Below are 70,242 nucleotides of genomic sequence, written 5' to 3'. Positions count from 1 at the left end.
GATCATGTTTTTGATGTTATTTCTAAGAAGTCATTGCCATACCCACAGTCATCTAGATTTTCTTATATGTTTGCTTCTAGTAGTTTTATAGTTTTATGCTTCATATTTAGGTCTATGATTTATGAGTTCATTCTTTGTGTGTGTGTGTGTGTGTGTGTGTGTGTGTGTGTCCAGTTATTTCTGCACCATTTGTTGTCAAAGATCGGTTGATATATTTATATGAGTCAACTTCTGGGTTCTGTATTCTGTTACACTGATTTATTTATTCTTTCACCAACATCCCACTATCTTGATGACTATAATGTTACAGTAAGTCTTGAAGTCAGGCAGTTACTCTGAGCTTTGTTCTTCTCCTTCAGTGGTGTTTTGAATATTCTGGATCTTTTACCTCTCTATATACATTTTATAATCAGTTTGTCCATGTCCACAAGATAACTTCCTGGATTTTTATTGGGATTTCATTGAATCTATAAATCAAGCAGTACATTTTAAAGAAAATTTTTGTATTTTTCAGTTTTTTAATTTCTATTGATTCTTTTTTTATTTTATTTTTTATTTTTTAAAATATATATTTTATTGATTTTTCACAGAGAGGAAGAGAAAGGGATAGAGAGTCAGAAACATTGATGAGAGAGAATCATCAATCAGTTACCTCTTGCACAACCCCTACTGGGGATGTGCCCGCAACCAAGGTACATGCCCTTGACTGGAATCGAACCCAGGACCCTTCAGTCCCCAGGCCGACGCTCTATCCACTGAGCCAAACCGGTTTTGGCTCTATTGATTCTTTTGAAAATAATCTGCATGTCTACTAATATTTTATTCTATGCTGGACATTGTGGATACTACATTGTTGGGGGTGTCTGAATTGTGTTGTCTCCCTTAGTGGGGTGTTGAGTTTTGCTCTGGTGGGCAGATAGTTTATTTGTGGATAAGCTTATCTTTTTGAGGCAGGTTCTAAAGCTTTGTTAGGGTTCGATTCCGGTCAAGGGCATGTACCTTGGTTGCGGGCACCCTAAGACCAGATCAGCCTCAAGGCGTGGCCTTTCTGAAAGCTTTACTGATTATATGGAGTATGTAATGAGATTTCAACTACCTGACTAATTATAACTCAACTGTATCTCAGTTCTCTGCATGCAGTGGTAATTGCTTATCTCCAGTAATTCTTCTCTGCCTGGCCTGTGGCGTGTGGGGGACTGTGAATTACAGGGGCCTATGAATGTGTAGGGGACTCCGCTGAATATTTCTAGAGCTCCTTTCTGCGCAGGTCCACTCTCTCTCAAACCCCGCCTTACAAATTTCAGCTGCCTCGGTAGCCCTGACCTCTGAGTCTCCTCATCTTAGCAAATGTTTTGTTTGGCTTCTCCTTCCCTGAATTCAGGTCTAGAAAATGCCTCTAAATTAGGTGATGATGAGGCTTATTGCATCTGTTTCCTTTCGTTAGGGACCACATTTTTATTCTGCCTGTTGTGTAATGTCTGAAAACAATTATTTCATAAGTTGTTGTCAGCATTAGAGTTGTTATGGTGGGAGGGCTAATTCAGTACCGGTGACGTTGCATGACCAGAAGCAGATATCCTTCCATCATTGTTCTAACTGTGTCATCTGGGGCAAGTCACTTAACTTCTCTCAGCATCAGTTTTTTCATGTCAAAATCAGACTCATAATCGCTACTTCAAAATATTCCTGATAGTGCCTGTGCATTTGCAGAAGCTCCCAAATGAGCATTGTTCATTGCTGTGGTTATGTTACAGACTGTTAAGATCTATACTGGGCAGATGCAATTGAAAAAGCTGACCTGCCCTGACCAGTTTGGCTCAGTGGATAGAGTGTCGGCCTGCGGACTGAAGGGTCCCAGGTTCGATTCCCGTCAAGGGCATGTACCTTGGTTGCGGGCACATCCCCAGTAGTGGGTGTGCAGGAGGCAGGTGATCAATGTTTCTCTCTCATCAATGTTTCTAACTCTCTCTAACTTTCTCCCTTCCTCTCTGAAAAAAAATAATAATAATAAAATATATTTTAAAAAGGAAAGACTGACCTGAGAGCAACACTGTCAGGCGAAGAATCATAGCTGAAGCCACAGCCTCTCACCATCCTGCACAGCAAAAATTCAGCAGCAGTGACACCGCCTGTGGCCTCGGGTCATCCTCGCCAGCTGCTGACTGGCCTGGCGAAGGCTGTTGTTCTTGTAGCCAAGGACCAGGTAAAGGCCGCTGAGTGAGAGCGTCAGGCACAGGGCCCTCTGGGATACAGTGGAAAGAATATACAGGCCTCAGAGTCAGACAGGCCTGGAGTTCAATCCCAGATCTGTTATTTGACCTTACATAAGCCACATCATTTCATGTATGACATAGGGAATGATATGGACCTTTTAAAATAAGAAATACACTATGTAAAGTCTCTGGTATATAACTGTCATATGATGATAACTAACTACTATTCTCTTTATCATCTGATTATATGACTTCCTATCTTAATAACTTTCCTTAGTTTTATTCCCCTTAAAATGGGAATATGGCTTATAAGACCCTCCATGTCCTGATCCTCTTTTATCTTCTCAGCCCTGAATCTTGCCTCTCTGTGCTCCCTTCACTTTGTTTCAGCCGCATTCAACTACTTCCTTAATCTATCCAGGCCTTTGCACTGCCTTTATCTCTCCATGGAATCTTATCCCTAGCCTCAACGTGGCTTAGCGATTGAGACATCACTTCCTTCATTCTTGTGTTCATTTATTCAGCAAATGTTTATGGGGAACCCGTCATGCAGCGGGTGCTGGGATACAGCAGTGAACAGGGTGTATCTGTCTCTGTCCTATTCGGAACGCACCTTGTAGCCTAATCACATCATCCACATCCGGACTTGGGGCTCCCCACTGTGAGCTGCCATGGTTCCCTGAACTCCTCTCATAGCACTTCTCTTGACATATTACAATTTTGTATCACCTATCCTTAACCCTCACTCAATTGTAAGCTCTGTGGCGACATGAACCATGTTGTCCTAACTTTCACTTCCACTGTCTGGCACAGCGGTCGCCAACGGGTGGTCCGTGGACCCTGGTGGTCCGTGGGGTCTGAAAGGTTGGGGACCGCTGGCCTAGCACATTAAGTATTTGTTGAATTATTGGCAAATCACTGGAAGCTCGCTTGGCTCTGCATCATACCCAGAGCACCTACTGTGTGCAGAACACTGTGGGAAATAAAGATATGGGCCCATCCCATTCGCCCAAGTGAGGGCGACAACGCTGAGACCTCTGAGGCTTGGGCCCGGGGTCCCGCCTGCTGAGATAAGAAGCTCAGGCTGCTCCTCTCTCGGTACTGCTGGCGGGGCAAGTTCACTGCCGTTCTCCCAGTGCAGCTTCTGCTGGAGAAGAGCTTCCCTCCTTCTCAGGACTTCTAAGGCCCCGCTTCAGAGTTCTGTCCGCTCCACGGACCCTGCTTGGGTCCCCGGGAACCACACCAGCTCTGAGCAGCAGCAGCCGCACACGCCAGCGCCTCCCCGTGAGCGAGCAGAGCCTGCGAGGCACCTCTGGCTTCCCCGGGGGCTGAGGGGAGTCTCTGCCTCCCTTGGCTGGACCTGGTGTCCGTAGCTTCCTCTTCTCTCCTCGGTTAAAATTGTCAAAACCTCGTTGTGTTTCCTGACGCTGAGGGAACAAAGTAAGTGTTTCGGCTTTATTCTGTTTTGCTCAAGTTCAATGACACTGGTCTCCGTTACCTGAAGCAGTAGGAAGGTTATTCGTATGCACTGATGATAAGCGTAAAAATTGGTACAAGCTGAGGGAGGGCAATTGGGCAATATGTGTCAAGAATTTCTAAAAATATATGTCCTTTGACAAAGTAATTCTATTCCTAGGAATCTATCCTAAAGATAAACTCAAAAAATACATCAAGGATTTGGTTGTGGTTGCCCGCAATGCAAGCATCATGTTCAGGAGAAACTTGTCTTTCTCGAGATTTGCCTAAAAGTTGCTTACAAGACACTCAGTTTTCAGATGGGAGTTTTTATGACAAGGGGTTCAGCTCCAAATTTTAGGCATTTGAAGGTTTTTGGAGGGAAAACTCGCTCAACTCTGTAGTGGGGTGTTGAGAGAGGCGTGGCCTACAACTTCAAAGATCAAGTAACTCCTCTGACCTGTTTTCTCACCCAGAAAGGGGGTAAAATCTGGGCGACCCGCCTCAGACTGGTGTGTGAGGAGGGGCTCCCGCTTCCCTCTGTCTGTGCTGTGAGCTCTCTGTGACGACAGGACCTGTCTTCGTTGGCTCCCTGTGGCCTTTACTGACAGAATGGCAGAATCCTTACCACAGCCACAAGGTTCCCGGCCTGGTGAGGTCTCCTTCCTACACCCTCTCTCGGTGCCTCTGCACATCCCCAGGAAGGCCCATCCCAGGGGCCCTTAAACACCTATCCACACCATCCCTTACTTGGTTGCTTCTCCCTTCCATGAACACCTATCCACACCATCCCTTACTTGGTTGCCTCTCCCTTCCAAAGCCCCATGAGGGCAGGTTCTGTGTCTGCCCTGTCCCTGGCTGTATTTTCAGGGCTTGGCGGAGTGCCCCGTGCAGAGACATGAGGTAACGTGTGAAATGAATGAACGTTCTCCTCTTAGAGTGTCAGCGATAAAGATGTAAAGCCTGCATCTCACAGCTGACAAAGCGGAGGCTCAGAGTGGAGAAATGACTTTTCCATGACCACATGGCCAGTCAGTAGAAGAAACGGTTTTAGAATTCATTCATTCACTCATTAAATATTTTCTAAGCATCTCCTAAGCTCCAGGCACTGCCTGGGTATAGCCTCTGGAGCTAACATGATGGACCTGACCTCCTAGCGCTCACACTGTGGTGGAGATGGCCAATGAGCACTATCACTACCCCGGATACCACATGTCTGTGAAGACAGGGGCGCTCTGAAGACCAAACACACAACCAGGGAGGACTCCTACCCGTGTTTTCTGCTTCAAAGTGCAAGGCTCTTTCCACTACACCACGCTCCTGCCCTGAGTAAACAAACAAAACCATAATTTATGAGGCTCCCTCAGCTGCCCGTGTGTGTGTGTGTGTGTGTGTGTGTGTGTGTGCTTGGTGGGGTGACACCCTCATGCTGTCCGTGAAAAAGGGCCAACATCAGCCGCAGCAGCAGCTGACTGGCTTCCCGCGAAAGCAGGTGTCACGGCGCTCGCCAGCCCGGCCTCTGCTCTCTTGAAACTTCACATCTGGCGCCCACAGAGCGAGGGAGTGTGTTTCAATAAGACGGCTATTGACGGAGCAAACCGAGGAGCGCGGGCGTTGGCCGGCCTCTGGGGATGATGCAAACCACAGGGGGACGGCACTCGGGAGGCGACCGGAGAAAACAGACGGGAGCAAACTGCAGGCGTGACCAGCACCTCAGCCCCCGGACACCCCTGGGTGGGGCGGGGGGCCAGGAGGCTCTTCGCTGCTGGAGATCTGTTTGTTTGCTTTGCGTTTCTGAAGGTGCCCTCTGACGCCTGTACGTGGGGAAACAGAATGTCCTCTCAGACCACTGGCTTCCTTCTGAACGGCTTGAAGTAGAAACGGGGTTAAAACCGGAGTTCAGCCGGGACCGGTTTGGCCCAATGGATAGAGCGTCGGCTTGGGGACTGAGGGGTCCCGGGTTCGATTCCGGTCAAGGGCATGTACCTTGGTTGCGGGCATATCCCCAGTGGGGGGTGTGCAGGAGGCAGCTGATCGATGACTCTCTCTCATCGATGTTTCTAGCTCTCTGTCTCTCTCCCTTCCTCTCTGTACAAAATCAATAAAATATATTTAAAAAAAAAAAAACAAAAAAAAACGGAGTTCAGAACGTGTGCACAAGGACACAGCAGCCCGCCCCAGAGGGACGGTGCTGGTGGATCCAAGGGGGCGTCCTGAACTGGCCGGGTGAGCAGAGTCACACCGTGCCCCCTGAGATCCTGGGTCCATTAGCACCCCCACCCCTCACCTTGTCATAGAACAGCTGTAATAGTCTAGGGTGCTGTCTGTCACATAAAGCGGACACTCTGATGAAGAATACTTGCAAAAAATAAATAAATACATGAAGGATGACAACTCATTCTTCTCACATGGGTAAGATTCAAGCCCAAGGAACTGCTTTGAAAAATCGTAATATTATTTCCTGACCCATCACTCTGAGCTGGGCACGTTGTTATCTCTGTCCTCACAGTCATCTTCAGGTGGATACAGCCGTCATCTGACGGCTGGGCAGCCTGAGGCTGCTTCAAGCTAAGTCACACTTGTAGTAAACGGGCACCGGCCACCAGGCTGTCCAACTCTGAAGTCCAAGGACTTTCTACAAAACCAAGAAGCGGAAACCACTCACCTGATAGCAAACAGGGTCTGCCCCTGGCTGCTCGGCCGCTTCTCATGCTTTATAGGCTGGGAGGCCAGCCAGCCCCTCCTGAGAGCTTCACGCAGCGTTGTGGAAGGGCTGGGGGCTACATGTAGAAGATGTGGGACAGCCGTTCCCTGATTTCAGGGGTGAGCTTTTTTGCAGCAAAAAACCTACTGCCTGAGAAGCATGTCATGGTACAGCCCAGGTGTAATGGCTGCATAGTGAGGGCCTGAGGTTCACCCTGATGATGACATCCAATGCTGTTGACTGCCCTCCACACCAGTGGGAAAGCACCCATGTCAAGAACAGATGACGACCGGACACTCACCATCTGCCCCTTCAGTCTGAGCTCTACCACATGCTCCTCAGCGGGGCGGCCGCTCTGCCAGCCAGCCTCCTAGTTCACAAGATCCGGCTGACCGCTCCACCCCACAAAACGGTTAAGATTGAGTGACATGAAGCACACGAAGGCACCTGGCATGCACGAGGTGTACACGAAGTATGGCTTGGGGTGAATTTAGTTAGTTGGCCAGTCTGGGCCTGTGGGTCATGTCAGCCCGGAGAATTCCAGGGAGATGCGGTCAGCTCCAGGGCTAAGTCAGAGGGGTCTGTGCGTCAGAGAGTGGCCTGGACGCATCCTCGGCGGAGCTGTGGAACCAATCCCATCTCCATGGTTTAACCAGGACCATGGCCCAGGCAGGAGCCAGAGGATCCCAGGCGGGAGATGACCCCGCAGACATCCTGCGTTTCCAAGGGAATCCAAGGAATCGTTTGCCTCACACTGAACGAAATCCAACTCCACGTTTCTTTCTTCTGCCTGTTCCAGCTCAAGACCCAGGGACAACCGGACTCTTGGGGACTTATAACCTACATCATACCCGACTGCAGGCTACAAAAGGTGGTTTTTCAAATGTACAGATCTGACGTTGCAATTCTTCAGGCGCTTCCTAGCAAGCATGTCAAACTCGTGGCCGGTGGGCCGCATGCTTTGTTTATTTAAACATGACATATGGCCTGCCAGCCGTGAGTTTGACATGCTTGCTAAGCTACTTAACTAAGACCTCTGTCATCTGGGCCCTACCTACCTATTTGGCCTCATAACCCAGTGTTCTACCTCTCACCCAACGGCTTCTAACTCTGACCACCCCATGATTTCTCTGGTGCCTCTTAGGTTGTATGTCCCACTCCTTCTGCCTGGGATTACCCTCACTTTGCCATGTGGCAGGTTCCTATGTTCAAGACCTGAGTTTAAGCCCGTCCTCCTCTGTGAGTCCTTTATCCCCAAGGCAGTTGCAGACAACTCTTCCCTGGGCCCACGCTGACTTGTGGGTCCGTACCTCCTCTCTCAGAGGAGGAAGGACAGGGTACAATAGAGGAATACCAATACAGGCTTCAGTCAGAAAGCCTGGCATTCAAACCCTGGCTCTCCCTCCAGGCCAGCAGGAACAGCAGCCAGAGGAAAGCCTTATTCTCCGGCCTAATGTATAGCCACTGGCGTGGCTTCCTTTATGTGAAGGGGATCACAGTCAAAAGATTAGGATCTGAGCCACTGGCAAGATCATCCCTATCTGGATAGGCAATTTTAAATGTGCAATTCATTTCACTCTTGTTCCAACTTCCGTGTCTGATTACAAACCCATCAGATGGGGAGTCAGCTTCCTATACAGATTTGCTAACCATCATCATTCCATTACTCTAGCTCCGCCAGTTTTTCATTATAAATGTATTATTGAAAACAAACACATCTCACCTTTGGGTAAATCATTTAAACTCTCTGACCCTCCCCGTTTTTATTTGTAAGTGAAACGTGACGTTTAGAGAAAATGTATTTAGATATTTGGCACACATTTTGGCCCACGGTAAGTATCCATAACTATTATATTACTGCTGAAGCATTTATAATTATTTGTCTATGTCTTCCCTCCACCAGACAGCAAATTCCTCAAAGACAAGAAGTCCATCTCTGTATCCCCAGCATCTAACACAACAGTGCCGAGTACATGGCAAAATTAACAAAAAAAAACACCTTTCACACACAAACATGCACGTGACCGTCCGTCCCTGGAAGGTGAGGACTTGTTGTTGCTTCTATTATAGCTTTCACAGCAGCCACTGTGGTTACTGGGCAAATGGGTAAGCATTCATTCAAAGCAGCTTACGAGTGGGCCAACATCTCCCTTCGGTGGGAGTTGCTGATCAGATGGAAAGTCACATGGTGTGAACGAAACCTGAAGACCTAGGATCTGGCCCCGGCTCACTTCCTTACTGTGAGGTATGGGGTTAAACAACCTAGACTAGTGTTGTGCGAAATGGGCGATGGAAAATTCTTACGGGATCAAATAAGATGAAGTAAAGCATCTGCAAGTAGAGGTAGGGCAGCCCTGGCCAGTGTGGCTCAGTTGGTTGGAGTGTCATCCCACACACCAAAAGGTTGTGGGTTCAATTCCCGGTCTGGGCACACACCCAGGTTGCAGGTTCGATCCCTGGCATGTGGGAGGCGACTAATGGATGTTTCTCTCTCACATTGTTTTTGTTTTGTTTCTCTCTCTCTCTCTCTCTCTCTCTCTCTCCTTCTCTCTCTCTCCCTCCCTCCCTCTCTCTCGTCTCCTTCCCCTCTCCAAAGTCAATTTTAAAATTAAAAGCAAAGCATAACTACCTTTTGAGTTACGCCTTACTTTGCAAGCCTGCAGTATGGCTTAAATAGGAAAAAGAAATGCCAGATTTCCTCCTGCTCCTCTTACAAAGATTGAGTCAAAGACAAGCACAAGAACTGGAGAAGTTTTTCCAAGGAAAAAACATTGTTCTTGATTTAAATTAAAACCAATTAAATGGAAACTATGCTCTATTTAGAAGCATTTCCTGATGACAGAAAATTAATCATTTTAGCCTCTATTTTATTCTAGCCTCTCTTTAAATTCTTCTGAACATTTATTAGTCTACTTACCTAGCTTGGAAATATACTAAGTATGGTATACTGAACATAATTGAATCTTTGTTTATAGATTTCAAGACCACTTGGCAGGGATGCTGTGGAGAAGACGAGCAGATGAGTGGTCGAGTTAGATAAATATTAAGATTGCTTTCAGATCTGACACTGAGATCTGAACAACTGGTTGTACTTGTGCTTATAAACACAGACATGAATCACCATTGAGCAATATGGACGTGTGAACTCACACACAGCCGAGAGCACTATCGCAGGCACTGGAGCCAAATGGTCAAGATTTATATCTCCCCAGCACTGCCGCCTGCTAACTCTGTGACCTTGAACAAGTTCCTTCTCGGCCTCAGTTTCCTCGTGTGTGAAATGGGAATAAAAGAACCTATCTAAGAGGGTTGTTGTGAGGATTAGGAGTTACACATCTAACAGACGTGGAACAGTGCCGGGAACATAGTTGGTGAGCAAAAAATGCGAGCTATTCTGCTCTGTTTTAGCTTACCGCATGTCAAAACGCTAGGGGCTGCCCACGCCGTGTTCCAGTAAGGCCTTCAAACAACCCTGTAAGGTTTGCGTCCAGGGCCTCCTGTACCCCAGCCCTGTGTTTCCATCAGAGCACCCTGCCTCCCCAGGGTGCCACAGCTGGAGGGTGTGCACATCGGAGCTGAATTCACGCTGAGCCAATACAGCCCATGCGGTACCCTTTAGGATAATCCTTGGTACCTGCTTGTTGTTGTTATTGTTTGGGGGGGGGGGGTTCTTTTTGTTTGTGGTTGTTTTGTTTGTGTTGTTGTGTTGTGTTTTTTTGTGTGTGTGTGTGTGTGTGTCAATATCTGCATTCTTAAGGAAGGATATCAATCATTAAGGGCTCCCTCCCTTAGTCACGGTTTACTTACACCATGATTGTGTAAACGGTAAGTGACACTCCAACAGCTAAATAAAGCACACTCAAAGGCTGGGCCTCCCTCAGCCTGTGTCTCCTTTTAAATCCTCTGTTGTTCTTTGCGCAGGACTGTAATGTCTGTGCCCATCCTTCTGGTCCCGGTTATCCCCTGAAAAATGAAGTCCCTCGCCTACCGCTTATCTTAGCCTCGTCTCAGCCGCTCGTTAGTGTGCACGCCTTGTCCCTCCAAAGCGGTAACCTCTGGGCCGTGCAGTCCCCACAGTGTCTTACCCGGGACTAAACACAGCGAGCTTTCAACAACTGCTTGACACTTTGGATTTGTGTGATTCAAAGCAGATCCTCAGCTACGTGGTTTTTCCATTCTTCAAGAGCATTCCAGTAAAAGACACGAAATAAGAATCTCGAGAAAGAAAGCCTCAAAGACCAAAGAGAGAAGTTTAAGGACTAGCCATGAAGAACTTTAGTTTAAAAAAAAAAAATAAGGGGGGGGGGGGTGGTGGCGGGGGAGAGGGAGTTGGAGAGGAGAAGCCAAGGTGAAGCCTCAAGAAACAAGGAGTCTGGCAAGAGCAAAGGAGAAAAAGGAGGGGAGGGGATGAGGCAGCTAGACAACATTTAGTGTTTGAAATGGGAGCGGAGTGCAGAGTGAAGGTGGGTTTGGATCAGAAGCCTGGCCAGGCGTCTCTGGCTGCAGTCAGTGCCTGGGTGGCAGCCTGTGGGTGGCCCACACTCAGGAACAACAACAGCAGAAAGCACCAACTGGACACGGACACAAGTGGCGAGAGGTGTCACGCCGCAGGCGGTGGCAGGCGTCCATGCGGAGTGCAGTCGTTTGGGTACAGCGTGCCCTTCGGAGAGGGCACGGCGACAGCGTGGGCTGATTCACGGAGCCGCCAGGGCAGCACCTCAGGGCAGCGCTGCCTCCTCACAACAGCACGAGGCCCCACAAGGTCTCAGGGCGGTAAAAGCTGCTCTGAGGCACAGCGAGATCCCGGGACCAATGAAAGGAGACAAGTTTACCAAAACGAGTCTTGACACAGAGTACGTTTCTGGCAAATGCGTGATTATGCCCTCATTCTACGCAGGTCCTGGGGAGAGGATTTCGTTTCCTTATATGGCCCTTCTCCTCAGCCCGCTCCTGTACAATGAAGAATGCCTTCTCGGGGAGAGAGAAAAAGAACAGAGCTGTTCCACTCGCTCCCTCTCCTCCCCTGTATTCCAGGGCAGTGAGTTGAGAGTGCAGAGAACTACACTTTTTAGAAACACATTATTTCTGCTGGAGAAGTCTATGTGGATGGGGGGAAACAAAGCAAATACTGCAATTGTCTAAACTGGCTGCCAGGATGAAGCAGCCTTATTTTAACCGTGACATTTTGCTTTAATCCCATTTGAACTTTCATTTTAGTACTACTGGAACTGAGATCCCATGTGCGTGCGTGCGTGGGTAAACACTCACTCTATAGCACACACAGTCACAATGCCAGCTGTCACTCTTTAAAAAAAATTTTGTTTGTTTTTACCATCTTCCCACCCCCTCCCTTTTGGCAACCATCAGCTTGTTCTCTGTATTTATGGGTTTCTTTCTGGTTTGTATGTTCATTTGTTTTGTGTTTTGTTTTAGATCCCACCTGTAAGGGGTATGTGAGGTTTGTCTGTCTTTGTCTGGCTTATTTCACTTAGCATAATATTTTTTAGGCCCACCGTGTTGCAAATGGCAAAATTTCACTGTTTTGTATTGTTGAGTAGTATTCCGTTGTATATGTGTACCATATCTTATTTACCTATTCATCTATCAGTGGACACGTAGGTTGCTTCCAGATTTCAGCTGTTGTGAATGATGCTGCAGTGAACATAGGGGTGCATATATCTTTTTGAATTAACGTGTTTTTTTGTTTGTTTTCTTCAAATGAATACCCAGAAGTGGAATTGTTGGATCACATGACGGTTCTATTTTTAATTTTTTTAAGAATCTTCATACTGTTTCCCAAAGTGGCTGTACCAAGTTACAGTCCCACTAGCAGTAAGTAAGGATTCCCTTTCCTCTATATCTTCACCAATATTTATTTGTTGATTTTTTTTATTATAGCTATTCATATATATATATATATATATATATATATGTATATATATATATATATATATATATATATATATATATATAGTATTGATTTTTTTAGAGAGGAAAGGAGAGGAATAGAGAGTTACAAACATTGATCAGCTGCCTCCTGCACACTTCCCACTGGGGATGTGCCCACATCCAAGGTACATGCCCTTGACTGGAATCAAACCTGGGACCCTTGAGTCTACAGGCCGACGCTCTATCCACTGAGCCAAACCGGTTAGGGCTATTATAGCCATTCTGATAGCCATCTTGATGTTGAACATTTTTTCATATGTCTGTTGGCCATCTGTATGTCCTCTTTGGAGAAATGTCTACTCAGGACCTCTACTCATTTTACAATTAGATTTTTTTGGTATTAAACTGCACAAGTTCCTTATATACTTTGGATATTAACCCCTTATCGAATTTTCGTTGGATAATATCTTCTTCCATTCAGTAGGTTGTCTTTTGTTTTTGTTGATGATTTCCTTTGTTGTGCAAAAAATTTTAGTTTGATGTAATCCCATTTGTTTATTTGTGCTTTTGTTTCCTTTGGAGAGGAGACATATCCAAAAAGATACTGCTAAGACCAGTGTAAAAGAGTTCCCTGCCTGGGGGGGAGGGGGGGGGGGACAATGTTAAAATATGTACACAGATAATAATTTAATTTAAAAAAAAAAGTTTCCTGCCTATGTTTTCTTCTAGGAGTTTTATGTTTCAGGTCTTATAGTTAAGCCTTTAATCCATTTTGAGTTTATTTTTGTATAAGGTGTAAGAAAATGGTCCATTTTCTTTCTTTTTTACATGGATCTGTCGTTTCCCAACACCACTTATTGAAGAGCCTGTTTTTACCCCACTGTATATCCTTACCTCTTGTCTTAGATTAGATGACCATATGGATTTTTTTCCTGAGCTCTAGTTCCATGAAAAGGTTGTATATACAACATGGCCCCTAAATGCCAAAGGAGCCAAGATACCAAGAATGAGGCAGAGAAGCTCAGCTTGTTGGTTAGAGTTAATAGAAACTTACTTAGAGAAATGGAGTCCTGGGTAGCAGCAAGTCTTTCATATCTCCCCCTAGACCACCCACTTTCATTCCCACTCAGACATGAACCTGCGAGCTAGGAAAGGAATGTGTAGGTGATCAAGGAAAACAGAATTGATACTGGGAAGCTCTGGCACCAAGGGGAGCTAAGAGTTAGGTAACTTCACGGGTGTCTTCACCCAGAGGAAGCATCAGTGGAAATTCCATGATTAGCCCAAAGCTTCTGTACACATTCCAGAGTCCACCCAGGGGATGTGGAGGGGTTCGAAGAAACTGGTTCACTCACTCAGAAATTAAGCTGGTAGATTAGCTTCAAGATGGCATCAGTTCTGTTAGTATAGGTCTATAGTCTATTCCATTGATCTATATGTCTGTTTTTATTCCAGTACCATACTGGATATGTTTTGATTATTGTAGCTTTATAGTTTGGAATCAGGAAGCGTGATACCTCCCACTTTATTCTTTCTCAAGTTTTCTTTGCCTGTACAGATCTTTTGTGGTTCTATGTACCGTGCATTTTACAATAAGATTAGTTGTTCTAGTTATGAGAAGAATGCCATTGGTATTTTAGTAGGGATTGCATCGTATCTGTACTTTAAATATTTTAACAATATTAATCCTTCCTATCCATGAGCATGGTATAGCCTTCCATTATATGTATCCTCTTCAATTTCTTTTTCAATATCTTATGTCTTTCATCTCTTTGGTTTCATTTATTCCTAGGTATTTTATAATTTTTGATGCAATTGTAACTGGGATTTTTTCTTAATTTCTTCTTCTGATCATTGGTATTGCTGTATAAAGATGTAACTGATTTCTGAATATTAATTTTGTATCCTGCTGCTTTACTGAATTTATCAGTCCTAATAGTTTATTGGTGGAGTCTGTATATGTGTGTGTGTGTGTGTGTGTGTGTATATATATATATATATATATATATATATATATATATATATAATCTCCTTATCTGAAAATTATGAGTTTTACTTCTTCCTTTCCAATTTGGAGATGATTTACTTACTTAAACTTAGTTCTTTATTTATTGTCTGATTGCTGTGGCTAGTACATCCAAAACTATGTTAAACAGAAGTGGTGATAGGGGTATGCCTGGTTTGTTCCTGGCCTTAGAGAAGCTTTCAGTTTTTCACCATTGAATATTTTAGCTGTGTTTGTCATATATAGCCTTTATTCTGTTGAGGTATAACTCTATAACTACCTTGTTAAGAGTTTTTACATAAAAGGATTTTGAATTATGTCACAAGATTTTTTCTGCCTCTATTAAGATGATTATATAATTTCTATCCTCGATTTTGATTTGATTTATCATGTTAATTGATTTATATCAGATGTTGAACCATCCTGTGTCCCTGGAATAAATTCCACTTGGTCCTGGTATATAATCCTTTTAATGTGTTGTTAAATCCAGTTTGCTAATATTTTGTTGAGAATTTATGCATCTATGTACATTAAGAATATTGGCCTGTAATTTTCTTTTATCATAATGCCTTGGTCTGGTTTTGGAATCAGGGTAATAATTGGCCTCATAAAATATGTTTGGTAGCCTTAGCACCCTTCAAGTTTTTGGAATAGTTTAGGAAGAACAGAAATTAAGTCTTCTTTGAATATTTGGTAAAATTTACCCATGAAGCCATCTGGTCCAAGACTTGTTTGTTGAGAGTTTTGTGTGTGCATTTTATTTTTACTGATTCAATTCCATTAGTAGCTATTGATCTTTTCGGATTCTCTGTTTCTTCTTGAATTAGTCTTGGAAGATTGTATGTTTAGGAATTCATTTATGTCCATTTCTTGTTGTCCTATTTGTTGACATAACATTGTTCAAAGTATTTTCTTATCCTTTGTATTTCTGTGGTGTCAGTTGTCATTTCTTCTCTTTCATTTCTGAGTTTCTGTGGCTAAATGTTTATCAATTTTGTTTCTCTTTTCAAAGAACCAGCTCTTGGTTTATTGATCTTTTCTATTGTTTTTTTTTTTTAAGACTCTATTTCCACTTTTATATTTATTATTTCCTTCCTTATACTCCTTTTGATCTTTGTTTTTCTTCTATTTTTAGTTTCCTTTAAGGTTAGATTGTTTGAGGTTTTTGTTGTTATTATTTCTTAAGGTAAGTCTGCTATGATTTTTCCTCTTAAACTGTTTTGGCCATATCCCATAGATTTTTGAGTCACTGTGTTTTTGCTTTCATTTGTCTCAAGGTGTCTTTTGATTTCTTTCTTGATCTCATTGTTAACACATTCATTGTTTAGAAGCATGTTTTTTAGCATCCACATTGTGTGTTTTCTAATTTTCTGAAAAACTGATTTTTAGTTTTATGCCATTTGATCAGAGAATATGCTTGATATCATTTCAATCTTCTTTACTGAGATTTGTTTTCTGTCCTAATATGTGGTCTATCCTGGAAAATGTTCCATGTGCACTTGAAAAGAATATATACTCCGCCGCTTTGTGTGAAATGCTCTAAAAATATCAATTAAATTCATCTGGTCTAGTGTGTCATTTAAGGCTGCTCTTTCCTTGTTGATTTTCTGTCTAGAAGATCTATCCATTGATGTCGATGGGGTGCTAAAGTCCCCTATTATTGTCAACCCCTTCCTTTATGTCTGTCAGTATATGCTTTATATATTTAGGTGCTCCTATATTGTGTGCATAAATGTTTACAAGTTATATCCTCTTATTGATCTCTTTATCATTATGAGATCCTCTTCGTTGTCTCTTGTTACAGCTTGGTCTCCAGCAGCTCTCTATCTCACTCAGCCACAATCATTGCTGATTTTTACAGCCATTTTTGTGGGGACTTCTCTTCCTGACATAGAGTTGTGGTTAGGGAGATCTGGGAAGAGAAGCCTTGCTCCTCTGGGGGGATCTCCACAGCTGAGATATATCTCCTGCTTCTTACCACCACACTATAGGTATAGGACTTGCCTATTTCATGTCTCTGCCCCTCCTACTAGCCTTTACATGGCCTCTTCCTTATATCCTTTGTTACAGAAATTCTGTTCAGCTAGTATTTAGGTAGTTCTCAATGGTGCTCTATAATTTAGTTGTAATTTTGATGTAGTTATTGGAAGATAACACAGCATTTACTTACTCTACCAACTTCACCAGAAATTGTCTATCTTTAACTTTTACTACAATATGTCCTGGTATAATCTTTGGATTCATCTACTTGGAACTCTCCATGCTTTGGACCTGGATGTCTGTTTTCTTCCTCAGGTTAGAAAAGTTTTCAGCCATTTTTTCTTCAAATTAATTTCCTGCTTCTTTTTCTTCCTTCTCTTTCTGAGATCCATATAAATGCAAGTGTTTGTGTGCTTGATGTTATCACAGAGCTTCCTTAAATTATCCTCATTTTTGGGAAAGAAAAAAGTACTTCTATTTTGCTGATTTAGTTGATTTCCATTAGTCTGTATTCCAGGTCACTTATCCTTTTATCTGTATTATCATAGCTAATCTGCTTTTGATTCCTTCTAGTTATTTTTCATTTCAATTACTGCATTCTTTAGGTCTGCTTAGTTCTTTATTGTGTTAACTCCATTGCTCTCTCTAAATTCCTTTATTCCACTCTCAAGTTTGGTGAGCATTCTCATAATCATTTCCTTTAAGTCATTGTCAGGCAAATTATTTCCATTTCATTAGGGTTTCCCTGCCTCCACCCATCTTGCCCTGGGGATTTTTTTACTTTTTCACTTGAGAACTAGTCTATCTTCTCATTTTGTTTGACATCCTATGTTTATTTCTATCACTCAAGCAAAATAACTTTCCCAGTCTTGAAAAGCTGGCCTTGTATAGAAGTGATCTCTGTATATGTCAGTAGAAAGGCGGTTGGAGCCAAGAGGGGGCCTTTGCTACTGGTGCACCAGCCTATTGGGCTGGAGTGGCTCCAGGTGGTACATGTAATGTCTCTATTGGTCCTGCTTGATCCCTTTGTTCAGAGACAAAACATGTTTGGACAATGTGGCTGGGAATGCACTGTGGCAGTCTTACAGGGCTATTGTACCTAGAGAGAGCTACTGCTCACTCTATGGAAGTAGAGAGGAAGCAAGCAATGATGCTCACCAGCACTTCGGGTAGTGGAAAATTTCCGGATCCTGGAAAACTGCATCTTCTCAGTCTTCTCTATAAGGTGACTCTCTGTTGTGAAGAAAGTGATCTTGTGTAGAAGCAACATCTGTATGGACTGTGTGCCAGGTAGTTATGGCAGGCTGGTTGCAGCCAGGCAGATGCTTACTATGTCTGGCTGTCTGGGCGTTGGCTTGCCCAGTTGGAGCAACTCCAGGCAGGAAGGCCAGGTGCTATGTGGTGACACCTGGTTGATCCTGCTTGCTCCCTGGGCCAAATGAATTCTGGGCAGTGTGGTTGGGAACGTGCTACAGCTATCTTGCAGGTATGCCAGAGCACCTGGATAGAGTTCCTGCTCACTCTTACCAAGGTGGAGGAGGATGTCAACAATGGCGCTCACCAGCTCCTCCAATCCTCTAGAGCAGTTTCCCAAAGTATGGTACACGTACCCCCAGGAGTACAGGAAGAGTTTGGTGGGTATATGCACTGCACCGTGCTTAGCTGCGCCTAATTCTGTTTTCGGTGTTATGTGTACCCCTTCTATAATTTTCATATGTCCTAAGTTTGGGAAACACTGCTCTAGAGCTCTAGTGGTTACCCAGCCTCCTCTACTCAGTCTCTTAATTCATCTGTTGTGCAGAAGGTGTTCAGTCAGCCTTCAGTTGCCTCTCAGGAAGAACTGCCCTCTACATAGGTGTACATTTCAGGAACTCGTGAGGGAGCAAGTGTCCTCCTATGCCACCATCACCCCGTAACTGTCCCAGTTGTCACTCTTAAATGAGAATCAACTTGTTACTCCTCTTCTTAAAATTCTTCACTTGGACCTCATGTTCTTCAAATGAAATCCAGACTCCTTAGCAGGAACCCCAACTTCATTTCTCAATCGGTTTTCTCCCTGTTCCTAAATTCAACAGACCATTTCCCCCCAAAGCCATGCTCCTCTGCCTGAGAACTCCTTTAGGTCCTTTGCTTGGTAAAATCCTTCTCATCTTCCAAAACACCGCTTGGCTTCTCTCCCCTAGGAGGACTTCCTCCACACCTCTCCTATGAGCTCTCAGAGGATCGTGTGTGCTTGTTGCTGCACTCACCACATTCTTCTATTTTACTGGCTTGTCTTTTCCACTAGGAACATGAGGACAGGGAAAAATCTAGGATCCTATTATATCCGCTAGTAGCCAGGTCAGAGGCCTGACACAGAGTAGACACACAATAAATGTTTTAATGAAAAGTAAATACCCACTATCTATAAATCTCACTTTCAACTGGAAAATATCCAATCTCTCTGAAACCTATTAGGTCTAGTAATAATTAATGTCGTTTTCTAATACTTTTTTTTAAAATCGAATTTATTTAAACAATACAACAAAATTTAATCAACAATATAGTTGCCGTTGTTTTCTACTACTTGTGCCCAACGCTCAGGAAGCATTTTAATCCCTCTGTTGTAAAATTCTTGTGATTTTGATGCAAAAAATTCGGTCAATGCATTTTTGAGGCATTCTTCATTATTAAATTTTTTTCCAAGAAGAAAGTTTTGCAAAGAACGAAACAAATGGTAATCGGAAGGGGCAATATCAGGAGAATATGCAGGTTGAGGGAGAACTTCCCATTCCAACTGGCACAGTTTTTCAGCAGTGATTCTTGCAGTATGCGGTCATGCGTTATCGTGGTGAAGAATTACGCCCTTCCGATTAATCAGCGCGGGTTCTTTTTCTCTTAAAGCTTGGGCTAACCTTTCCAATTGGGCACTATACACTGCACTTGTAATGGTTTGGTTAGATGGTAAAAGTTCATAATGAAGAATTCCTTTAAAATTCCACCAAACACACAACATCACTTTTTTCGCATGCAAGTCAGGTTTTGGCGTGGGCTGCGGAGCCTCATTTTTGTCCAACCATTGAGGCCGCCTTTTCAAATTAACATACAGCACCCATTCTTCATCTCCAGTAACAATTTGCTCTAAAAACGGCAAACTGTTTTGACGAGAGAGGAGCGAACTGCAAATTGTGACTCTTTGATTACGGTTGTTGTCAGTCAACTCATGAGGAACCCATTTTCCAAACTTTTGGACTTTGCCAAGTGCACGCAATTGATTGGAAATTATTTTTGTGCACAATTTTAAGTTGTCACAAGCTCTTGTTGGGTAATTTGAGGATTTTGCACCAAAAGAGCTTGAAGAGCTTCTTGATCAAAATTGGACACACGGTCTCGACCACTCTTGTCATCTAACGAAAAATTTCCCTCGCAAAATTTCTCAAACCAACGCTGGCATTTTCTGGCGCTAACTGCATCTTGACCAAGAGCACTACAGATGTTTTTTGCAGCCTCACTTGCTTTTCTTCCTAATTGGAACTCGTAAAGTATGCAGTGCCGAATATGCTCTTCATCCGCCATCTTCTTAGCCCTAGTTTTGCAACAAAAACCAAACCAAACACAAACTTTTTCAAGCAAAACTTATTAATTGCACTTCACACGTTCTGTAGATACCACATGTTTGAAGGTTATGTCAATACAAGTCAACGCCAAGCAAGATTTTAAACAAATGTTTAAAAACGACATTAATTATTACTAGACCCGATAAAAACAGACCATTGTCTTCCCCCTTTGACTACGTTTATAGCCAGAATGATGACTTTGTAACATATGGGTCATATCCTTGATAACATTTCAGAGTTAGGAGCTAAGTGCATCATTTATGACATCAGGAAGGAAGCCAACATTTGTAGAGCACCTATGTGCTGCCATTGTACACTAAATTTCTGCTGTCCATTACTTCAGTCTTGACAATTCATGGGAAGTCTTTTTAGCTTTTTTGGTAAAGAACCTGAGGCTTAGGAATTTGCCCAAGGTCACACAGCTAGCAAGTGAGGAAGCCAAACTAACACAATGTGCAAGATCAGGATTAAATTTTCTTCTAAATGAACTAAAAAAAAATGAGTTTGGCTGGAACTAAGATTTCCCACAGGGCTGAAAAAATGATGAAGGCAGCAAATAACTTGTCCATCTCAGACTATGGGTATGCAATTTTAACAACATAAACTAAAAAACAGCCTTGTTCCTGTTCAGTTTAAATAACGCTCACGCTGTTGCCATCCTGTCAAATAACAGACTCATCAGACCTTCAGTTTGAACTATTTCAAAACAACTTCTCAAATTTATTGAACTCATGGGATAATATGGTAGAGTTTTGTGTAAAGAAAAAAAAAGCCACCGCTTACTAAATCTTGCAGACAGCTAGGAGTTTAGGCAGCATTACTGGGCATAGTAATCACAGGATCACTATCACAGAATCTGCATTTTCCTTTCAACCAGCACCGAAGGTTTCCAATTCTAAATTTAGCTTACTGGAGACCTCAGCATAACAATTTTTTAAAAAAGAGACTGAGTTGATTTTTTTTTTTTACTTCAATTTAGAAAAATGACCAGAGGCAATGACAAAAATAACCATTTAAAAGGGATCCCTCTCCAGAAATGTTTTGTAAAGGTCCAGGCTTTTTTAAGTTTTTTAAGTTCAGGCTTTCCATCTTTTTCTCCATCCTTCCAGATTTAAAAAAGACGAGATTGGAATATGTCATCCTGTACTCGGCTTGCTACACAAAGCCTCTGCCTTTACAAGACCTAGATGTAATGCCAGGACTCACCCCCCAAACCGCTGGGCTTAATCAAGTCCATGGTGCCTGGCTGGAGAGCCCTCCGTGACTGCTGCTCAAGAGACTGCTTTTCACCCCAGGTCCGTCACAGTACTGGCTTTGAACGGTAGATGGCTGACTATCACGTAGGACTGTGGTCGGCAAACTGTGGCTTGCAAGCCACATGTGGCTCTTTGGCCCCTTGAGTATGGTTCTTCCACAGAATACCACGGCCTGGGTGAGTCTATTTTGAAGAAGTGGTATTAGAAGAAATTTAAGTTTAAAAAATTTGGCTCTCAAAAGAAATTTCAATCGTCGTACTGCTGATACTTGGCTCTGTTGACTGAGTTTGCCGACCACTGACTTAGGACATACACCAGGATAAGATGGAAAGAAGTCAGACATCCCTTGTCTGTTCGTAGAGTCATACCAACAGTCAAGCCTGTGCTTCCATCCCCAGAGCCCACTGCAGCCACTGCCACACCCCCTCCATCCATTGAGCTCACTGTGCAGCCAGAATGGAAGTTGTTAAAAGTTATCACTGCAATAGATGACTTTCCTTAAGTAACAAATGACAATATTTTATTTAATAGCAGTTTAGTCCTAACAACTCCGTCTCTCCATCTCTTTTTGGGGAGCCTGGACTTTTAGGCAAATGGGAGGGTTAAAAATACAGAGGAGCAACATCTGCATAGTAAACGTGTGCTTTTCTCTCTTCCTCATGACCTTCTTACAGTTTCCTCAAGAAGAAATTTTATTAACTGTTACATACTGCGTGTAGGAAAAGATTCTCCTTTTCGCCTTCATTTCATTGTATGGGTTTCACTTTCAGGTACTAACAGGGGGAAAGGAGAGAGGGAAGGAGACAAAAATCACAATAACGGTGTAAAGCGCGCCCTGTGTGAGCAGCATGAGCCATCCTCTAAGCCTAAGGCCGTCAGTGCTGACCCTCAGTGATTCTGGTGGAGTTGAATACATCATTACACTTCTATTTGCGCTCCGCCTGAGGCTTTGCCCAACCACTAATTTCAAATGAAGGTCTAGAGAGCTTTTGTGAAAGGGGTAGATCCCAGCAATGCGCTGGTAGGTAGCCAGGTGTCCGTGCACTTTATAAGGGAGGAGAGGATTACAGAGAGGTTTCTGTTGCAGCCTCAGTCCAACTCAAACTTAAAAGACTTACAGAACATGGCTTCACACAGAACTGTGTTAGTGGGGAAGGGATGATAAGGGGAGTGGTAAACACATCCAGTAAAATTGAGGGATAAGAAAATACCCACACAAGTCCATGGAATACAAAGGAACACAGAAGAAGACTCCCTGAGCCATAAGTGCATCAGGGCACAAGGTAGGTAGGGTGCAATGGATTAGCCACTAAACGGCTTCAGTAATAATAATTCTGAAACCTGTTCTAATTTTTTGTTGTTGAGAAAATCTTCTCCTGGACGGGTCAAAGATTGTGCTTTAAAAATGTCATTAGAAGGTAACAGTTTTTTAAATATTCGTTTGCCTCTTGCTTCCAGGTGATTTCTTTTTGGTTAAAAGCCAGCAGTACAAACCCTTCAAGATGGAAGAACAGTCTTCTGACAGAGGTGAGGCGCTGGGTGAACTTACACAGTAAGTGAGAGTCTGTATGTCTTGGTCTTCTCCCTGACCACTCCCCATCGCTGCCCTCCAGAGACGGCAGCTCATTTCCTCTGGAAGAAGCCAGTGATGGACACTTGTCTATTGGCTTTGCCCAGAGCAGCAGTCCCTTTCTTGGGGCCCTTTCGTTCCTCTTTGGGTTCTTTTTTCACAGTCACTGCTGGGGGTCTGTGTGTAGAAGATGTCTTCATCTTAAGTTCCTCTTCACTATCTGTGCAGGATTCACTCTCGTAGACTTTCTCAGTCACTGGTAGAATAAGGGGAAAAATGGAACATGAGTGGCTGAGTCATTTAGAATGCTATTCCATCAAAAGAATGAGAAGTCTTGTCCTCCCAGATCCCCTCGGACACTCCGATAAGGAAGGTGTGCTCATCGACTACCAACGTTTTCTCCCCCTGGCAGATCAGATCCAGCCTCAGGTAGGAAGTATGTGGCATCTTGAGATCACAGCCTCTAGTTGGGGTTCAGAATCAACACTCACCCTTATTCCCTCACTGCTATGTCCCATACCTTTATTTTAAATATATTTTTATTGATTTTAGTGAGGAAGGGAGAGAGAGAAACATCAATGAAAGAGAATCATTGATTGGCTGCCTCCTGCACATCCCCCTCTGGGGATCAAGCCGACAACCCAGGCAAGTGCCCCGACCATGAATCAAATGGCGACCTCCTGGTTCATAGGCCTTTTTCAACCACTGAGCCAGGCGGGGCTGTCCCAGGCCTTTATCATTTGACTGCCCTAATCCTGCTTTGGGATCTTGCTCTATGCTAGTTAATTTCCTGAGCTCTAGTAGTGCCTGCCTATTTCCACTGATCATTTTCCTGGTCTTAATCTCTGCTCTATTGGCAGTTTTGATCCTGTCTAGCCAGGCTCCCCGCCATGGACTCTCTGACTAGCTCTATCCTGATGTCACTCACTCTCTGCACATCCTAAGTATAGAGAATTGGACATTAGATACTCAATTGTTCAGTTCTTGGTTTTGAATGAATGTTAATTAACCCAAGATTTACGTGGTCTAAGTTTATGTCATAAAGAGAACTGTCCCAAGCAAATTCTATCAGATGACAAACTTGATAATTTCAAGGAATGATCATAATACAATGAGAAGCATAGTTACTAATTCTCTTACTCCATATCAGCCAATAAAACTCACTGAAACATGCCTAATGAAAAGCATTATACTAGTGAACAGACATTATGAGAAAGCTCCAAAGGGCACAGACCATGTCACAGAACTGATATTATTGCAATGCATGTGCCAATACAAGAAACGGAACTGCCACCTTCCTGTGACTGAGAGAGCTGAAGCAGCTGTATAACCAATGTCATCTAACTTCTCCCTCAGGCTTCCTGGTTGCAGCAAATGATGGTAGAAAAACATCTTAGCTGAATAGAATCACCCAATATACATAATAAAAACTCAGATGATTAAAGTGAAAGGTATTTTTTTCCCATTTAAGAACAAGCATAGTTTTAAGCTCATAATTACTGACCATTTCTAATAAAATATATTAGTCAAATGGTTCTATAGGCAGAAGCACTGGAATCAGTATATCTGTGTTCTAATTCCTGGTCTGCCATTTATACAATTTCAAACTTTGCCGTGCATCAGAATCACCTGGAGGACTCATTAGAACACAGGCTGCGGGACTCCATGTCCAGAGTTCACATCCAGTAGGTCTGGGACCTCGTTGTGAGAGTCGCTTCCCTTGCCTTCCATCAAGTGGGAATTACACTGCCTCACAGAACACACAGATGCACGTAGTAATCTTTGGCAAGCATCCTTCTACTTTCTCCCTCGCAATGGGCTATGCTGGCGGTCAACTGGCTACTCCTTCGCTTCATTCCCTCTGATGTCATTAAGGTTGCATAATTAACAGTCCCCTCCCCAAGAGCTGCTAGGATGTGTCATTACTCTCAAGAGCCCAGAATTTACTTTGCTGACTCCTGCCAACTTAGAGGCTAAAACACTGATAAGCGTTAAATATGTATTAAGTGTTCTCAAAGGCTTCCTACTCAACTTTGTTCCACAGACGAGAGGGCATTAAAACTCCCATGAGCTCATTAGCAAGGTTTCAAGTCATGCATCTACTCAAAGTTTGAGAAACGTTGCTCTAAAATACTTAGGGAATTTCCTTGATATACCTATTAGTTCAGCAGTTACAATCCCATAAGACCATCCCCATCTTGTACACAACTTCAAAAGCATTATGTAACTAGATTACTGGAACAAAATTAAGAACTGTAATTTACTCAGTATCTCAAAGTCTGAAGAGCATCTATACAGAGAAAAGAAACAACTTACTAATTGCTCCTTCATAAGCTACATTCTGTATTCAAATGGCAGCATGTCTATAATATTAAACTCCAGCATCAATTAGCTCATTATTTCATTACTTACTAATGAAACCACTGGTTGTCTCATTGCCAAATTTGCACAAGAGATTGCTCAGGGTTGGGGTTAAAAACCAGTCAGGGCAGCTCACTAAGTATACCTTACGAGCTAAAAGGAACATTTTCTATACTAAAAGCTGTAGCTCCTTCAAACTACAGGCCAAAAGGGATTTTAAGTTAAAAATATAGGATCTTTATTTTAGCTGAATAACAGGCCACTTTTCTCAGATACCATTTTAAAAGTCCCGGTTTGAAAAAGATAAAAAGGCCCATTTTGCATGGGTAAAACATCAGAATCCTCTTCAACCAACTGTTTTGCTTTAGAAATTCACCTTGTCCAGAAGTCCACCACAAACTTATCAGTCCCTGCAGTAAACCCAGAGACCAGCTCTGGTCCAGCACAGGACAGGGCAGCCACTGTGCCGATACATCTGGAACAGTCTGAGCAGAGAGAGGAAAGCTGAGCTCCTTTGTCAGTAATGGAAGCCAAGATTCATTAGGTTGAACTTGGACTAAAAAGCTTAAAAAAAAACACACACACACACACACCAAACTGCTATGTGAGCATAGTTTTCACTGTTGCATCCAAGGCTCTTAAAGTCCTGTCTGAAGATGGAACTGCAAAAAGGTCCATATCCCACACCTGGCCAAACGTAAAGCCACAAATTCCCAATGAACGCTCACAAAGATTTATGTGACACTTTTATTTTGGAGTAGGAGGAGAAAGAAACTAGCACTGGAGCTTTTGTCCTCTTATAGTTAAAAGAAAGAGTAAGAAATTTAACAGAAAATACATATATTACTACCAACTGTCAAACCTCAAAACAAAAAAGACTACTACTCAAAGTTCAGAATTCATAGGCTCGCAATAAACCTGGCACTGCAGACAGAATTTCCACATGTAAGGAATTTTATTCCCCAATCACATGCTACAATTAAAATTCCTTTTCAAAGGAATGGGAGGTGGGAAATAATGGGACCAGGTTCACAATTTATGTCTTCACTAGTTTTAACCACCACAATGCCTGGGAAAACTGACTCTTCAGTCAATATTCTTGAGACAAAAATTTCGACAAGAAAAGGGAAAAAATACTTCTCTAGGAGAACCAAGCTGCGGCAGGTGCCACAGGAGAGAAGAAACAACGATTATGGCTAATCCAATTAACAACAGGTTTAAACACAGACACACAGTGCTAGGACCTGAGCACCCCATCAGGCCAAGCCTGAACGCCCCACGGAAGTACGGTTCGTTTGTGGAAAAGGCACAACAAGCTAAAACGTGGCCGAAGAATAAGCCAATGACTCAAAGCCTGAATTCTTTTCTTAAAATTGCAGTACACCACTGTATATTGTGAAATGATAACTGCTGTAGGTTTAGTTAGTAGGTAACGTCTATTATATAAGTAAAAAGAGAAAGCAAAAGCTTTTTCTTCGTGAAAACTTCAGATACATTCTTTACTTCCATATACATCGTGGAGCAGTGTTAACAATATCATCATGCTGTACATACATCCCTAGTACTCACTTACCTTGTAAGTAGAAGTTTGTACCTTTTAACCAACTTTTTCCTATCCCCCTGCCTCTGGTAACCACAAATCTGACTGCTTTGTCTATGAGTTGCTTTTTTAGGTTCCACATGTAAAAGAGATCACACAGTATTTGTCTTTCTCTGTCTGATTTATGGTTTGACCCTCAAGGTCTACCCATGTTGTCACACATGGCAAGATATCTTCATTTATATACATTTTGATTTCAGAGAGGAAGGCAGAGGGAGAGAGAGACAGAAACACCAAAGATGAATCATTGCTCGGCTCCCTCCTACAGGCCCTGAACTGGGGACTAAGCCCACAAACCCGGGCATGTGCCTTTGACTGTTCAGTCCGCAGGCTGACACTCTACCCACTGAGCCAAACAAGCTAGGGCTTCATCTGGCTGAATAATATTCTGTACACACACACCAACTTCTTCATTCATTCATCTGTCAATGGATACGTAGGTTGTTCCAAAGCCTAAATTCTGTTCCCCTCTAGGCCTCCATAAAAAGCACATCCATTTACCTAACATGGCTTACAAATAGGAAATATTAAAGAAGTGATTTGGAAGAGTCAAACCTCTATGAAGAACAAATGGAACAAAATACCAAAGACTCATGAATCTCTCCTCAGTCTAATCATCTGTAGGAGCTCCTTTTCCACTGTTCAAATGTATAAAACGACCATTCTAAAAAAAAAAAAACCCAATATTTTGGTTTTGGGTCAATGATAGCATCTTAAGCTGGTATTGTAATTTCCATCTTGAAAGTGTTTTTAGATATATTACCTCACCTGAATCTTCACAACAACCCACATGTAGGCAAAATAAGGAAATTTAGCTCCATTCCATAGGTCAAATTCCCCACCAGAGGTGACAACTTTCATCCAGGATCTCAAAGCTTATTTCTATAGTGCGTGGTCCAGACAAGAGCAGGTGTTTACCTGTAGTTGTAGTGGTCCCCTACCATCTATTCAAGTGTACGCCAAGACAGGCAGCCAAGCACCGCCGGGGGTTGGGGGGATGGGGGGGTCACATGCACGCTGCCCTATAAAGGACCATGGTGCCTCTGAGGTAATAACTATCTCTGAATTTGGAATCCCAAATTTTTCTTACCTATGCAGCCATCCTCATCCACAAAGGTTTTAGATTTCAGCACCCGCTTTCGTTTTCTTTTGTTTTCTCCACTTAAGCTCTGAAAGACCAGAGATAACATTAAGGTGACCAATAAAACTACAAAGAAAAATAGAAGTTTAATTTATAACAAGCAATCTCCAATACTCCATGATGGTAAGCTGAACGAGGAATTCAATACATTTCCTTTTAGAGGACCAGCCCTACCACACAGACAAGTTATGGTCATTGCATGTGCCAGCCTGATGTTTCACTGTTTATGAGAAGAAAAGTAACATACTGAGCAAACATCTGTGTTCATTCAGCAACATACTTTGTTGAGCAGTGCGGGCACCATGGGTTAAAAAGACCAATAGGACAAGAACCTTAATGGAGAAGACAGGCCGCTACTGGAGAGCCGAGGGAGGGGTTATGGGAGCACACAGGGAAGGCCCCTAAACAGACCGGAGGTTTCCATGATATCTGCCCCTGCTATAGATACTGGCTATTTCAGCCTTGACACTGCAAGATAGGCCCATCTAATTTAGTCTCAAACTGGTATTTTACTTTATCTCCATAGGTCTTTAATCCCATATGCTCTTCAGCTAATGAAGAAATCAATGCAAAATTTAAATGACAGTCTTTAATACAATGAATTCAGGAAAAATGACAGACATAACGGAAAAAGAAACTTGTCAGCACCTTTCTTTTCAACTCTTCATTATTTACACTAACGGCTATAGACAAGGTGCAGCTAGAGATCACTCAAAACTGCATTTCCCCATTTGTTGCCAGCTTTCCTCATCCAGCCCTTTTCCAGAAGAGTAACCAACATGCATAAGCTGTTTGTGCTCACTGCTCTGATGCAGGCAAGACCTCATTTTGCACAATTCCAAAGGGAGTTGGGTAGCACAGCAGCCCTGATGCTGGAGATCAGGGAAAACTTTGACCTACAGCTGAAATCTCACGTCAAGTGAGAAGACAGGGAATGTCAACCGTGTCTTCTTACCACTTATAGGAGAGAATGAGACAAGAGCCATCTACTGGCATTTGTGAAGTATACAGCAGAGAACAGATTTAGGTCCTTGGGTGAAAAAGAGCACACGGAAAGGCAGCCATCCCAGTAAAGTTGTACCTTGACAGAAGGAGGCTCTGGCTCAGTCTTCGTCGCTGGTTCAGGAGGTGGAGACGCAGAAGGAGGTGGGGATGGTGACTCAGCTTCATAAATCCCAGGAGAATCTGGTACAACTGAAATTATGAAACAGCTTAGATAAGAGAACTACAGGCACTATCTGGTACATCGTCTTCTCCACTGGCTCAGTTTCCAGATCCAGCAAAGGACATTTTGCAGGCAGTAATTCATGACAACCAAGGACTCTGTAGTTAATATCTCTCTACACAAATATATCTTTAAAATATACATAATTTTATACAAAGAAAATTAGACAATCAATTATTAGAGGTAGAATGTACCTTAGAGATGATCTTAGCTAAATCTTATTTTACAAATATGTCATGTATGAAGTTGTTTTATAAATATCCACTGATCACCTACTGAGTCATGGATATCACATAAATTGTTTCACTTTATCCTCACAACAATCCTAAGAGACAAATATTATTCACACATTAGAATTGAGTAAACAGAGGTTCAGAGAGGTTAGACAAGGTCACAGAACTTGCAACTGAGGCAGGTTTTAAAGTAAGTCCATCTAATTTCTCAACCTTACTCCAACTATCCCATGCTGCCTTACCATTCAGAACCAGACATTTTCTCTTAAGATCAAGAAAATGGAGTTAATCTCAGATTATACCATCTGTCCCATGACAGAGTCTTTGTGACCGTGGTCTGAGGATTCTTTGCAATCACATGAGATGTTAAGACAAACTTTCCAGCTGATGTTAAAAGCATAAACTTGGGGCCCCTTTGAAATGATCACAATTGGAGCTCTAACAACTAAGACCTGTTTATTATGCTGTAAGGCAGGCATGGGGAACACCTGACCCACAGGCTCTATCAGGCCTGCAAAATCATTGGTCTGGCCCTGCCAAGGTAATAGGGGTGAGTTAATTTAATGTTTGACCCAAGATAGCAGGCTGATTTTTAAGTTGATAATTTTATATGGCCCACAAATTATGTTACAAATATCCAACGGGTCCCTTGGGGGTGTGGGGGGAGGAGTGCCCCACTCCTGCTGTATGGGAACTATTTCTAGCGATGGCCCCACTGTCGAGGCCTGTTTTGCTATAATCTAAGAACACTTTTCTGAAAGAAATCTTGCTAAAGAAGTGATATCACCGAGAAGAGAGCGCCACCAGGAGGATCCCATCCTTTCCAAACAGTGGTCTTAGTAGAAGGCCCATGAGAGGGGAAGTGAAAATCCTCAGCTGACCTATTGCTTAATCACCACAAAGAAACTGCTGGTCAAGGGCCTGGGTAGCTGCTTAGCCACACCTGTTCCCTGAATGGCCTGGCTGTATCCAAATTCTTAGCACAAGTCTTGGATCTGAAATCCTCCCATCTGATTAGGTCAGTGTTAAAAATTATGACAGTGGAGGGTCTAAGGCCAAATGACCTAAAGAGATGAAGCAGAACGAGAGCCGGAACAAAACAATAAATATACACTTCAAGTATGAAATGGGCCCCCAAACTTTATAGGCTCTGGGACACAAGAGAGACACATAAAAAGAAAGTGGTCCAGCAATTATCCCCGCTCTGGGAGGCAAGAACCTGAGGGGTGCTCAAACCAGCAAAAAGAAAGTTAAACCACAGGACAGAGCACCAATTTTTCTGACCTGTAACTATTAAGAAAACTGTCCCAATGTGTTACCGTAGCAGGAGAAAAGTTTATGCAGTAAGGGAGCCAAAGAAAAGGGATTCTGAGTACTCACAGTAATAAACTCGGGAGTACTTACTCTGTTTACAGTTCGGTTACCTACCTGACTTAAGCAAGGAAAGCACTTAATGCTGGTGGCACCTTCTAAGACCCCTTTTCACTGCAATGTATGAAACTGTTAATCCAGATCCCCGCCTCCGGAATCTAAGCTCCAGAGGCATAGGTACCATGACTTCACTGGCACTGAACACACAGCAACCATACCTTATTTTTAAATAAAGAAAATCATTTTCTGAAATAAATCTGAGATGGGGGGCTTCTCTGTCAAGGAAGATTCTCCACTCACCCCAGAGAAAAACATTGTAATGATAAAGGAATGAAGATATAAATGCCCCACCTCATGCCAAGGAAGAGAACAAAAGAGGAGCCAACTGCTCTTAATGAGTACGAAATTTCAACAAATCCCTGGAAGACAGAAGGAAATGGCTGACAGAAGGTTGACAAAAGAAGCACCAACCAGTTGAAGAGTCAGATAGGAGAGGTTACTGTATATTATAAAATTTCCATTTGATCTGATTTTTGAAATTGTAAATAGGTATTAACTTTAAAAACATTTTTAATGAAAATATTTTCAGGAAGAAATGACAGGGAAAAACAACTAAAATTTTCTGGACTTTACAATCATTCATTCTTATAATAACCCCACAAAGTAATTATTATTTGTTTTAAACTGAGGTTTCATTCAAAGACATTAAAACAAAACAAAACAACAAAAAAACCAACATGCCCTAGCTAGTTTGGCCAGGCCGAGTTTATTCTTGTATTATTCATTAATTATTGTATTATTTTCTATATAAACAATTGTAAACCTACTTTTGCCCCACCCTGTATAACTAACAAATTTGCAATTTTTCGGATAAAAAGCACACAAGTAGTGAAACATCACTTAGACTGCTCTCAACAAAAGAAAGCACCCTTTGCTGAGAACAGAACAAGACTGTAATAAAATGAATTTTAGGGATCCAGCAAAGTAACCACTTTGATCAGAATTTTCTGGCAGTGACTGGTAATTAGAATTCCCAGAAATCATAGCTTCCTAGGAAATTTTTTTTTCTACCCATCTTAACCTTCCAAAGGGGGTCATTTGCTTAACATTCTCCATAAGCAATCTCGAAGGACTGAAAATGTTTAGCAAAGACAAACATATTGGTTAAAACTATTTCCTAGCACCGTAGTTCTTAATGTTACTCCTTTCTGTATTCAGCCTTCTCTTACTTTAAGAAGAGAGTAACTGCGAAAAGTGCCGACTGCCAGGGAGAGAAGAAAGGAAGAGCTTCTTAAGGATATGGAGGTGGGAACTTCCTCAGAGAAGGAGGATGAATATATTACTTATTACTATTGTTAATTACTAATCAACAGGAAAAGTGGGGGGATAAGAAGAAAACAGTCTGTGTCAAGCACTCTCCTGGCATTATTTTTATCCTTTCTTTTTTTATTTTAGTATGTTTTTTGATTTTTTTAGAAAGGAAGAGAGATAGAAACATCATTGATCAGCTTCCTCCTGCCCGCTCCCTACTGGGAATAGAGTCCCACAACCCAGGCATGAGCCCTGACAGGGAATCGGCCAGAAGATCTGTTCCTGAGTCATCCTTCAACTGCCCCACCTGTCAGGCTCTCCTGGTACTTTCGACACATTATTTTATTTGATGTTCATAAAAAGCCTACACGGTTTCTAACAATATCTCCATTTTAGAGATGAGAAAACAAGGAATTGAAGTTGATAATCTGTCTAAAGGGTCACACAGTAAGTGGTGAGGTAAGATTTAAACGCAGACTGTCTGACTCCAAAGTCCCCAGGAAGTCCACTCCTGCTGCTTATGTGCTAACTGTGAGCTTAGAACAGCATCTAAACGGCACATATTCAGGGTAACAGAAATATAATACAACAAGAATAGGTTAGAGACTGTGGAAAGGTTTAAAATAAAATCCCACTGGCTTTGAGACAAAGAAATTTAGAAGTAAAATGGCCATGGTTTATAAATTTATTCAGATGCCAAACATCATTTTTGCCAGAGTAAAAATCCGAGAGCCTCTGCTTTTCATCTGTTACTATAGGTTGTCCATTTCTATCACATTTCTTCTCACTCATCTCCAAACCAAATAACCCCACTCATATTCCATATCACCCATGGGTATAATTGTTGTGGGCTAAGGACAGAATCACAGAGATTATTTCAAAAGTATGTAATGAGTGCTCAACCAACCACAGTAATTCCTTGACTTAGAGGCTGACTCCTTTACTAATAATACTAGAGTATCTAGTTTCCCTTTCTAATATACATTAGGCTCATGGCTTCAAAGACTTTTACAGAATCTTCCCCAAGTTCTTTTCCTATTTGAAAACAGGGAAGACTGTTCCAATTAATATGTATCCCTAAGTTCCTTCCTAATTATTTTCCCATGTGTCTGCAGAGAGTCGCCTCTATTTTCTCAATTCTTAACTAGTCAGAATGCTCCTTGATTGCTATTTCATCAACACACTTGGGAGTTTTCCTTTAAGTAGTCATAGTCAAAGCGTTTTGATAAATGCCACAGAATAAGTATACAGCAAACCCCTCTGGGATGCCCATAATGCATTCTCCCTACCCATTCCAAGGATTCATTAAAAAACCATGGCTCTGTTACGCACTGTACCTCTCACTGTTCCATAAACTTGAACATGTAAGCACAACTGGGAAGATCTAAACCCATGGAAGTGTCAAAAGATGTACCTCCTATCATAGCCAGATTCAACCTTTTGTACAGTTTCTTAGATCTATTCCTTTCTTTTACATTACTGTCATCAATATATACTTTTTCCCCCCACTCAAGAACAGGAGGCATGCTTGAGCTAATATCCCCTTTTGGAGAATTTATGTTATCATTTCAGTTCTTATAGTTTCTAAAAGTAGAATCTAACAAGTTTAGTTTTGTCCTTCAACAGCATAGCAGGTTTCTTTTTTTATTTCCCCACTCATTTTTCTTTAATATCTCGTAGCATCAATTTGTTTTTGTCTAAATGTACCTTTACATGATACTGAATTCCTTTGGACTAGTATTCCTCTTCCCTCCCATTACCTCAAATGTTTTATACCCATTATGGCAAGAATTCATGGAGAATCTATACTAATAAAAGGGTAATGTGCAAATTGGTCAGGATGCCCTCACGCAACGACCGAACAGCAAGCTGTGTGGAGTGACCAGGCCGGCACAGGGCGGGGAGGGGGGAGGACAGTGAGGGGCCACCAAATAAACGGAACAGCAGGCTGCGTAGGGCGACCAGGCCAGCAGAGGGGGGCAGTGAGGGGCAACCAGGCTGGCAGAGGGGGGCAGTGAGGGGCGATGGGAGGAGCAGGGCTGCCAGTAGACAGGGGCCTGCGGTGGGAGGGGCCAGGTGGGGGCATGGAGGATGGGCCAAGACCTGCCCCTGGGCCCACCACAGCTTGCAGCCCACAGTTCCTTTCAAGGTGCATAATTTATGCACTTGGCCCTTAGTACTGTATATAGAAGATTAAAACAATCATTTGGGGTCTGGAATAAATTAATTCAATTTATATTAATTTTCTAGGTGAGAATCTCGCCATTATCTTACAAAAGTGTCTATATCTTAAAACTGGATGGGCCCATGACATCATTCTCTTTCAATGATGACACTATAAATTCTTCATTTTAGCATGGTTTTACTTATATGGTGTGGAACGTCACCAACACCTTGATGGCTACAATATAACCTGTTTTTAAAGATTCACATGAATGGAACATCTCCGGTTTATTTTTTGGAAAAGAAAAGATCTTCAGATGGTCTTGATGTACCCTGAGACTTTTGCTGAGTGGCCTCAGACCCACTGATGCCAAGTTTGAATGTTTATCATCCTGGTGTGAACACCATGCCCCTAGCTGGTGTGACTCATTGAGAACCTGCTTTAAGTAATTCATGTATCACTAAGGGCTCTTTTAGTACCTAAACCTGATAGACAGCCAGCAGGTGGAGCCGGACCCAGGAGTACCTTGAGCCTTTTGATGACCTACCCCAGGCTGGGTACTGATGAATGCAGGCCTCAGTATGAAGCGTGGCCCTTCCCACATGCACCTTGGCCCAGCAGAGGTGGCCACCAACTGTGGATCACTCTGTAGCTCTAACAGGTAGCCCAGTGCCAGTCACAGGCAGTGTCCAACACTGACCTGCACCAGAGTCCTCTCCATAGAGTTAATGCTTCAATGAGTGATAACTGCTGTTTTGGCATATGTAAGATATAAATTTCAAAAAAGGTCTAACTTCGTAAAGATGGTCTGTTACATGCCATTTGTGAATTGTCGTTCAGATGAAAGAGTGTAAGTATATACTCAAACCCCTGATGGGTTTAGGAAATATGGTTGATTCAAGTAAAGGATCTTTCTATTCTGGCTTCTTCATTAGTCCCATCAAAAACATTAAACCAAGAAACTTGTTTATATCCATATAAGTAATGTCCATCCATGGTGAAGTTTTAGCAGAGGTTTTGTGGTATATTTCCATTTGATGATGAAATTGGTTTGAGAAGAAGATGGAAAAACTTATAAAAAATAAATTGGTTACTACACTTATACTTCGTGGATCTTCAAATTGAACAGTTATGCCTGAAATACTTATATAAACTTCCAAAGCTGGTAAATGTCTTTTTCTGTCCATACTTCTTCAGAATCACTTTCACTGTCAGATATTATCACATTTCTCTTTTACCTTTGTGATGGTCTAATGTCAGGCTCATTACTATCTTCCAACAAAATACTACTGTCTTCCAACTGACTACCAAAGTCACTCGACCAATCAAATAGTGTCTGTACATAATTTGTTCAAAAGTTCTTCTCTGTTGTGACATGTCTTTTTAAAAACTTTTGCCATAATAAAAGATGGATGGAAAGAATTAGATGTATTGCTTGTCACATCTCTTGAAATACTGACTCATGAGTTGAGAAAAATGAAGAGGAAAACTAGGGACACATAATGAAGAGGAAAACGAGGAACGGCCAAAAAAGTGCCAAGTGATGAAGTGGCTCATATCTCACACCTCTTATAATCTGAGCCTAAACAAAGATAAGAAAAAAGTCTAGATCTCTCTTTTAAAACTCTACATTGCTTTCAGATCTTAAATTAATGTAAGTGTAGACACGAGTTATCTGTGACCAGTCAATGCAATTTGGGAAGGAAACACAAGTTAACCCGTGACTAGTCAGCAATGTTCAGATGCAGAAACACGAGTGTACTCAGATGTATCAGTGAGGCTAGGATGCTCAAGGATCTTAGGGAATGAAGGGAGGAACTCAGTGAAAACTGTAATAAAGAGGTAGTAAGCTTAAACAAATGATATAGAAACCATAAAAAGGAGCCAGTCAAAAATGAATAATACAATAACTGAAATGAATACTACACTAGAAGGAATGAGCAGCAGATTAGATGTAGTAGTGAGTCAAATCGGCCATTTGAAAAACAACGTAACAGAAGACACACATTCAGAACAGCAAAAAGAAAAAAATGAGTTTAAGGGGCCTATGGGACAACATCAAGCATTATATCATCTGCATCATAGGGAAAATGGAGGAAAAGAGACAAAGGAATTGAGAACCTATTTGAAGAAATAATAACTGAAAACTATGTTCCTAACTTGATGGAAAAAAAAAAGGCACACATGTCAGGAAGTCCAGAGAATCTCAAACAAAAAGAACCAAAGAGTCCCATCCACATTAAGACACTTCATAATTAAAATGGCAAAGGTTAAAGACAAAGAGAAGTATTATAAACTGCAAGAGAAAGATAGTTAATTAACTACAAGTGAGCTCCCATAAGTCTATCCACTGATTTCTCAAAATATAACACTAGAGGCCAGAGGGACTCATACAACACCCCCCAAAAACCCCAAACAATTCAATTTAAAAAATGGGTAGATCATGCAGGGAGAACAAAGGATAAAATATTTAACTGCAGCAGTATTTGACTATATTCTGCGCAGTGAGAAGACCTTAAGTTATTTTCAAGGTCCACCATTTCTTTTCAGTAGGGTCAAATTTCTAAGCTTTCTAAATCTCCATTTTCCAGCTCATGAAAAGAAAATAGGATTCCACCGAGTCTCCTATCTATCCACTCCAGGACTTCTGTGAGGATCAAATGAGATGAGGCACAGGAAAACGCTTCACAGACATTTGGTTACAGTGTAAAATGTTTCCACCTGGCTATAAAACAAGTTGTGTTCCTGGGCTGAAGAAATTGCAAGGAGGCTAGTCGTCACTAGGGAAAGGAAGCCAGGCATTGCTATGTGATGTCATTACCAGGACAGACACTTATCATATTAGCCTTTTATATATATAGATAGCAAAGATATGTGCTCATCAACAGATGAGTGGATAAAAAAAAGCATTGGTACATATATACAATGGAATATTATTTGGCCAAAAAAAGAATAAAATTCTACCATTTGCAATAGCACGGATGGACCTGGAAGGTATTATGCTAAGTGAAATAAGTCAGAGAAAGACAAGTACTATATGATTTCACTTATATGTGGAATCTATAGGGCAAAATAAATGGACAAACAAAATAGAAACAGACTCACAGATACAGAAAACAAACAGATGGGGGGACAGTACAGGGTGGTGGCGGCAGTGGTGTTTGTGGGGCTGGGTGAAAAGGTGAAGGATTCGTAATTACAAATTGGTAGTTACAAAAATGTCCTGGAGATATAAGTACAGCACAGAGAACATAGCATTATTGTAATAACTATGCACAGTTCCAAGTGGGTACTTGAAATATCAGGGGACCACTCTGTAAAGTATAATATATTGTAACCTAACCACTATGCTGCACATCTAAAACTAATACAGAATAATACTAAATGTAAACTGCAGTTAAAAAAAAAAATTTAAATTTAAAAATAAATAAAAAGAAAAGGTCTTTGATGATATATGTTAATAGTCCTTATTTTCTTTTCCTTTGTATCTGTTATTTCGGCAAATTATAAGAAAATGGTAAAAAGGCTAAAGTAGATTTTAAACAGAAATGTGTGTCTGAATGCTAGGATTACTAGAGTAGTTGTGACCCATACTAAATTACCTTTTAGCTCCTTGAGCATCATAATACGAACTCACCCCTTCTATAGCCTAAATGTTTACGTTTCCCCCAAATTCCTATGTTGAAGCCCCAATCCTTAATAGGATTTTGGGAAGTAACTGAATCAAGCGAATGGGGCCGAATGAATGAGATTAGTGCCTTTACTAGAGACATAAGAGAACTTCTCTTCCTGCCATGTAAGGACAGAGCAAAAAAGGTGTTCTTCTGCAAACCGGGAAGAGCTCTCTCATTAGGAACTGAATGAGCCAGTATCCTCATTTTGGACTTCTCAGCCTACAAAACTGTGAGGAATAAATTTCCATTGTGTAAGCCACCCACCCTACGGTATTTTTGTTATAACAGGCTGAACTGACAGATAATTCTACTAGCCAAAAATTAATAGCAATACCCACCTTCATCTTCACTGCTATCAGACTCAGGAAGTTTAAGTCTTCTCCTCTTTTTCTTCATGTTTACAGTTTCTTTTGTCTCATCATCAGAGAACTCCACTCGCTTCCCCCTGTGGCCATCCAGGAAAAATTTAAGCATGTTACACAGGAATAAAATTAAAAGTATTCATATGCTACTATGGGTCTTGCTTCATAACTCATGGTCTTAATTCCAGAGGACAGAAAAGTCAGTAAGAATTATTTTTAAGGCTAACTGACCGCAACTAGGTTACTTCATGGGATGACCAGAATAAAAAATTTCTTTAGCTCTCTAAAGACCACTGGAAACTACTACCAGATTATTGAGCATCTTCCTAAATTCTTACTGCCCCTATTGGCCTTTCAATAATTCAACAAGCATTTAATAAGCAGCTACTACCTACATAAATGAGGCACTTTGCTAAACAATGAGGCTATAAAGATCAAGAAAATATTGTTCTCAAAGGAGCCTTAACTGGAAAGACTGATATAAACACTACTGTAATACAATGTGATCATTTTTCCAGAAAAATGTTATGGGACATGAGTCTTACTTGAAAACTTTAAAAGTATAAGTTCATCAGATAGAAAAGGGGAACATATTTTATAGAGAAAAAAAAAACCCAATATGAGCAAAAGCATAAAAGCTCAAGGTGATTCTAATAACAATAAAAAACTTATACTCCATCCTATCCTGACATTATTTAGTTCCTCTGGATACTCCGTCACATTACTCATTCATTCAAGAGCCCACTGTGTGTTAGAGACATAATTTTTATCTACAACTATTTTACTTCTTATGTAACTTTAAGTATCAACTTATTTTTCTATCTTAAGATACAAAAAAGACAAATTAAACCCAAAATAAATAGAAGGAAATAATAAACGTAAGAGCAGAAATCAATTAAGTAAAGAAAGTTAACACATATAAAAGTCATTATTTTGGGGGGAAAGATTTATAAAATTAAAAAGCCTTTTACAAGACTGATAAAAAAAAAAGACAAAAACTATAAAGAATGAAGGAATCTGTAGTAGTAACTACAGATACTCAAAGAATAAGGATATATTATGAACAACTTTAACCCAATAAGCTCAACAACTTAGACGAAATAAATTCCTTTAAAAACACAACCAAACTGATTCAAAAAGAGCAAAAAAATTTGAAGAGCTCTATTTAAAGAAATAAAATTCATTTCTTAAAAAAAATTCCCAAAAAGAAAACTCCAGGCCCAGATTCACTTGTGAATTTTATCAAACTTTGAAGAGAGAAATACATATCATATACAAATATAAAACAGAGGAATACTGACTCCTCCCAACTAATTTTAAGAAGTCAGCATAACACTAATACTAAAATGTGATTAATGTTACTAGAAAAGATCCTTATAAATGTAGGGACAAAAAATCCTTATAATATTAAGTAGAATCCAGCAATATGTAAAAAGACTAGTAGACCATGACCAAGTTGGGATTTATCCCAAGAATGCAAGGTTGGTTTAACATTTGAAAACCAATCAATGTAATACACTACATTAACAGAAACACTGTATGATCATTTCAATAAATGCAGAAAAACCATCTGTCAACACCCATTCATAATAAAACCTCCCAGCAAACTAGGAACAGAATGTCTTCCATTTAATAAAGGGCACCTATTAAAAATATACAGTTAACATTATATTTAGTGCTGAAATACGGAATGCAATCCTGTCAATAACCATCGAGAACAAATGTACCCATGCCGAGACATTTTAATCCGGAGGTGAGGCCAATTGGACAGAGCCTTGACCCTGAAACTTCAGCATTTTGTTGATGTTTCTATTAGAGTGTCCCCAACCTTGCCACAAAAGTCAAGTATTTCTGGGCCTATCAGTGCTGACAGTGTCCTTTAGAATTTCAACAGACTAATTCCTACCAACTATGAGGTAGTGTCTCAAATTCCTGGATCCATTTTTAACAGCTTGTGTGCTTTTATTTTCTTTTCTAATTACATTTTACCACTTGAAAAATAAACTCATTGATATAAAAAGAAAACAAAGAACTTTTTCTCTTAAATTTGACTGGAAAGGGTAACCTTTCATTTGCAATTTGAAGTGAAAAACAGACACACCATCAGGCACACTTATGCCATGTCCATAAATTCAAAATAAAGGAGAAAAAACAATTGATTTAGGCCAATGGAGTCCAAAAAATACACTTTGGGTTTTAAATGATCTAAAATGCAGATTCTAGGTCTACTTCGATAGATAAGATATTGAACTTCCCCCCTCACTTTGGTTATTAGCTATATCCTGACGGCATTAAATAGGATTTAGTGCTCAACTGAAAACTGCCTGCTGTCAATAAGCCCAGACAGACCTTGTCAACCCCAGAAAAAACACACTTTCCCCAAAAGTGACAATATTTTCCTACTTTTTTTTCTCTTTCTGCTGCATCTTAACAGGCTCTGCTTTTTTGCTGGATTTCTTCAGACCTGCAGGGGCTGCCAGCTTTGGTTCAGTGACAGACAGTAGAGGTTGTTCCACTACTTTTTCTTCTTTTACTTCTTGTTCTGAATCCAAGTTGACTTTCAGTTTATCTACAAATAAAGTATAGCAGACAATGTACAATCCCATTGTGCAATAACAATCTATCATTCCTTTGACAGCCTACTAAGTGCCAGGTAACATGTTAGGAGGAGAGGGTAATGGGGAAGAATACAGTCCCTGTCCTAACAGAGCCCATGGTCTAGTCAGAAAACATTTCTCCTTTCCAACTACCACTCTAGCTACCGTGTTTCCCCGAAAATAAGACATCCTCCGAAAATAAGACCTAGCGCATGGAAAGATAAGACATCACCTGAAAATAAGACCTAGCACAACTTTGGGAGAAAAAATTAATATAAGACACTGTCTTATTTTCGGGGAAACAGGATATTACTCTTTTCTTTTCTGCCTCCAGCTAATCCCTCTTAATATCACAGCCCTCAGGGCAAGTGATAGTAAAAGCAAGGCTTAGGAAAGAAATGAGATATCATTATTCTCATTAGCTAGATGAGGAAACTAGCTCAGAGGAATTAAAGAGTCAGAGGACTTAAAATGTTTCTCAAAAGTACACAGCTTACAAATAGTGACAAGAGAAATTTGTACTAAGATCTTATTTTCTACTAGAGGCCCAGTGCATGAAATTCGGAGGAGGAGTCCCCTCAGCCCAGCCTGCACCCTCTCCAATCTGGGACCCCATGGGGATATCCAACTGTTGGTTTAGGCCACATCCCGGGGGATCGGGCCTAAATCAGCAGGACATCCCATTCATAATCCTAGACTGCTGGCTCCTAATGGCTCATCTACCTGCCTGCCTGGTGGGCAGAGCCTCCCTCTGCGGGGCAATCAATCATGGGGCTCCCAGACTGCAAGAGGGTGCAGGCCAGGCTAAAGGACCCCCTCCCCCTGAGTGCACAAATTTAGTGCACATATAAAACTATAATTGGCCAATTAGCTGGTAAAGAGGCAGTTTATTGTAACAATTTCAGGCAACTGTTAAGAAAAATGTAATCACATTTCTTCATTACCTGAATGGTCAAGTTACTAGTATCATCTTGATTAATTAAAAGCATCTCATATAAAAATACTCAAGAGAATATAAAACCACTTTTCAAGCAAAGAAAAGTAACATAATGACTGTCATCAAAGCTGCAACTGTTTTAACATAAAAGGCATTAATTTTTTTGTTATTGAGATATAAATCACACATCATAAAATTTAACCTTTTAAAGTGTATAATTTAGTGTCTTTTATTTGTGTAACCACCACCAGTATCCAATTTTAGAAACTTTTCATCACTCCCAGACCTTGATAAGCACTAATCTACTTCCTGTCTCTACAGATTTGCCTATTCTGGAATCAAATAATACGAGGCCTTTTATTTTTGGCTCCTTTCATTTCTCATATTTCAAGTTCATCCATGTTGTAGCATGTAAATCAGTACTTCATTCTTTTTTGACTGAATAATATTCCACTGTGTGGGTAAGCCACTGCAGTATATCCATTCATCAAATTATGGACTTTTGGGTTGTTTCCACTTTTTAGCTATTATGAATAATGCTTCTGTGAACATTTGTGTACAAGTTTTGTATGGACATACAGTTTTAATTCGTGTGTAGATACCTGGCAGTGGAACTGCAGGATACCTTTAGATTTAATTTTTTTGTAGCATTGCCATACTCTTTTTTAAAATGAGCACACCATTTTTCATTGCCCAAAGCAATGAATGAGAGTTCAATTTCTCCACATCTTTGCCAATGCCTGTCCAGCATTAAGTTGTAAACGTTCAAGTTCCCACAGTCACCTCTCTTCATCTAACTCTCAAGCTCCATTTTCATTGCAATGAAAATGTGTTAAATATAATAAAAATATTCATAATTTAACTCTAAACATTCTTGAAAAAAGTGTTAAATAATCAACTTTGTAAGCCATTCTTCTTATTAGGTAAACTGGAGGCCCAGTGCACGAAATTATTTGCACTGTGGGGGGGGTGGTGGTGGTGTTCCTCAGCCGAGCCTGTGCCCTCTTACAGTCCAGGAGTCCTCGGAGGATGTCCAACTGCTGAGGAGGTGGGAGAGGCTCCTGCCACTGTCACTGTGCTTGCTAGCCATGAGCCCAGATCAGGGCTTCTGGCCAAGTGGCATTCCCCTTGTGGGAGTGCACTGACCACCAGGGAGAAGCTCTTATGTTAAGCTTCTTCCCCCTGGTGGTCAGTGTGTATCATAGCAATCAGTCAATCCACCATTTGGCTGATTTGCATATTACCCCTTTATTATATAGGATATTGAATTATTTTATTTTATTTAGGTTTTACTCCTCTTTCTACTATATCCCATTATAACACCCTTTACTCTCTGCCTAACAATTACAATCATTAACTACTTTATTATTTTTATATTTATTTGTGTCTCTGCCATGAGAATGAATATAAGGGCCACGAGGGCAGGAATCTTGTTTGCATATGTTTTTATCATTGTAGTACCAATGCATAATAGTGCCAATAGTAGATGTTAGTAAATACTTGCTAAATAACGCACATGAATAAATAAGTGTATACTTCTATTTAGTTTGATTTCCCCACTTTCAGGTCTTTCCAAAGCAGCAGCGTCATCTGCTATTTGGTATTTTCTCGAAGAGGCAGCTGATTTTTATTTTATTTTTTTACAATTAGCAAATATTCACATTTTACGTATTTTAAAAATAATTTAAAAATTCACCCCGCCAGTGTGGCTCAGTGGATGAGCATCAACCTATGAATGAAGAGGTCAGGGCATAGGCCTGAGTTTCGGGCTCAATCCTCAGAGGAGGGCATGCAGGAGGCAGCAATCAATGATTCTCTCTCATCATTGATGTTTCTATCTCTCTTTCCCTCTCCCTTCTTCTCTAAAATAAATAAAAATAGGTATTTAAAAAATTCACTGGTTATTAAGGTTAAGACGCATAAAAAGCAAACATGTGAACCTCACTGAGGTTGCCAAGAAACCACATAATCTAATTGGGTACAGTGGGCAGAGCAGTACCAGCTGTACCGGCTAATGACATTAGCACGATGTGTCTTCATAGAAGTAGGTAGCCCTCCTTGTTCACTGTACTTGCAAGAATACAATTGTGCTTCCCAATATCCTGAAAGTATCAAATTTTCCATATGCTTTCAGAACACAAAAATGTTCTTGGATAGCTTTTATGACAAATAAAACACTATCATACCAACCCCTCTCCCAACCACCAATTTGACCATCACAGAAAAGCAGAATTCTAATTTTGCTTGCATAGGCCCCTAATAAAATGCTTCTCCACAAAATCTTTATAAAACTGACACTCCAAAAAACTGTGCTATAATTATCCTGCAACTCCTACGTTCTTCCTGATATTTTGCCACATACCCTCAGGGGATGTTTACTTGACATAAGTATGAAAATATGGGACTATTGGTTCCTTCCATATGAAAGAAATTGTTGTTTTTTAATTTAATAGAGGAGAAAATTTTAAATGGCCACTTTAGATCCCTATCTGAGCACTTCTAATTCACACTGAAGTCTAATCTGCAAAAATAACTAAAGAAAGGCTAAAGCTTTGTTTGTGCAGCCCCGTGGGAGATAGGGATAGTAATGGTCACACCTCAACACTGTACTACTTAACCAGCAAGCCTCCCTTTTGTTTTAATTCCCATTTACAAGAGCTCTATAAAACAATATCTTTTTCTTTTCAAGGCAGGAGGTAAAAATAGGAATAGTAAACTACACTCCAAACCAGCAGTCGCCAACTGATGGTCCGTAGGTCCGAAAGGTTGGCGACCACTGCTCCGAAGAATCTAAACTGAACCAAACTCACTCATAAAATCCACTATTCCAGTTGGGTTAACTTCATTAATATATTGAAAACTGATGCGAAGATCCAGGAATGCTACATGGTAGTGTCCCAGATGGGTAAAGCAGGCTTTCATCGCAGATAGGTTGTAAATTATTTTTATAATACTAGAGGCACAGTAAACGAAATTCGTGTGGGGGAAGGGGGGAGGGGTAGAGAGAAGGTCACTTCAGCCCAGCTTGCACCCTCTCCAATCTGGGACCCTAAGGGGGATGTCCGACTGCCTGGGACCACTGGCTCCTAACTGCTCACCTGCCTGACTGCCTGATCGCCTCTAACTGCCCTCCCCCTGCCCCGGCTGGCCTAGTTGCCCTTACAGCCTCCTCCCCCCGCTAGTTTGGTCACCCCCAACTCCCCCCCCACCCCCCGCAGGTCTGGTCACCCCATGCAGCCTGCTGCTCGGTCGTTTGGTCGCCCCTCACTAACCCCCCTACCGATCTAGTCACCTCACAAAGCTTGTTCAGTCATCCATTAGGTTGCGATAGTGGCTTAGGCATAGATAGATAGATAGATAGATAGATAGATAGATAAACAGACAGATGAGAGAGAGAGAGAGAGAGAGACTTATAGCCCTGTGCACAAATATGTGCACCAGTAACTCACTGCTGCCCTCCAGTAGCTCTCTGCCTGCTCCCCCGCCCTCCTGTAGCTTCCACTCCGGCCCCCCCCCCTGCCCCGGCCTCCCCTCATAGCTTGCTGCCCTGCCTACTCCTGTAGCTCTCTGCTGCCCTCTGTAGCTCCCTCTGCCCCCCTGGCCTCCCCCTCTTAGCTTGCTAACCTGCCCCCTCCTGTTGCTCTCTGCTGCCCGCTTGTAGCTCACTGACCTACTCTCCTGCTGATCCATGATCTGGTCATTATGCAGTCAGTCATTATGCTTCATAGCTTAACAAACATCTGCAAATTACATCTTTATTATATAGGATTAATATATTAGTATTCAAAAAGAAGGTAAGAACATGCTTACTCATAGCAGCTTTTCCAAAAAAATTGCTCATCACAGTCCCTTTCCCTGGTGCCTTGCTGCTTGCTGAAGATGCCTAAAAGTATAGAAAGAGAAAACACAATTTTTTTCTTAGTGTTTAGGCTGCTGTTCAAAATATGTCTCCGATAAACTTTCTTCAACAGTAGAGCACACTGTCATGATGGTTCAGTCTATATAATCATGCCAAACATGTATGCATTAGATATAAGAATAAATCCAGACCCACCAATATCAGTATTAATCTCCAAAGCTTAGGTTCTCACAGTTCTTATAAAATTACTAGAGGCCCAGTACATGAAAATTCATGCACTACAGAGGGGTTCCCTCAGCCCGGCCTGACCCTCTCACAGTCTGAGAGCCCTCAGGGGCAGGAGGCGACCTGGTGATCAGGAGGTGATGCCCCCCCATCATGCCTCTGCTGCTGCCGCTGGTGGCAGCACAAGCCTCAGCCGGCCATGGTTACCTGAGCCTCGGGTGGCTCTGGCAGCTGCCATTCAAGGCTTGCCTGCACCTCGGGGCAGCCCTGGGAAGCTGTGCAGCTGCCATCCAAGGCTTGCCTGTGCCTCAAGCCGGCCCTAGGCGGCTGGGCAGCTGACATCCGAGGCTTGCCTGCACTTCAGCGGCTGGGCAGCTGAAGGGACTGGGGGACTCCAGAGGCAGGCACATGGAGCAGCCGGGCCTTGCTGCACACCTGCCACCCCAGTGGGGCTGAGGGGACTGGGTGCAGCCATCTTTGAGGGCGGGACAGTCAATTAGCATATTCCCTCCTTAGTGGCTGTGGGTGCCGCCATCTTTGTGACAACATGAGAATCAATTAGCATATTCTCTCTTTATTAGATAGGATTAACCATAAATGTTTCTAAAATTTTGACTGAATTTAAAAACTACTTAGTTTGACAAAATTAAAATAGGTCAGAGACTGTATGATACATGATAGGGAAAAACCTGCAAAATATTACATTTGTAATCATCACAAGTGAATTTGATGCTGGTTCCACCATTTAGTAGCTCAAGGCTTAGTGAGAAGCATTATCAAAAGAAAAAGACTGTTTCATATGAAAATATCAAGAATTAAGGATTCAAGCTGAAGTATAAAGTAGAACTAAATATCAGACCCTTATATAATCAAACTACCACCACTGGAACTACGATTGCTTTTCTAGTTACCCATCTGAGTTGAAAGGCATACCTTTATGGAAGACTTACATTTGTTACCTCTTTAGCTTCCGTTTTGGTTTCCTTGTTGGTATCTTGGCTTTTAGAAGCAGCTTTAGAGGCAAACATTCCCATAATTCCTTTAGGTTGGTGGGGAATCTGTTTGGAAGTAGGTGGGCCATGACCGTTGGCAGTCAGCTCACTAGTGGCTTGTGTTTCACTTGATACCTGAAGATTTGACTGCTCAAACTTTTCAGAAGACGAGGTTTCAGAAGCTCTAGGAACTGCAGCTGCACACTGTATGGCACTAAACCTGAGACAGAAATGTTACGTTAATGTCAATATCGAACCTTACTTTCAAACTCTTGCTTCTTCAGTGTAATACTTTTTAAGCTTAACACTATTAAAGGAGAAAATATGAGAACTAGAATGAATTTTAGGAATTATTTTGAGCAGAACACTCATTCAGATAAATATTAGAGAGAAGCCAGTGACCTGTCTTAGATTATATCGATATATCTAGCTGGTAACAAGACTAGGTTTGGAATCAAAAGTAGAATAGAAGAGGATTTGAGATCTTGCTCCCCAGCATGTTGTCAATTTGGTTCAAATAAATTCTTATAAAAATCAAAACAAAACAAAAAACCCTAGGATATGGAATCTAGCATTAAATATTCTCTTTTGAAAAAAGCATCCTGCCAAAACTAGTTTGGCTCAGTGGATAGAGCATCGGCCTGTGGACTGAAAGGTCCCAGGTTCGATTCCAGTCAAGAGCATGTACCTTGGTTGCGGGCACATCCCCAATAGGGGATGTGCAGGAGGCAACTGGTCGATGTTTCTCTCTCATCGATGTTTCTGGCTCTCTATCCCTCTCCCTTCCTCTCTGTAAAAAAAATCAATAAAATATATTTTTTTTAAAAGAAAAAAGCATCCTAATTCTAAATAGTGAGAATATATCAAACAATAATAAAAGATTAGTAGTTTCACCATACTTGGGAAACCAAATTATAATAATCCTCGTTTTTAATTATTTACTGCATGCAATAAATATTGACTGATTCAAAATTAAGAGCTCCAAATATTAACAAATTTCCTGGCAACTCTCCTAGCCAGAGTGGGTCATGATTAAAACATGTAAGAAGCCATAGCTGGTTTGATCCCCAGTTAGGGAGTGTGCAGAAGGCAGTCAATCAATGATTCTCTTATCATTGATGTTTCTCTCTCTGTCTCCCTTCCTTTCTGAAACCAATAAAAATATACTAAGGGGAAAAATATGAAAGAAGCACCTGCTCACATCATTCAATTGTTTGGAACATCATCCAGATTCGCTAAGGTACGAGTTTGATCTCTGGTCGGGCACACATAAGAAGCAACCACAACCAATGAATGCACCAATAGATGGAACAACAAATCCCCCCTGCCTCTCTCTCTCTCTAAAATCAATAAACAAAAAAAAATTTTTAATAAAAATAAAACATGGAAGAAGCTGGGAACACACAGCATTGCTTCTTATGACCTGTGGTCTTTAACAATTGGTTGCTAATAATTTCTAATACCACCAACTAACAGCACCAGAAAAGTATGTCCAAAGCCAAGTGCATAAATTTGGAACTGTTTGAATGGATATTAAAAGGGAACATTCATTGTAGAAATGCCTGTTTCACACAAATCCATAATGTAATATTCCACATTGTGAATGGATAACTGATCTAGCCTTCTCAAATGGCTACACTTAAAAAGCAAAGTTCCCCAAGTCTTCCTAACAAAGAACATTTTATTTCCCAGTCTTTTGCTTACTGTGGGTATGTAAGAGTTCCTTGAAGTTAGGGAAACGTACTATTCATCATTTGTATTTCAGGTAGTCAGCATAAGACCTGGCATATAAAAGTGTCAGGAAATATATACTGAAAGAATGATTATTTAAGCCACTGAAAGTGAGGCTTCTGGCTTCTCTCCCGTCTTCACTTCAAGTTGGGATGGGAGAAGATGGAGGTTAAACTATGTGATGAAAGCAATTATCTTAGAGATCAACCAGGCACAGATTTAAGATTAACTGCTAGAATAACTGGCGTAAGGGGAGGGGGGGGTGGGGGGGGCCGCGGGAGAAACAACCCTGATAAATCATTTCATTTCAAAAGTAACTTCAGATTGAACAGCCCCAAAGCTAGAATTTACAGTTCCAAAAATCTTCCACTGATTTATTGTGGTCCACGTTAGTAAATCCTACATTAACACAAATATTTTGTGCATCAGAATTATGAACAGACGGAAATCATTTCCTTTCACCCACAACTCTACGTCTCTGGCCTTGCAGTGCTTCCATGTAGAAGGAAAAGAGCAATGTTTTATTTCACCGTCAACATCTAAAGTTGGCCCCAAGACAACCTTTCTCCATTTGGTCTACATTCCACACCTTAGGGTCAGGACCAGGAATTGGCAAAGAGGAAGAGACCAAACTAAACTGGGAACTCGTCCGAAGAGAGAAGAATCTGCTCAATCCTAAAATTTCAACTTTCTTCCTGTCACAGCACTTCTTAAAAACACATGAAACAATGAGTCAGATCTCAGTTGGCCCATAATTCTCAGGACCAAATACTAAACTTCTTTATTGGAGATAAATTCTTCACATTTTTACCAAAGCTACTTTAAGTATTGAAGTAAAGTTTCATTAAAGTGCTTGCTATTACCACATTTCTACTTGCCATCTTTATTTTAGAGGTCCCTGTGCAATTTTTTTGAACATTTGAGTCACCTTTATTCTTGTTTGCTTACTTACTTAATACATCAGAAGAAATAATTTTTAAAGCTTGACATACCATGACTGAATTTTAATAGACTATTTTTGAAATCTAATATAATTTACATAAATGTATCAGGTATTTTTTCCTATAATCTTTCCCTAGAAGACACAGACTTATAAATGATTGTTCTTCAGTTACATATTTAGCACATATTTGTATGCCTATTACACTGAAGATTCTAAACTAAAGTAAAAGAACTAAGGTTTAAACATTAGTTCATTCAACAATTATTTATTGAATGCTTATCATCTGCCAGGCACCATTGTGGGTAGAGTGGTTAACAAAATAAACACGTTCTTGATTTTCACAGAACTTACAGAAATTGTGTTTGGCAATTCTATCTCTATTTGTCCTCTATCAGTTATCTCATCTCCCTAGTATTTTCAACCATTTCCTCTTTTATGGCTCTTTCCTAACAATACAAGTTCAAGGCACTCTCAACTTTAAAACTGTGTATGTCTTTCCTTAGTCTCAATTCCTCCTTAGCTACCTCCCTCTTTTCCCATTTTATACTGGTAGTCATGTTTTCTAGAAAGAGTTATCTATATTGACTCAGCTGACCAGAATCTGGTCACTTCACTGAAAATGCTCTTTCCAAGAGCATCACTAAATCCAGTGGACATTTTTCAGTTCCCATTTTACTTAGCTTCTCAGCGAGGTTTGATATTATCAACCAGTCCCTCCTTCTTGAAACTCTTTCCTTAGCCTTTAGAATTCCACATATTCTTGTAATTTTCCTCTTATCTCTAGCTGCTCCCTCTCAGACCCCCTTTTTTTCTGAGAATCCGTTAAAAATGGCTATCACTTAAAAAGTGCTTACTATGTGCCAAGCGCAGTACTAAGCATTGTACATATTTTAATTCATTTCATGCTCTACAGCCCTGTCAGGCTGGTTAGCTTCATTTTGCTGATGAGGAAACTGAAGCACAAAGAGGTTAAAGTGCCCAAGGTTAACACAGCTAGTAATTATGACCTAGAGTTTTACTTTCTGTCCTTCTTTCATTCTATACATTCTCTGTGTGACTATGTCTACCCAATTAATTACCTATTTTCTCTGATTCCAAAATCTCTATCTTCATCCCATTTGACCAGAACATTAAGCAGGCACTGGGCCATATTCACTCTGTAGAGTGGAGCATGTTGTAGGTACACATCAGATCTTCATTGAATGAATTTAAGTTATCTTTCTTAGCATCTATCCAAGTAGTAGGCATTCAACATGTATCTGGGGAACTAACCTGAACCTTCAATATAACCCCACAAAGTAGGCATTACTATATCTAATTTAAATTACTATATCTAATTTAAAGATGAAGAAACCAAATCTCAAAGCGTTTAAGTAATTTGTCCAAAGCCATGAGGAGTATGAAGCAGCAAAGCCACAACTGAAGCTCAGGACCACCAATTCTCAAAACCCACATGCATTGTAGTTCATCACTTCCCTGTGCTATGAAGGATATCAAAGATGAACAAGATCAATACTGGCTATGGAGGATCAATTGCTCTTGGATGGGAGGTAGGGGGATATCAAATTAGGAATAGTTTTTTGAAGTTTGAACTGGTTCTTAAAAGATGGGCAGAATTTAGACCAGCAGAGACGAGGGTAAAGGAGTAATGAGGGGGCACAACAAACATTTCTGGTGACAGTGACAGGATAAATACATGAGAAATAGATTTATGGGAAGTCCACTGGGGTTTTCAATATGGGTTGTGGCTGCTATTTTTCACCTTATGATGTACTAATAAAACCAGGCATGTGTCTTACTGCAAGATAAATGGGGTTTTACTAGACTTGGCATTCACTCTTAAGAGGCAGCCACTGTGTAAACATCTTACAAAATCAATTCGTAAAGAAGCCCACAAGGAACATTAAGGAGCTCACTTGCTGCAGTTCTGCAAGTTGCTTTTAAGGATGTCATAGTCGGTATTGAACAGAGGCCCACTGTCCTTTAGCATGGCTTTCTGGATGCTGTACACATGGACGCTGGCAGTCACAGCTAGCTTGGACTTCACTGCTACAAGTCAACAGGAAAAGCAGACTGTTAACACACAACCTTCATAGCATGTGAGGACTTTAACAAGAAACCCTTCTGCATTAAAACCATTTACAATCTGTGGTGGTCCAAAAAGCTCTAAAAGGCCAAATAGCCACATACTAGTATACAGTATAACATCATCTCTTCTGTCTCCAACAGGGACATTATGACAAGGTAGGTGGTGGTGGTGAGTCAGTTGTAAGCACAGCACCTGTGAGGGTATCACTCATCCAGTGGACACTTAGTAAATACTAATGAATGATTGATGATGACCGTGATTTTTTTTTTTCAGCCAGGAAAGAGTCTTACACTCTAGCATATAACGAGAAAGCAACTCTATAACAAATACTTTGCAAGTATGCAAAGGAAAAACACAAAAGAACATCATAGGAACAAATTTGAGGTCCCATAAAGGAAGGGACTATGCCTAACTTGTTCCAAGTCTCTAGTGACTGGCCCAGAGCTTGATACAGAGTATACACTCATTATGTATCAACTGAATGGATCTTGCTTTGCCTACCAATGTGGGAACTCAGAAAGAAAGAAGTAGCCAACTCCACCACCCTGAATACATCATATTAATTTGTAATAAAACGACTCTACCAGCATGAGTCTTATTTTATAAAGTATAATTGTGTAGCCCTGGCTGGTTTGGCTCAGTGGTTGGAGGGTCAGCCTGTGGACCCAAGTGTTGAGGGTTCAATTCCATATCAAAAGCATGTACCTCTGCTGTGGGTTCCCTCCCCACCCCCGATCTGGGCGTATGTGGGAGGCAACCAATCAATGGTCTCTCTCACAATGATGTTTCTTTTTTTCTCTCTCTGTCCCTCCTTCCCTCCTCCCTTTCTCCTCTATCTTCCCCCTCCTTTCCTCTTTCCCTCCTCCTCCACCCTTCCTTTCACTCTAAAAATCAACTGAAAAAATATTCTTGAGTACCGATTTTTTTTTTTAAATAATTTTTTTTAAAGTACAATAATGCTGCTTTTGTCTTGAGGCATAAGTCCAAGATCATGTGGAGCCCATTGACTATTATACAATTCCTCTGAATTTAGTTTTTTAAAAATAGAACAATAGCATAGTTTTGAAACAGGTAGACAAATTTAATTTAGAAATTATATTAAGTCTTTCTGATTTTAGAAAAGATGTTTTTTCTATCAATAAAACTGTTATAGAACACATTTAGAGACTACTGTCTTTTTACAGTTGATGAGGTGCTCCATATGGTATTCATGAAAGTTTTTTGTATGTCTGTCACGAGTTTTGAAATCCTGTGATGAAAGTGCTTTATAAATGTTAGCAGCTATTGACCTTAAAAGAGGGAAGTTAGGCAGATGTAGTATATTTTAATGTTTCAGAAACTACTTATAAAAAGCATATACAGATCTTCAGTTAAATAGCTAACTATATTGTATGCAAATGTTAGAGGCAGATTTTTTTCTTTTTAGTGTACCTACATTGATGCCATAAGAGTAAAAACTTGCTAAATTGCTAAAACACCTACCTTCCAATTTATCTTCTCTCACTACTGCAACCTTGTGGCACTGTAAGGAAATAACACTTCATTAATGTTAAGTGTAACTTGCAATTTTAAAGTTTCCTAGCCAAAAATTCAATTGCGCTTGAATATAAAATTAGGAACATTAAGTATCCCTGAAAATATATTGTTACAGTTTAATAGTTATACTCATTTTAACTTGCTTATATTAAAACTTCTCAATGAGGTTAAGAAAAGTGATAGAATATAAATATCAATACAATTTTTTTAAAACCCACATCGCAAATCAGTGCAAAGGAAAGAGAACTTTTTAATTGATAATGTAATGAGAATTAGTTTAATCACATAGAACCCAATAAAAATTGGATGTCTCTCACACCAAACAAACAATAAATTCGTAATGGATCTGAGATCTAAATATAAAGAATGAAATCAGCCCTAGTCAGTTTGGCTTAGTGGATAGAGCGTCAGCTTGCAGACCGAAGGATCTGGAGTTCGATTCCAGTTAAGGGCATGTACCTAGGTTGCAGACTCTTCCCTGGCCCAGGCAACTAATCGATGTGTTTCTCTCACATCGATATTTCTCTGTGTCTTTCCCTCTCTCTCTCACTCTAACAAAATCAATGGAAAAATATCGTTGGCTGAGGATTAAAAACAAACAAATGAATGAATAAAATTATATAAGCACTAGAAGAAAATATGAGTGAATTCTTCAATAAACCAATACAATCTGAGAATGGAGAAGTTTCCTAACTACAACTCAAAATTCAAAAATAATGAAAATAATCCATAAAAACTGACAACCAACTTTTAGATAAAAACAATAAATAAAAACTTTAACCAAAGTACAAAGACAAATGATAACATAGAAAAAAATGTCTGTTACATCACAAAGGGTTAATATATGGCTTCTAAAAGAGAGAAAACAAACACTAGTAATCCTTTAAAAAATGAGCAAGATGTATGAACAGACAGTTCACAGAAAAAGAAATGCAAATAACCCCGAAACATATGACAAGTGCTGTGTGGAAACAGGCATTCACGTAACATTGCTGCTAGGAATGAAGAGGTATTTGGCAATACCCAACAAAGTACAAAACATCCTACTTCTAGGAATGTAACCTTTAAACACACTGGCAAAAAATATAGAGAATACATACACACTGAGCTATTCACTATAGCACTATTAGTAATAGCCAAAGATTATAAATAACTCAAAGAACTATCAATAAAGGACAGCTGAATAAACTAAGGCCATGGTCGGCAAACTGCGGCTCGTGAGCCACATGCAGCTCTTTGGCCCCTTGGGTGTGCCTCTTTCACAAAATACCATGGCCTGGGTGAGTTTATTTTGAAGAAGTGGCGTTAGAAGAAGTTTAAGTTTAAAAAATTTGGCTCTCAAAAGAAATTTCAATCGTTGTACTGTTGATATTTGGCTCTGCTGACTAATGAGTTTGCCAACCACTGAACTAAGGAATGTCTATTAACTAGAGGCCCAGTACACAAAATCTGTGCAAGGGTAGGGTCCCTAGCAGCTGCCAGCAAGGGGGTGGGGTCTCCCTTCCCCTGGCTGCCTGCCACCAGGGCTGCTGACCCCACCACCTGGTTGAACTCCTGGTGGAGGGGACAATTTGCATATTAGGCTTTTATTATATAGGATGTAGGATCATGTGGCTGTAAAAAGAATGCAGAATATTTCTGTAACTATTATGGAGTGACGCTCAGGATCTACTATTAAGTAAAAAAAGCAAAATGCAAAATACGATGTAATGTATGAAAATTATTTTAAAAAGGAGGGTAATATGAATATAACTAGTTGGTGGTTTAACTACAGAGAGGAATTATTTCAAGTGATTCTGAAACAGACTGATTGTTTATCTCCAATAGGATATAGCCTACAGACAAAAACAACTACAAAGAAGTGAAACCATTTTCAGTAATCATATTGTTACTAAAAATATTGGATTTGCTTTTCTAAATCATATATATTTAGCTAAAGTGGACACATATTTATGTTACTATAGGAGCCACCAAAATTCACATCATAAAAGAGCAATATAAAATCAAATAGCCTTCTTTAAAAAAATGTAATTGTAAATCTGAACAAAACAGGCATTCTTAAAAATGTCATATTCTGCAAAGCTGTATAATAAAAATTACAGAGCTTAAGAGAAAAAAAAGCATTAGGAACTAACCACTCAAACCTATGCAACTTTGTAGTAAGAGCCCTAAGATAATTTCTATCCTCAGGAAAAAATTTGGACAACCCAGGGAGCTCAGTTTGACTATCTGCTGCTTCTTGGGATATTAAAAATGCATAAACGCCAAAACCTGTTTGGCTCAGTGGCAGAGCATCGGTCTGCAGACTGAAAGGTCCCGAGTTCGATTCCGGTCAAGGGCATGTACCTTGGTTGCGGGCATATACCCGGTAGGGGGTGTACAAGAGGCAGCTGGTGGATGTTTCTCTCTCATCGATGTTTCTAGCTCTCTATCTCTCTCCCTTCCTCTCTGTAAAAAATCAATAAAATATATTTAAAAAATAAAAAAATTTAAAAAGTAAAAATTAAAAAATGCATAAAAACAACTCAGTGGAAATACTAGCTTTCAGATGCTAAAACAACACACACCAGACCAGAGCTCCAATTCAGTTGGTTCCCATTAAAAGGAGGACGCAGGAGTAAGTTCAGTATGCACAAACCCAGATCCTGGCTGAGGGTGAGCCCCCTGGCTTTTTTGCAGTTAGAAAAAAGGAAAAATATGGCTGGTTAGTGAGAACAAGTTCTTCTTTTAAAAAATTCCAGCATGCAGAAAGAATGACAGAAGTAGAGTACCACCATTTTGTGAATTAATGATCTAGGCAATAATAAAAATCCAATCTCAGGAAAAATCATTAGATGAAAAAAGCTGGTAGGGAATTTCATAAAGGATAGATCAGGGTGACAACCTCTAACAACACAAAAGGAACCAACCAAATGTCCCACTGAAATCTGCAAATAGTTCTTTAGGAGACTCTCAGGCATGAGATTACAGGGAAGCTTTTACTTTCTATGTATCACTAAACATTTTTAAAAAATATATATTTTATTGATTTTTTACAGAGAGGAAAGGAGAGAGATAGAGAGTTAGAAACATCGATGAGAGAGAATCATCAATCAGCTGCCTCCTGCACACCCCCTACTGGGGATGTGCCTGCAACCCAGGTACATGCCCTTGACCGGAATCGAACCCGGGACCTTTCAGTCCTCAGGCCGACGCTCTCTCCACTGAGCCAAACCGGTTTTGGCTCATTAAACATTTTTTACAATGATCACGGTCACTGGAAAAATAAGCAGTATTGTTAAAAATCCATACAAAGTCTCTAATGTATCTTTTTCTTTCTAGAAACACTTAAAACTTAAAGAAGAAATTAAAAAGAACAAAACCTGAAATTGTGCTTAATATTCTGCCTTCCCATAGGAAGGCTCTCTTCAGGGAAAAAAAGGGTAACATCATCCACACGTGGTCGGTCATTCTAAGGGTTCCTATGGGGCTGAGGGGGGTGAGTACAGGGCTTCAAAATCCTCACAATCTCTTCAACTACGGCACCCTACTCTCAGTGTATTTTTTATATTAGGATTCTAAAGATTTCATTTGGAAGCATTCTGCTGCTTAGAAAGAAATATTGGCAGAACTTAAATTCCATCTTAAATTTAAAAATAAAAGGCCTTTATAAGCAAGCCACAGCATAGAAGTTTTTTAACTGATATCGGTTACACATCGTTTTGAAAAATGGCCTCAAAAAATGCACTGAGGAACACAATCTACTAGTAAATGCACTTTCAGGGTTTTTTCCAGGCATCTCCTGAATCCCAAAGACCATGCAAAGTTCCCAACTAAGAACCTCTGCTTAAGTGTCTTAGAATAAAAATCTAAAACTTGATCTTAAAACATAAATTCTTAACCTTATATTCTGCTCCAGAAGATATGTGAACACTTAGAATTTTTCCCTAATACAGTGGTCGGCAAACCGCAGCTCATGAGCCACATGTGGCTCTTTGACCCCTTGCATGTGGCTCTTCCACAGAATACCACGTGCAGGTGCGCACGTACAGTGCGAATGAAACTTCGTGGCCCACGCGCAGACTTCGGTTTTCAGCCTGGGCGAGTCTATTTTGAAGAAGTGGCTTTAGAACACTCAAGGGGCCAGAGCCGCAGTTAGCCGACCACTGCCCTAATACATCTTCAACAGGAAAAAAGAGAAGTAACAGAAGCAGTCTCCTAATGTCTTGCTGCCTAGAAAAATTGCTAATAATATTATAGCCTTTGCATCACAGCCAAGATATAACCAAATCTTCTCAGAATTTTAAGTTTAGTCTAAAATTCAAAATAATCACCTACAGGTAGCTTTTCAAAACTTCCACAATACTAAAAATGTGTTCCCCTTTCCCCCACTCCATGTTATTTAACAGTTGATGGCTCAAACATATTTAAGCTCATTATAAGATTCTGAGAACTTACCACATGTCCGTTCTGAACAAGACTGCCAGACACTAAATAGGTGACATGCAGTTGGGCTCCTGAATTTTCCTTTCGCTTTCTTTCAACATAATCATACAGCATCCTGTTCCAAACAAAAGGCACAATAAAGCCATTAGTAAGAGCTTTTTTTTTACCTCATCAACTTTTAATTTGTGACTTGAAAGTTAGGTATATTAAATCTGGCAGTTCATCAAATTTTCTACAGAATTTTTGCTCAGTCTATGGAAAGAGAGTTAGACTGGGGTCACTTACTGAGTTGGCACAGTGACCCAGTTCATAACTGAAATAAAAGAAATCTAGTAGTAGGCCCAGAGAGTGAACCTGCAATAAACCGGTGACATATAATGAATAGAACACTCAACCAAGAATAAGTTCAGTCACTATGTGATTCTGGATAAGTTAATTTTTCTAGGCCTCTTAACCTGTTAATCGGGGAGTTCCCTTTTTAATGACGCAACCTGCAACGGGGGCGTACTCTTTCACTAGGACGTGTCAGTATGTCACGCCAGGAGGACGTAATTTCATATTATTTTTTTTATTTATACTTAATGAAAATAAATTAAATGTATATATATTTTTGTTTATTTATATATATAAAGCACAAAGGAAAATACAAAATTACAAAAAAAATAGAAAAGAATACCGACAAAAAAAAAAATGGACACGTCGAATTAAAAAATTATAAATTTTACAAACAATGATAAAGATTACAAAAAATAGCCGAAACTGATTTGGCTCAGTGGATAGAGCGTCGGCCTTCCGACCTAAAGGTCCCGGGTTCGATTCCGGTCAAGGGCATGTACCTTGGTTGCCGGCACATCCCCAGTGGGGGGTGTGCAAGAGGCAGCTGATCCATGTTTCTCTCTCATCTCATCAATATTTCTAACTCTCTATCCCTCCCCTTTCCTTCCTCTCTGTAAAAAATCAATAAAATATTTTTTTTAAAAAATTACAAAAAATATATACCGTCTCTCTCGGGGCACAACATATAGTATTTCAAGGACGTATTCATACGTCCTACCCGTTCCCGATATTGTTTACGTTTGACGTATTTATAGGTCCCGCTCAGTTAACAGGTTAATATCCTGAGGTATAAACAGGAGGGTACTAGACAGATTAGTGATTCTTTCACCATGGGATTCCATGGCCATCTATAACCCTTTACCCCTCAAACTGGGAGGTAAAATGTGCCTCTATGCAGGGAGACAGTTCAGGGTCCTCAAAAGTTCCTCAAGAGGACCCTAAAACATTAAGAACCGCTGATCACAAATGTCCAGCTTTGAAACTCCAGTTTTATAATCATTGATTCAATACTCTTTCAGAACTGCAGAATGAACAGCTTACTCCCACTGCCCAGTGCTCAGAGTATCCATTAAACCGAGACTGTCAAACACTTGCTGTAGAAATAATGTTGCTTTCAGTAACATCCCTAAATTCATTTTATCCTTATGATCCAACAAGTATCAGAGGTTGGCTCCCCTCAGTAACTCACAGATTAACAAAAACAACAAGAGATATATCATTTCTATCTTTTATTTCAAGAAATATATACAGATTCTCTATAATATGTCATACTTCTGCCAAGAACAACTAGAAACTCTAACTCAAAAATTCCAAGGGAAACTCAACCCTATCCTGTTGACCACTCTCTTCTTCAAGCATCTGCTCTCTTAGCTTCCATAATCCTGTGCCCTAATGAGTCCCCTGCTACCCACCCCTCAAACTGCCCTGCTCCATTTCCCGCACAGGCTTGATTAACTCCTCCTTTTCTATAATAGTCAAAGATCTGTCTTTAGCTATCTTTTTACTCTGTATATTAGTGACCAATCATCTGGGTTTGCCTGGATTTGAGAGGTTTCCTGAGGCACAGACTTCTGGTGCTAAAATCAACAGTCCTGGGCCGACCAGGATGGTTGGTCTATTTCATTCATCCCCATGGCTTCAGTAATTCCTGACAACATCTGCCTAAGCCACCCAAGCCAGAAATCTGGGAGTCATTATCCTTCACTTCTCCCTTTCCAGTGAGTTGCCAAATCTAGTCAATTCTCCTTCCCAAGTAATTCTTGATTCCATGCCCTTTAAATCTCTTGACTGGACTATTTCAATTCCAAGTGTCAATTATTTTTTTCTTTTCTTTTTTTTAATATATTTTATTGATTTTTCACAGAGAGGAAGAGAGAGGGATAGAGAGTTAGAAACATCGATGAGAGAGAATCATCGATCAGCTGCCTCTTGCACACCCCCCACGGGGGATGTGCCCACAACCAAGGTATGTGCCCCTGACCGGAATCGAACCCAGGACCCTTCAGTCTGCAGGCCGACGCTCTATCCACTGAGTCCAACTGGTTTCGGCCCAAGTGTCAATTCTGCACCCCTTACCCTTCATTATCCACAAGGCTGCCACAGGAAAATGCAAATCAAGTCATTAGGTTAACAAAATTTTACTGAGTGGCCAGTTCATGTTCTGTGCTTTAGGGAGAGAGCAATAACAAAGCAAAGTTCCTAACCTTTTAGACCTTACACTGCAGAAAAGAGAGACAAACAAATAAGTAAATATATATTGAATGGTAGCAAATCTATAGAGGGAAAAGCAAGATTAGAGAGTGCCTGAGAAGAACTTCTGCTATCTACACTAATAAAAGAGCAACATGCTAAATGACTCTACCTTTGCGACACCTATCAGCCAATCAGGAGTATGCAAATAAACCCAGCAAAGATGGCAGGTTAATTTGCATGCACAGGCACCGAGTGGCCAGGGGTGGGACACTTATGTCGCAGCTGTTCTGCACCACCCCAGCCGCTCCGGGCCTCTGGGCAGCATGGGAAGGCAGAAGGGTGGCTCCGGCCAGAGCGAAGGGGTGCCAGCAGCCAGGGGAAGGAAGGCCCATTCTTGCACAAACCTTCGTGCATGGGACTTCTAGTTTTATAGAAGGTGATTAAGAAAGGCCTCGTGAGCGGAGCCCTGCAGGGAGTGAGGGAGTCACCACTGTGGATATCTTGGGGAATAATGTTCCAGGCAGAGAGAACAGCATATACAAAGGTTCTGAGGCAAGAGTGTAGGCAAGGTCGGAAGAACAGAAAGGAGGCAAGTGTGCTGAAGCAGAATAAGGAAGAATAGTGGTGGCACAGACAGCCAAGTGCCAGGGCTTTGTGGCCCTATGTAGAAATGGAAGCAAGGAAGTCATCAGAAGGTTTAGAGCAGAAATACTATGACCTCACTTTTAAGAAGGGTCCACTCTGACTGCTGTGTGTAAAATACACTGGTGATGGGTAAGGACGGAAGCAGGGAGAGTAGTCTGGAGGCTACTGCAGTAACCCTGGCTAGAGATGATGGCGGCTCAGACGAGGGTGGCCCCAATGAAAGTAGTAAATTAGTGGGAAAATTCTGGGAGGACATAAAGGGAAAAACAACAGTATTTCCTGATGGGTATAAGAGAAAAAGTAGTTATGAATGATTGAACTAACTAGCTCAAAGAATAAAGTTGTCATTCTCCGAGATGTAGAAAAGCAGAAGTAAATGCTGGAGACGGAAAACAGGAGTTAGCTTTTGGGGTTTGTTAAGTCTCAGATGCTGGTTAGTCATTACATGATGTTGAAAAAGTAGTTGGTATTCTTGCCTTTAGTATTATACTTTCATCAAAATTTTTCAGTAGTTCTACATCAACTCCAACTCCCTAGCAAGACGATTCTTGTTCTGGACCCCCATCTCTCTCATCATTCTCTCACACTCACACTATTGTCAGCCTTACTGAGGCAGCACAGTAAGGAGCTAGGAAGATTCCTTGGCAAGTGGAGTGGGTAAACTGAGGCAGATAGCTGAACAAACTGGGAAAGCAATTTACAGCCAGATACAGAAGGTCACCTTCCTAGGCCTCAGGTGTATTTCAGCTCCAAGCCTAGAAAGCAGCAAAATCAGGTGGATGACATCAGGACCAATTGTAATGACTAACAACCGCCTGCCCTGGTACTGACCAATCAGTAAGAACGTGACCCTGATGAAGCACACTTAGAAAATTAGTGAATATTCTACTAAAACCCTCTCCTGAGACCTCTCCTAAGATTCCCACCTACAACAGAGAAAAACCCTGAAGACAAAGGACCCCGCTCATGCTCCCCCCTTTGGGGAGCACCCCCTCGCCTTCCCCGTTCTCCTCCTCTTCCCCAAGAGGCACGCATCTCCTAAACGGTAAGGGTCCCCAAAGGACTTGCAACCAGGTAAGTCACATGTGTCAAACACAAGGCCCGCGGGCCAAATCCATCCCGCCAGGCCTTGCAATGTGGCCCGCACGGCGCTGTCATCACTGCACTCCGCTGCGTTTCCATCACAATGACCGTTTATGACTGTTCAGTAAACCATTCGGCCCGCGATTTAGGCTGGATTTTAGATTTTGGCCCCTTCTCTGATTGAGGTAAGTAATGGGAAATGGCTAACCCCTGAGCCTGTCTCCAAAGCCCCCTTTCCTCTGACCTCCCAGTGAGCTAGAGCAGCCCAGCCTAGGCTCTCCTTTGCTTTTGCCATGCTGAGCTCTTCCTTAGTTCACTGTTCTCAGCTTTAACAGATGCGCCTGGACTCACGCTGTGAAATTTTCACTGCACGAAGTCAAGAGCCCACACTGCAGGCTGGCCCTGGCAGGCAGACATGTTCCGGGCCAGGTCCCCTGCCCAGTAACATCACGAAACATTCTGCAGTTCCCACTGCTCCTTTGTATTCCCTTTCTTCTGCCTGGAATGCTCTGCCCAGACCTCATCTACCTAATTCCTTATCCAGAAGCAGCTCAATTATCACCTCCTATGTGAAGCCTTCCCTAAAACCCAGGCCAGCAGGACACCCCTCCATCTAAGCTCTAACAGAGTCTATCCCATATCTGTTATTAAAGCACTTTCCCCACTGTTTTCTAATTGTTTATATATCTGCCACCCCTAGTAGGCTACAAGCTCCTTAAGGACAAAATTGGCCATATTTAGCATTTTTATTGATCGCTCTGTCTTGTTCTCTTTAGTGTTTCCTTCCATGCAGCAAGTGCATTAGGGAAAATAAGCTAACACAAATTCATGAATATTTTGGTTTACTTATGGTAGTTAGGACCATAATAGAAGAAATGATAGACAGGTACCATGCCCAATATGCTCTCAAACTTGCTGACTAAATCTTTTATCTACAACTCTACCATCACAAACATCCTCTAAGTATTTCTCTCTCCAAATCAACTCCAGGTCTTTAACAGGGAGGTCAAAACTGCACAAACTCTTTTTGAAAAATGTCATTCTGCAGACGGTCTCTAAAACATGTTATCTAATTTGATTACACAAAATATGCAAAATAATCTTAAATAAGTGCAAATATATATGAATTCTTATAAGATGCCCTTCCTACAAATATGATTAACTATTATCTCATTTTAATGTATTAATTTCCCTCCTGGTCCGTTCCACCCATAATTTTTCCCAGGACAAAGACAGTGTATAGGGATACTGCTTCCCCTAACCCTATTTAATTCCTTCACAGTATTTTTACAACTTGAAATTATCTTGTATATATCAATGATGAAAAGGACCTTGTCTAAGAGGTTTGCTGTTTTATGAGCCTAAAATAATACTAAATATATAGTAAGAACTGGGGGAAAAAAAACACTTCTTAATAAATCCAAGCAAATCAGTACCAAGCAGGCCCAATCACTGCCTTCAGTGCCAGCAATGATACTTTACATTAGGGGTATCGAACTCAATCAGAGAAGGGGCCAAAATCTAAAATCCAGCCTAAATCGCAGGCCGAATGGTTTACTGAACAGTCATAAACTGTCATTGTGATGGAAACGCAGCGGAGTGCAGTGATGACAGCACGGTGCGGGCCACATTGCAAGGCCTGGCGGGACGGATTTGGCCCGCGGGCCTTGTGTTTGACACATGTGCTTTACATGCTTCCACTATAGAAAAAGCCAATCAGAGAAAGACAAATACAGTATTTCCCTCATATGTGGAATCTAATGAACCAAATAAAATAACAAGCAAAATAGAAATAGACTCATAGATACAGAGAATAGACTGGCAGCTGAGAGAGGAGGGGAGTTGAGGATTAGGTGAAAAAAGCAAAGGGATTAAGCAAAAAACAAACCACAAAAAACACACACAAAATTAAAGACACAGACAACGATATGATCATTTCCACGGGGAAGAGGGGGAGGTAGTAGAGGATAAAGGGGGGCATAAATAGTAACAGGAGACTTGACTTTGGGTGGTGAACACACAATACAATGTACACCTGAAACCTATATCATCTTATTAATCAATGTAACTACAATAAATTCAATAAAAATTTAAAAAATAGAACGAGAATATTTCAAATGTTAAAAATAACTACTTATGCAGAAACCAGTTTGGATCAGTGGTAGAGCGTCGGTCTGGGCACTGAAAGGTCCGAGATTCGATTCTGGTCAAGGGCATGTACATTGGTTGCAGGCACATCCCCGGTAGGGGTGTGCAAGAGGCAGCTGGTCGATGTTTCTCTCTCATCGACGTCTCTAACTCTCTATCCCTCTCTCCTCCTCTCTGTAAAAAATCAATAAAATATATTTTTTTAAAAATAAAATAAAATAACTACTTATACTATAGGTAAAATAAGAAAAGGTGACAGGACACTCAAGTCTCAATTTTCTCAACTGGAAAGAGAGATTGATAACATGCATTACACTGGATTGTAAATGAGATTATGTGAGATAAATATTTGTGAAAATATCTAGCATAATTCTTAATATTCAACAAATATCTATTAGTGCCTATTATGTGCCAAGCACTAAAGGTACGATGTGGCATACTGTTTTTTCCAAAAATGTCTACAACAAGGCCCCCCTCCCACATGCTCTTCTATGTCCCCCCAAAGAGGTGGACTCCCTCCCCTCCTCTTGAATCTGAGAGGGCTAGTGATTCATTTTAACCAAAAGAATAAAGTGGACATGAAACTGCTTGACCCTTGAGACAGTTAGCATCTGCCTTGTACTGGGATACTAGCTTTTACAGTCCCAAGCTGCTGTGTAAGAAGTCCGACTATCCAGAGCCACCATGCTGTGATGGAAGCCCGGGCCACATAAACAGACCACATGCGATGTCTGGTCAACAGCCTCAGCCAAAGGCCAGCATCAACTCGAGGCACAAAGAAGCTTACAGATGTCAGAGCTCCAGACACTGAGGATTCTCAGCTGAGGCACCAGACATCACGGAGCAGAGATAAGTTGTTCTCACTGTACACCACCTAACTTGAAAATGACAGAGTAGCCTATTGTGAGGACTGAGGCACTTTTAACATGTTAACAAGCACCTGATACACAAAAACCTTAAATATAGTGATAATTATTGGTGTAAGAACTAAAACTACTAAACTCTTTGAATAAAACAGAAGTAAATCTTCTTGACCTTGTGTTAGGTAAAGCCTTCTTTGACACTATAAGAAAACACAAGCAACAGAAAGAAATATATTGGACTTTTTCAACAATAAAAACTTTTGTGTTTCAAAGAACACCATCAACAAAATACAAAGACAACCCATAGAATGGAAGAAATTTTTTGCAAATCATGTGTCTGATCAGGGTCTAGTATCCAGAATATATATTAAAAAAAACTCTTACAACTCAACAATAAAAAATAAAAATAAAAAGCCCACAAATAACCCAATGAAAAACCCAAAGGATCAGAATAAATATTTCTCCAAAGATATACCAATGGCTAAGAACATGAAAAGATGATCAACACCATTAGTCATTAGGGAATTGCAAATCAAAACCATGATGCCGCATCACACCCATTAGAATGACTAAAATTAAAAAAGATCATCAAGAGGTGAAAAGAATATGGAGAAATTGGAACCCTCAAACATTGCTGGTGGGATTATTAAATAGCATAACCACTTTGGAAACAATCAGGTAGTTCTTCAAAATGTTAAATATAGATTTGTCATCTGATCCAGGAATTCCAATCCTAGGAGAACTGAGAATACATGTCTCCACAAAAACTTATACTTAAATGTTTATAGTCACATTATTTGTAACACCCAAATGTGGAAACAGCCTAAATGCACATCATCTGATGAATGGATAAACAAAATATGGTTCATCCATATATGCTGGGTTGAAGTGTGTTCCCAAAAAAAGTTATGTCAACCTCCTAACCACCAGAACCTCAAAATGTGACCTTACTTGAAAATGAGATCTTTGCACTTATAATCAGTCATTCTAGAGGAGGGTGGTATCGTTATAAACTGACTATGTGAAGAAACAAACACAGAGGGACAACAAATGCCATGTGACATAAAGGCAGAGGCTGGGGTCATGCAGCCAAGAATGCTAAACACTGCCAGCAAGCCACCAAAAGCTAGAAAGAGGCAAGGTAGGATCCTTCCCTACAGGCTTCAGAGGGAGTGTGGCCTTGCTGACATCTTAATTCTAGCCTCCAGAACTTGTGAGACAACATAATTCTGTGATTTTAAACCACCAAGTTTGTAGTGCTTTTGTTATAGCAGCCCTAAGAAACTATAATACAATAGTAACACCACATAATGGAATAATTCAGCCATAAAAAGGAATGAAGTACAGCAGGTCTTCAATCTACTAAGGTCATTTAATTCTCAGTTTGATGACATACTGGAGGAACTTAACTCTTGTTTATTATATTATTTAGCCTATGGTGAAACTAGTTTCCTTAGAAGCCGTTTCAGATGATGTTAAGTGAGGACTTACGGTCCTAATATGCTACAACACGGTCAGTCCTTGAAAACATTATGCTAAGTGAAAGAAATCAAGTACACAAGTTTACATATTACATGGTTTCACTTATATGAAATGCAAATAAGCAAATCTACAGACAGAAATATATAGTATATATATTAGTAGTTGCCTAGAACTGGGGAAGAGGAGGCAGGCAAAATTGCAGGGAAATGGTGAGTGACTGCTAAATGAATACAGGATTCCTTTTGGAGCTGATGAAAATGTTCTAAAATTAACTGTACAACTCTTTGGATATACTAAAACCACTAAATTATATATTTTCAGTGGATGAATTGTATGGCATGTGAATTCTATCTCAATAAAGTTTGTGTGTTTTTAAAAAGTACAAAATAAATACATATGACAGAGAGGGAGAGAGGGGTGGGGATACCTGAAATACAGCATTAGGGGAGAGCTGTTTCAAGAAGTAATGTGTGAAATGTGAGCTGAGGCCAAAACCGGTATGGCTCAGTGGCTAGAGCGTCGGCCTGTGGACTGAAAGGTCCCGGGTTCAATTCCAGTCAAGGGCATGTACCTTGGTTGCGGGCACATCCCCAGTAGAGGATGTGCAAGAGGCAGCTGATGGATGATTCTCTCTCATCGATGTTTCTAACTCTCTATCCCTCTCTCTTCCTCTCTATAAAAAATCAGTAAAATATATTTTTTTAAAAAGAAAGAAATGTGAGCTGAAACCTGAAGGATAATGGCAACTGGGAGCAGAGCATTCCAGACAGAGGGAATGGTGTACATGTCCTAGGGTGAGAATGGGCTTGGCATATTTGAGGAGCAGAAAGGCCATATGGCTAAAGTATGAGCTGTAGAGAGTGGTGTGGGATTAAGTGGGTCATAGACAACACTGGCAAGTCAAAAAGTTTTGAAGTTAATTCAAAAGCTTGTTTTTTTCCTTTTCAGCAAGGAAAGATAAAACAGCAAAATTCAAGAGGGGCACTGCTCTGTGCCACTCTAAACATTTCTGTTCTGGTTTCCCTTAAAAGGTTCTCCTCCGTCTTATACTGTTAGACAGCTTGTGTCAAACACCTGTTGACCTCATTCTGGAGGTATTTCAATAACACTCAGGGATGGGCCTAAGGAGCATGTGTGAAACTGTAATGAAGATGTAAGATAACAGATATATAAATCTGAGAGGTAAACAGAATTAGCTAGCCCACTTAATAAATCTAAAATAATGAAGTGACATTAATCAGAGAGTAAGACTATGAATAAATTCAGTAAATTTATTACTACACATTTGTATACAGGTATACCTGTCTCCTAAATAATAGGCAAAAGTAGTAAAAACAGTATTCTTTCCCATTTTCCAGGGAAAAAATAGTTCTGACCTAGAGGCTATCTATGAGGCTATAAACAAAGCAAAAAACAAAACAAAACACACATACACAAAAAAAACAAACAAACAAAAAACTCCAACATGATTAAAATTAGTAGTTAACTGTACTTACTGTTTAGCCTGGTTAACATGAACTCCTAGTGTATAGCTCAGCCATTTGTATGTCACCTGCAAAGAGAAGGACTTTTTTAAACATTTAAGTAACTCCAGAGGGCTAAAAGCTCCTAAAGATTCCTAGTCTTAGATGATTATGCCTTATCAATTATAATTAATGCCACCCCAGTTTTCCCAAGAACCATCCATCTGGGCAGGCAGGATGGAGATATGTACGAAGTTTGTTCCACAGACCAATTAACGCAAAGGATATAAAAAGAAATGCTGAATGTACATCAAGGAAAAAAGCTCTCATTGTCCTCACATTCCCTTGTTTCATGAAGGCCCTTTCCATATTCTGTCCTTTCTGAGAGCCACCACCTAAAACTAGACCAAAACTCACCCAGAAGCTAGATTACTTTGAAGTGCAGGACTCAGCAGAACCTCAAGGACAGCTGCAGCCTTACAAACAAGCATTAAAGGGCACAGGTGGTGCGGGGGTCAGGGAATGAATGAGGTGGAGGAGATTAGATTGGGAACTCCTGGCCTCAGACCAGCTCTTCCTTCCACCCCTCCTTGGCCTCTCCTGTTACTCTTCTCTCGCAAAGTCTTCCAGTTCTACATGCTGAGCTTCCAATAATTAAAAGTGTTACACAGGTTAGGCAAAGGCAGTGTGAGGTATATGAGAGAAAACATGAGCAAGAGACAGACCTCTTGCTAAACTGGGAAACTGCCCGCCCTTGACCAACCACAAATAAAGGAGTTATGTGGCCCCTCAGTCTGCTTCCACTGCCTTTTCTACCGACCTGTGGGTGGGTCACTGCCCATAAACGCAATGATGTGAGGATCCGCAGTGCATGCACATACATACATTGTCTCACTTGATCTTTCCTCCTTCCTTCCCTGGGATACAGGTCAAGCCGGAATCAATACCAAATTCCCAGTAAGAGGAAACCGACTGTCCGAGGCTTATACAACTTAACCACTTAAACCCGGTTACAATCTCCTCAACTGCAGTGGACTATAGCAATATACAGCCAAATGTAGTGGATGAGATGGTAACCTACAGATGGTAGGTTACCAACATACAGATGGTAACCTAATACCTTTTTTCACTTTGTGCAAAACATACAAGTCTGACTTTAAACGCCCACCACCTTCTCAGACAGGTGTGGGGACGCCTTAGGAACATCAACCACCAACGCCCCGCCCTCCGCGGCCCCGAGGCGGTGCCCAGCGCCCAGCACGACCACCCGAGGGGCGAGGACCTGCGGGCGGACCCCGAGACCTCCCCGCGAGCTCTCGCTCCCCGGGGGGCACCAGCTTGGGGACCTGTCTCCCCTGTCCCGCCCCCCACGAGACCCCACGCCGAGGGAGGGGGTCAGGTCCCGCCGCCGCCCTCGCAAGGCCCAGGACCCCAGGCGCGCGCCCGCCCGCGTCCCCCAGCCCCAGCTGCTCACGATCTTGTTCTGGTCCGTGACGAACTCGTCTATGTTTTCCAGATAAAGCTGGTCCGCCATGGTCTGGAGCTCCCCAACGCCGCCGCCACTACCGCAGCTCCCGCCGGCGGGAAACGTCTTTCCTCCCACCCGGCGGATCCCGGTCGTTTCCCCGGGAAACCGGGGCGACGCGCTACGGTGGCCGGCCGAGGGCCAAACTAGTCCCGAAGGCGGCGCAGGAGAAGTGGGCGGGGCCAGCGGGAGCAGGCGGAGGGGAGGAGCTAGGAACATGGGCGTGGTCCGGAGGGTTTGTGGTTGGAGTCCTGGTTTCCAATCTTACCTGGGCCACTTAGTGAATGACCCAGGGCAAAACGCCTTACCTCCAGAAGCCACAGTCTCTCTACCTATAAATTGGCAAAATAATCCTTGACCTTTCATATCTTTATTAAACAAATATTTGTCAAGTTACCTATTCTATTCCGGGCACGTCTTAGGCCAGTGGTCGGCAAACTCTGTAGTCAACAGAACCAAATATCAGCAGTACAATGATTGAAATTTCTTTTTTGAGAGCTGAAAACCGATTTCTGCATGTGGGCCACGAAATTTCAATCGCACTGAACGTGCATGCCTGCACGTGGTATTTTGTGGAAGAGCCACACTCAAGAGGCCAAAGAGCTGCATGTGGCGCTCGAGCCACAGTTTGCCGACCACTGTCTTAGGCAATGGGGACAGAGCAGTGAACAATAAGGAAATAAACAAGTAATTTTTAGTAGAGTGATGCCAGCTGGGATAAAGCAGTGCTTGTTATAATCCCTAAGAATTGCAAAATTAGGGAAGGGTTTTCCAGAGTGGGTGGGAGGGGCAGTGGTTCCTAGAGGCAGGCACATTTGTTGGGAAGAGAAAAGAGATCATTATTGATTGAAATGTTGGCAGAAGAGATCAATGAGAAGAAATGAGATTTGGGAGACAGACGCCTGCCGTGGGGCAACCAGGCCAACAGAGGAGTTAGTAAAGGACAATCAAATGCCAGCAAGGGAGGGGGGAGGCAATTGGGGGTGACCAGGCTGACAGGGAGGGGGCAGTTGGGGGCAATCAGGCTGGCGGGGGGCGGGGGGACAGTTAGGGTCAATTA

The 70,242-nt window shown here is 41.2% G+C and overlaps 1 protein-coding gene across 5 annotated transcripts; it reads right to left on the bottom strand.

The window, feature by feature from the left end:
* Nucleotides 1-22,458: 22,458 nt before the first annotated feature.
* Nucleotides 22,459-69,311, bottom strand: POLD3 (DNA polymerase delta 3, accessory subunit). 5 transcript variants are annotated; one of them, XM_036427150.2, is made up of 12 exons: nucleotides 69,132-69,309; nucleotides 67,691-67,746; nucleotides 57,457-57,559; nucleotides 52,966-53,005; nucleotides 51,311-51,443; nucleotides 46,679-46,940; nucleotides 45,455-45,527; nucleotides 40,514-40,679; nucleotides 38,087-38,193; nucleotides 28,852-28,964; nucleotides 27,720-27,798; nucleotides 22,459-22,924 (listed from the first exon to the last, which is right to left on the bottom strand). In XM_036427150.2, the coding sequence occupies exons 1-12, from the start codon at nucleotides 69,189-69,191 to the stop codon at nucleotides 22,722-22,724; spliced, it is 1,395 nt and encodes a 464-aa protein (XP_036283043.1). In that variant the 5' UTR covers nucleotides 69,192-69,309; the 3' UTR covers nucleotides 22,459-22,721. The 5 variants fall into 5 exon arrangements, with proteins under 5 accessions (XP_036283043.1, XP_036283045.1, XP_036283046.1 ...); XM_036427152.2 differs by having other exon boundaries at nucleotides 46,688-46,940; XM_036427153.2 differs by lacking the exons at nucleotides 27,720-27,798; nucleotides 28,852-28,964 and having other exon boundaries at nucleotides 69,132-69,311.
* Between the last annotated feature and the right edge of the window lie 931 nt (nucleotides 69,312-70,242).

Source organism: Pipistrellus kuhlii, unplaced genomic scaffold (genome assembly GCF_014108245.1).
Source record: "Pipistrellus kuhlii isolate mPipKuh1 unplaced genomic scaffold, mPipKuh1.p scaffold_m20_p_9, whole genome shotgun sequence".
Lineage (NCBI taxonomy): Eukaryota > Metazoa > Chordata > Mammalia > Chiroptera > Vespertilionidae > Pipistrellus > Pipistrellus kuhlii.
This window is presented reverse-complemented; position numbering and strand designations above follow the sequence as displayed.

Bases quoted from the DNA above. Each gene is read 5' to 3' on its own strand.
- POLD3 (XM_036427150.2), bottom strand. From the start codon at position 69,191: ATGGCGGACCAGCTTTATCTGGAAAACATAGACGAGTTCGTCACGGAC. The intron at 46,941-51,310 runs GTGAGCTCCTTA...TTTCTGTCTCAG, and splicing joins AACTTGCAGAACTGCAGCAA to GTTTAGTGCCATACAGTGTG. The intron at 38,194-40,513 runs GTAGGAAAATAT...GGATGGCCACAG, and splicing joins CAGCAGAAAGAGAAAAAAAA to GGGGAAGCGAGTGGAGTTCT.